The sequence below is a fragment of the Papio anubis genome, chromosome 4, assembly GCF_008728515.1.
Source record: "Papio anubis isolate 15944 chromosome 4, Panubis1.0, whole genome shotgun sequence".
NCBI lineage: Eukaryota > Metazoa > Chordata > Mammalia > Primates > Cercopithecidae > Papio > Papio anubis.
This window is the reverse complement of record NC_044979.1, coordinates 13643289-13715377: the sequence shown is the minus strand read 5'-3', so window position 1 is coordinate 13715377 and position 72089 is coordinate 13643289.

Below are 72089 nucleotides of genomic sequence, written 5' to 3'. Positions count from 1 at the left end.
GGCAGTTATGACTGACACAGCATAAGCTAGATCAGCATGGTGTCAACTCCTCATGTTCCTCATGTAACAAAGTGACACCAACTTCAGGGGCCAGATGGCAGCTAGCATGGCTGGTGGGTTACTTGGGCAGTGAGGCGACAACTCTAGAATACAACCAATGAGTTGTATAGATTTACTCAGAACCCTGCAGCTACATCCTGAAAGTGGGTAGGAGTACCATTGGGAAGTCCTGTGCTCTGCTATAAACTAGGGAAATGGATGAGAAACAGCTTCGTGGCAGTTCCTACCAAGGCTGAGTACCTCCCCTGGGTCTAGGAAGAATCACAGGGCATTTTACCAGGACTCAGGTCAAAGTGTAGCCAAGCCTTGCCTACATGGACAATGTGGAGACACGCAAGGTTGTTAGCGTGCCACGTGATAGAACTGTTGTCTTATGTTGCAGGCAGAATAATACCCACCCCTTCAGATGAAATCTGTTCCTTAACCCTGGAGCCTGTGAATATATTCCCTTACATGGCTAAAAAATCTTTTGGATATGATGAAGGTTACAGATCTTGAGTGGGGAGAGGATTCTCGATTATATAGGGTGGACTTAACCTAATCACATATTTCTTAAAAGGGAACAGTCTTTCCTGGCCATAGTCAGAGAGATAAAAACATGGACAGAGGCCCGAACAAGATGGCGAATAGGAGCGGCTCAGTCTTCAACTCCAAGCATGTGACACAGGAACCGGTGATTTCAGCATTTTCAGCTGGTGCTGGGTTCATCTCACTGGGGGTGCGGGCCGGTGCCTGAGGTCAGCTGCTGCAGCCCGACCAGCGAGCTGAAGCAAGGGCGGGGCATTGCCACAGGGCGCAGGGAAGGGATAAGCACTTTCCTAGCCAGAGACTGGAGACACACAACACCTGGAGAATCGGGTAACTCCCACCCCAATACTGCACTTTGAGCAAACAGGCACACCAGGAGATCATAATCACCTGGCTGGGAGGAGTCCCACACCCACGGAGCCTCTCATTGCTATCCACAGCCCAGTCTGTGATCTACCAGCAAAGGCAGCGAGGCTGGGAGGGGCAGCCGCCATTGCTCAGGCAAGTAGGTAAACAAAGCTGCTGGGAGCTCGAACTGGAGTGGAGCTCACAGCAGCTCAGAAAACCTGCCTGTCTCTGTGAGCTCACCTCTGGGGGCAGGGCACAGTAAGCAATAACAAAGCAGCAGATGCACCTCTGCAGACCCAAAGGACTCTGTCCCAGCAGCTTTGAAAGAGAGCAGTGGATCTCCCAGCACGGGAGGTTGAGATCTGAGAAGGGATGAACTCCATAGCAAGTTGACCCTGAGTAGCCTAACTGGAGACATCCCCCACTAGGGGACAGTCTGACACCCACACCTCACAGGGGTGGAGTACACCCTGAGGGAGGAAGCTTCCGAAACAAAAGAATCAGACAGGTACACTTGCTGTTCAAATATTCCTATCTTCTGCAGTCTCTGCTGAAGTGCAGGCAAGCAGAGGGTGGGTGGACATAAAGCAATCTCCAAGCAGACCTGCAGCTGAAGTCCTGACTGTTAGAAGAGAAAACTATCAAAACAGGAAGGAACACCTACACCAAAAGCCCATCAGTATCACCATCATCAAGACCAGAGGCAGATAAAACCACAAGATGGGGAAAAAGCAGAGACGAAAAGCTGGAAATTCAAAAACAAGGCATCTCCCCGGCAAGGCGCAGCTCACATGTATGTAGGATCCAAGCCCTAGACGGAGAGAGCGACTTTGTGAGATGAGGAGAAAGAGGCTTCCCAGTCATCAGATTTCTCAGGCTAAAGGAGAATTACGTGCAAGCGCAAAAGAAACTAAAAATCTTGAAAAAAAAAGTGGAAGAATTGACTGGCTAGACTAATTAATGCGAGAAGGTGTAACAGGAAATGAAGATGAAAGCATGACACGAGAAATACGTGACCATTGCACAGAAAGCTTCAGTAACCATTTCGATCAACTGGAAGAAAAGTATCAGCGATTGAGGATCAAATGAATGAAATGAAGCGAAAAGAAAGCAAAAAGAAAAAGAAGAAATGAACAAAAGCCTGCAAGAAGTATGGGATTATGTAAAAAGACCAAGTCGATCTGAGGGAACAGTCTTTCCTGGCCATAGTCAGAGAGATAAAAACATGGACAAATGAGAGAGATGTGATTATGGGAAGTTCTCAATCCACCATTGTTGATCTTGAAATGGAGAAGGCGACTAAAGTCAAGAGAGGCATTGGTCTCTAGAATTTGGTAAATACTGTCATTTTACAGCCAGCTACAGGGTCTGTGGTCCTACAACATCAAATATCTGAATTTTGCCAGCCACCTGAATGAGCAGCTACAGATTTTCTCCTTGAGCCCTTAGAGAGGAATTCAGTCAGCTTGATTGAAGTTCTGTGAGATTTGTACCAGATTTTCAACCTATAAGACTTTAAGAATACATTTGTATAGTTTTAAGCCACTAAGTTTGTGGTAACTTGTTACGGCAAGTGGCCGCAATAGAAAAAGAGTCTATCCCACATTAGGATAATTGACTAAGTTGAAACATGGGTAATGGTATTGTACCCTTTACTATTCACAAAATTTCATAGCTGTATTGTGGTTATGCAAGAAAATTCTCCAATTCTTAGAAAAAATCCTGAAGTATTCAGGGGTAATGAGAATGACTTAGGCAATTGACTCAAATGGTTGAGGGGAAAAAAAATAAATGTCAAAATGTTAGTAATTGCTGAAATCTGAATAAAGGGCATATGGATATTCCTTGTGCCATTCTTGCGGCTTTTAAGTTGAAATTATTTCCAAATAAAAAGTGTTTTAAAAAGCATTGACTTCCCCCTTATTCTCCCAACATAGGCCTTAGCATGGCCCACTAGCTCTGGTGGGATAGGCTCTGGCTGACCTTTGCAGCTGTGTGTGCCGTTCCTCTTCCCTTTGTTCATGCTCCTCCTCTCTATCTGATATAATTTTTGCTGCTTATTTTGTTTGACAGTTATGGTACCAAAGAAAGATAAAACAGAAAAGAATACAACAAAACCCTTTTAACCATTAATGCATTATACAAGACAAAAAAAAATTAATAATGCATTAAAAGACTAAATAAAAATTGAAGTGCCTTTAAAAAATTTAAATTCCTGACTTAGGAATAAATAACGAGTACAGGGAACAGATGTTACTTCAATTAAAGATATGCATTTTTCTATATAAGATGCTTATTGTAAGATAAGAAAAGAGAGCTGCTTATAGGAGAATGTTGAGGGTCTTTTCTGTAGCACTGTACCCTACTCTGAATAATACCAAATCTACACTCAAGTCCAATGGAGTGGCTTCTGTTTCACACAGCCTTCTCAGTGATGTTCCACTTAAAAGTTTATCTGGAAGAACAGGGTCACACAAAATTATATTACAGTACATGCAGCATTACATTACACTCATTACAACCTTATTTTGTTACATTACTTACATCATTACCTTACACAGAGTCCATTACATGCAGCATAACATTACACTATGTCTAACATTACATTATCCAAGGTCATACAACATTTCACAAGGTTCAAGGTCTAGCCTTAACATACTTTTGAGCTCTTCAACCACATCCCAACTTGGGATAATAATATTTAATATTTAATAATATTTAATAGTGGCTCATTTCCTGTTTTTCCTTACTCACTGAACAAATCTTTACTGACTAATAGTGTTCTGCCTGGGACAGACATTTTGTGAAAGTATGTCCAACGCACTATGTACTGTGAAGAGATAAAACGATGAGGAAACAAATGATGTCTACAAATAATCACCAGGTCAGACAATAGGCAAAAATTACCAAAAAATGTGAAAAAGTTGTCTTAATATTTAGTATTTGTTTTTGTTTTATCCTGAATTTGCTCACGAGGTGTTCTGAATCAGATTTCCTAATGATTACCTCATAATAAGTAATGTGTCCCCATGTTCAAGGTTCACCCTTTGGCCATGCAATTAGAACCAGTGAGAATTCTTTAGCCATGAGGAATATCAGACTGATATTCCAAGGGTGAGGAACAAAGAGCAATGAATTAACAATGGACTATTAGATAGCCATCTCCCTTCTCTCCTCAAGAAAACTTTTACTCCTTTGAGAAAAGGTGAAAAGAATCCAGGGTTCTCACCTTTTGTAATATTAGTATGTCTTTCCAATGACCTGATAAACCCTGGGTATCTCTGGCTTTTTTTTTTTTTTTTTCAGTCGGCCCAGGCTGGAGTGCAGTGGCAAGATCTTGGCTCACTGCAACCTCCGCCTCCTGTGTTCAAGCGATTCTCCTGCCTCAGCCTCCTGAGTAGCTGGGATTACAGGCGCCCACCACTATGCCCGGCTAATTTTTGTATTTTTAGTAGAGATGGGGTTTCACCATGTTGGTCAGGCTGGCCTCGAACTCCTGACCTCATAATCTGCCTGCCTCCACCTCCCATAGTGCTGAGATTACACACGTGAGCCACTGTGCCAGGCTTCTCTGGCTTTTGTGACCTAAAGATGTCTTCAAGGTCTGGGCTTCCTACCTTTTGAAATATAAATAGCTAGTAAGGTAGAACCCGGGTCTTCTTGACTTGTAGCTTAACCTAGGGATTTACCCCAGGCTGTAAGAAAAGTTTCATTCTCCTTTCCTATATCCCTGTATTGAAGGATCTCAGAACAATTAAGTAAACAATGGATACAAACCTAATTCTCATGGTATGTAAAGAGTCTCAGGAGGTCATAGCTTTTGCAGGAGTACTGATGAATTTAGGGAAGTTTTATTTTCTCTCAGAAGTGATAAAAACAAATTCAAAGGAGACATAATGAAGGAGCCGGGAGATGTGCATATTCTTCATGGAGAACAATGTATTTTAGCTGAGGGTTGAATGGTAAATATAATTTTAATAAGTACAAATGGGAGATGCTAGAGATGTCACAATTTATGAACAATAAAGGTTAGCATATATAAATTATAAGGGTTATTGTTCATAATTTATAAGGGCTTGAAACAATGCAAATTTATGAGTGGTCGACTTATTTTTATTATTGTATACCAGAATAAACTTTGCAAAAAGAACTTTAGCAGTAGCACATAATCAACCTTGTTTATATATTAAAAAATAATCGAAATAAAATGCAAACAATTAGAGCTATTTATGACAAACCCACAGCCAATATCATACTGAATGGGCAAAAAACTGGAAGCATTCCCTTTGAAAACTGGCACAAGACAGGGATGCCCTCTTTCACCACTCCTAGTCAACATAGTGTTGGAAGTTCTGGCCAGGGCAATCAGGCAGGAGAAAGAAATAAAGGGTATTCAGTTAGGAAAAGAGGAAGTCAAATTGTTCCTGTTTGCAGATGACATGATTGTGTATTTAGAAAACCCCACCATCCCAGCCCAAAATCTCCTTAAGCTGATAAGCAACTTCAGCAGTCTCAGGATACAAAATCAATGTGCAAAAATCAAAAGCATTCTTATACACCAATAACAGACAGAGAACCAAATCATGAGTGAACTCCCATTCACAATTACTTCAAAGAGAATCAAATACCTAGAATCCAACTACAAGGGATGCATGACCCTTCAAAGGACAACTACAAACCACTGCTCAATGAAATAAAAAGAGGACACAAACAAATGGAAGAACATTCCATGCCTGGGCGGATAGGAAGAATCATTATCGTGGAAAATGGCCATACTGCCAAGCCCAAGGTAATTTATAGGATTCAATGCCATCCTGATCAAGCTACCAATGACTTTCTTCACAGAATTGGAAAAACTACTTAAAGTCTATGTGAACCAAAAGAGTCCACATTGCCAAGACAATCCTAAGCCAAAAGAACAAAGCTGGAGGCATCACACTACCTGACTTCAACTATACTAAGGCTACAGTAATAAACAGCATGGTACTGGTACCCAAAACAGAGATATAGTAGACTCAACTGAACAGAACAGAGTTCTGAAGTAATACTCACACACATCTACAACCATCTGATCTTTGACAAACCTTGACAAAACAAGCAATGAGAAAGGATTCCATTTATAAAATGGTGCTGGGAAACCTGGCTAGCCATATGGAAAAGCTGTAACTGGATCCCCTTCCTACACCTTAAACAAAAATTAATTCAAGGTGGGATTAAAGACTTAAATGTCAGACCCTAAAACCTAAAACTTAGAAGAAAACCTAGGCAATACTATCTGTGACATAGGCATGGGCAAGGACTTCATGTCTAAAACACCAAAGGCAATGGCAACAAAAGCCAAAATTGAGAAATAGGATCTAATTAAAGAGATTCTGCACAGCAAAAGAAACTACCACCAGAGTGAACAGGCAACCTACAGAATGAGAGGAAATTTTTTCAATCTACCCATCTGACAAAGGGCTAATGTCCAGAATCTACAAAGAACTTAAACAAATTCACAAGAAAAAATCAACCCCATCAAAAATTGGGCGAAAGATAGGAACAGAAACTTCTCAAAAGAAGACATTTATGCAGCCAACAGACACATGAAAATATGCTCATCATCACTGGCCATCAGAGAAATGCAAATCAAAACCACAATGAGATACCATCTCACACCAGTTAGAATGGTGATCATTAAAAAGTCAGGAAACAACAGGTGCTGGAGAGGATTTGGAGAAATAGGAACACTTTTACACTGTTGGTGGGACTGTAAACTAGTTCAACCATTGTGGAAGACAGTGTGGTGATTTCTCAAGGATCTAGAACTAGAAATACCATTTGACCCAGCCATTCCATTACTGGGTATATACCGAAAGGATTATAAATCATGCTGCTATCAAGACACATGCACACGTATGTTTATTGCAGCACTATTCACAATGGCAAAGACTTGGAACCAACCCAAATGTCCATCAATGATAGACTGGATTAAGAAAATGTGGTATTTCATATACACCATGAAATACTACACAGCCATAAAAAAGGATGAATTCATGTCCTTTGTAGGGAAATGTATGCAGCTGGAAACCATCATTCTCAGCAAACTATCACAAGGACAAAAAACCAAACACCACATGTTCTCACTCATAGGTGGGAATTGAACAATGAGAACACTAGAACACAGGAAGGGGACATCACACACCAGGGCCTGTCATGGGGTGGGGGCAGTGAGGAGGGATATCATTAGGAGATATACCTAATGTAAATGATGAGTTAATGGGTGCAGTACACCAACATGGCACATGTACACATATGTAACAAACCTGCGCACATTGTGCACATGTACCTTAGAACTTAAAGTATAATAATAATAATAAAAATACAGTTTAATTAAAATGTATTTGATAAAAATAGGTGAAAATGCTAACTTTATTCATATATATATATATTTGGTTAGTTCATCAAAGTGAAATCTTGTATTTTATTTATTTTCTATTTGGGGTCCAACTGAAGCTTGGCAGGCAATCTTTTATTTTCCTGAATTAAGTAGCTGAAGTGAAGTGTCTTTTAGTTAATTATGTTTTTTTCTCCTCGCTTCCCCATTCTTCTGGATTAAACATGGGATGAGAATATTGCTCTGGGTTTACTATTGCGAAATACTTGGGAGGTAATGCATACATTGTTAGAAAAGATTCATGAGAGGATGATTAATGCAAAATAAAGATCTATTTCTCCTTTGAAATAGATAAAAGTATATCATCACATAATATTTAAGAACTTTGTTATGACTATTCAATGCGAAAGATAGTTATAACTTGGAGCAGGTTATAATATAACATATATTGCTAATTCTGCAAATGAAGGTTGAATACATTTTGAAGCTGAGCATATCTTGAAAAATGAAAAAATGTTCTTAAAAGTGACTACACTTAAGTTTACTATGAAGGACATTTAAAATACAGAAACTTGAAGTATGCGGTTAGAAATTCAAAATCAAAACACAGACATTAAATTTTCATTTACGCCTTTTACTTTTTTCACTCCTTTGATAGTATATATTGTTTAATTGAGCAAAATAATAACAGGTAAAATTTCAATGCAAAAACAGTTGCATTTGAGAGAAAACATCTCCATTTTGTTTCCTAAAATTAAAATATGATATTTGGATATTTGGATATTTGGATAAAACCATTTAAAAATAAAATTAGTAGATATTGGTTAAGTAACCTGATTTTTTTGAGTTCTCTAGAGTAGAATACATTTTTGGACCCATCGAAATTCAACCGTTTTGTTGAAAAGATTACTTAACATTCTTTAAAAAATGGAATTTACTTTTCTGTGTATGGGGTAATACCATTTTTATGTTTTTCTTTTTTCTTTAAAAAAAAAAAAAACAAAAACGGCCAGGCGTGGTGGCTCACGCCTGTAATCCCAGCACTTTGGGAGGCTGAGGCGGGCGGTTCACGAGGTCAGGAGTTCGAGACCATCCTGGCCAACATAGTGAAACCCCATCTCTACTAAAAATACAAAAATTAGCCAGGCGTGGTGGCGGGCACCTGTAGTCCCAACTACTCGGGAGGCTGAGGCAGGAGAATGGCATGAACCCAGGAGGCGGAGCTTGCAGTGAGTCGAGATCGCGCCACTGCACTCCAGCCTGGGCGACAGCGCGAGACTCTGTCTCAAAAAAAAAAAAAAAAATTTAAAAAACAACAACAAGAAGTCATTTGCCTATGAGCTGAAAGACAAACTTGAATGTGAAGTTAAATTATTCTCTTACTATAAGGTGCTTTGTAAAAAGGGAAATATCTGATATGTAGAAGTTTTAAAGAACACTCCAAATTCATAGGAAAATAAACAGTCAACACAAGCAAGTACGACAGGATTTTGAATATCAGTCTTATGCTCAGTATAAACCTTTGTTGACCTTACATAAATGACTTATTACACAATATGCTGATAAAATATCCTTCCTCTGTAGGCTGTTGTTAAAAACTGAATGGTGACACAGGGCGATGACTACGTTTCCTCATTCTCCCACTAACAGGGAGATCTGCTAAACTGCCTGCTAAAATCTTTCCCAAAGATTGTTTGGTTTTAAACTGCATTTAATGCTGAAATGAAACATATTCTATGTCCAGGGAAATCACTCTAGCGATGAAACCTTTCAAAGCTTAAAAGAGTGTTGAAAAAGAAACCTGCCCGCCTTCTAGAATTAGACTGTATGAAGGTAATTGAGCCAAATGGCTGTTTTATCCCCAAGTGAAATTACTTCCACTGCACAGGGCATAAGGCATTTGAAGATTTATCTGACATTCCTGATACCTCAGCAGTGACACTGATATTGGATGACATATTTGGCATAAGGGAAGGATCATTTCTCTTTAGAATACTCTATATTTGTTAGTTAAATGATCATTGCTAGATGCATCCTCTTCATGAATATAAATTACTAGCCCAGCAAAGGACTTATATTTGTATGCTGCCTTTTACTATGAAGGATTTTTAAGGGTGGAATGAACCCATTTTAAATTGCCACTAGACATATTTGGGGATTGCTTTATCCAGCACTGCAATATTGTCCTTAGGTAACAGTATATTATATTCAGGATGTAGCTCAGTAAATGTAACAGCTTTTATCCTCACTGTGGAGGTCATTTTTTTTTCTTAACTAGGCATATGTTGTCAGCAGAATTCTGCACACCCAAACTCTTTACTAATGGGCTACGGTAATTATCCATATTTTTATCAATGCCCTATTTAGAATCGCTTGACATATATGCTTATGCTTGATTTTTTATTTCCTGTTTGGCATTATTATTCAAACTCAGTATGATTTCTAAATAACAGAGTACACCCCAACGGCTACATTTCTCATTGGAATATAAGCTCCATGAGGGCAAATATTTTGTCTATTTTATTCACTGTGTATCCCAATGTCTCAATCAAACAGTGCCTGGTACATAGCAGGTGTCCCGTTAAGTGTTTTTTGACTGACTGAATTAATGGTAAGGATAAGCAAAGAAATAGATATTTACAATAATATCTATTAAAATAGTATACAATAATGGACTAATTTCAAACTATATGAGTAATGTGACAAATATGAAATAAATTTCACAGAACTAACAACTAAGTGGGAAATATCTAATAGCTTCTCCACTCTAATGGACATTCGTTTTGCCTTTTGTTACTCAGTTTATTCTGAAAACCCCTCTTATGTTCAGAACATTGTCACGAGAGAGTCTCATTTCTGATTTTCTACAATTTGAATCCTATATCCCCTATAAATATGAATATTATTTGTACTATTATCCTACAGCACAAATAGTATATTACTATTAATATACTACTATATAATAGTATAATATGTAATAAATTACAGTTAATACAGTAAATTGTCATTGCATATTATATAATAGTATATTAATTACTATTATAACTATATATAGTTAATATACTATATAATAGTACAAAATATACTTTATGATAGTGTATATATACTATTATATAATATGCAATGTATATATGATATGTATTATATGCAATAGTATAATAGTATAAATATGATTACATAATATGCAATGACAATTAACTGTATTAACTGTAATTTATTCACTACAAATTATCAATATTTTATATTTTCTAATGATCAGTCTATATTTTATAGTTTTCTAGGAATTTGCTCATTTTGCCTAAGTTTTTAGGGGTATAGGTATTAAGGTGGTAAAAATTTCCTTGTGTCTTTATATAATAATTATATACTATACTCATATATACACTAGTATACTATACTATATATGAAATATATATAATATAGTATATACTATATATAATATGTAATATAACAGAGTATGTACTATATAATATACTATATACTATTACAGACTAGTATATATATTATATATGGTAATTAGTATATTATACTATATCATATATAGTATATATTAATTATATTTTAAATATATTATAAATTATATTTTAAATATATTATAAATTATATAATATATCATATATTATAAATTAAATAATATATTTATATTATATATAATATATAACAATATATTTAATATATAATATAATTAATAAATATATAATATGATAGTATATATGCAATATAATTATATATACTATATATTATATATTAATATACACATATATAAATACTAACATATATAACAGATAACATATGTTAATATACATATATGTATATACATAACATATTAATATATACTAGTATATATAATAGTATATTTTCTATAGATGTTAAAAGAATCTTTTTCTCAGTTATATTTTTGGATTTTAAACAATCCTAGCATTCTTGGAATAAATTTCATTTTGGCATTACATATTTTCTTTTCACACTGTGAATATATTTTGGTAATATTTTGTTTAGGAACTTTGCACCATATTCAGTATTGAGATTGGCTTTGAATTTTCCTGTTTCCTATTGTCTGTGTCTGGTTTTGCTTTAGTTTTTATGAGCCTCATAGATTGAGTTGGGGAGTGGTTCCTGTTTCACTAGTCACTGAAGTTTGAGGAAGGGGGCGGAGCAAGATGGCCGAATAGGAGCAGCTCCAGTCTTCAGCTACCAGCCAGCGACACAGAAGACGGTGTTCGGCATTTTTCAACTGAGGGTACTGGTTTCATCTCACTGGGGGTGCGGGCGGTCGGTACTGGTCAGCGGCTTGCAGCCGACCAGCGAGGCTGAAGCAGAGGCTGAGGCATTGCCTCACCTGGGAGCGGGGAAAGGAATCCCTTTTTCCTAGCCAGGGGAACTGAGACCACGCCAACACCTGGAGAATCCGGGTGGCACTCCCCACCCCAATATGGCTTTGAGCAATCAGGCACACCAGGAGATCATATCCACACCTGGCCAGGAGGTTGCAGGGCCTCCTCATTGCTATCACAGCAGTCTGTGATCTACCAGCAAAGGCGGCAGCAAGGAGGCTGGGAGGGGCATCCCTCGATACTGAGGCTTAAATGGGCAAACAAAGCAGCTGGGGAGCTCCCGAACTGGGTGGGCTCCTGGCAACTCAAAGGCTCTGCTGTCTCCTGTGGAGCTCACCTCTGGGGACAGGGCCTGTCATGGCAAGCGTGGGAGGCACTCTGGTGCAGGCTCTGTCAGGCAGAGGCGGTGGATCTGGGTTGGGATCACGAGAGGACAGTTCTGCTCAAGCAGGGTTTGGGCCCTGAGGTAAACCTAACTGGAGACATCACATGAAAGGGCGGGTCAGGCACCCTCAGGTTGTTTTCAGGAGGCTTAAAAAGCAAGAATGAACAGGTATATTTCATTCCCGAGTATTCCTATCTTCCGCGACCTCCTGCTCTGCCATGCTGTGCAGGCTGGCTGAGATCCCAGGTGGACCTCCCAGCTGTCTCCATGAGCCACAGCTGGGGTCCTGAGCTGTTGGGAAGCCATCAAAACGGGAAGGAACACCTAAACTTATCGTATCTCATCATCGAAATGAAGTGAACAAAACCAAAGATGAGGAAAAACAGGGCAACTAAAGTCAAACAGGCCTCTCTGAGGCAGGGCGCATTATATATGTGGATCAAAAGCCTGAAGACGGAGAACAAACTGGGCGAATGAAAGAGCTGATCATCATTTCTCGGACCAAGGAGGAATTATTACAGCGCAAAGGCTCGAATCGGTAGATGCGTAGGCTGGTGAACAAGCCGGATATGGCGAGTAGAGAGATGAAACAGGTACGAAAATCACGGTGACCATCCACCAACCTGAAACGGCAGCCTGGTCGACTTTCGGAAGAATGGTATCGCGGAATTCGGGGATCAACCGAATAATGGCGAAGAAAACAAAGCATGAACAAACCGCGGGAAGTGGATTATGTAAATCACGTCGATTCGGGTACCGAGATGAAATAGACCGGTTGGAAAACGGAATATCATCGAACACCAGCAGACGACCAACGTCATCAGAATACGAAACCTGAATACTCTCGAAACCCTTTCGGCATTCCTTGATTCACAAGAGACTGAAATGAAGGAAAAATCATAGGGTTGTGGGAAAGGTCAGGTTCACCTACAGAGAATATCAGACCACTGCAACAGATCTAAGCAACTCTCAACCAGAAGAGGTGGGGCCGACATATTCAACATTCTTGAAAATTTTCAAGCCAAGACTATATCAAATAAACTCTGGTTTCATAAGTGATCAAATCCTTCTGAGATGAAACAGATAGCAGGGGATACATCACCCTCAGGCCTCCCCACTTCCAAGAACCCAGAAGGAAACTCAAACATGGGAGAAAGATGTGGTACAAGCCATCTCAAGCATGAAATATCCGAGACCATGGAGACTGGGAAGAAACTTCATCAACTAGAACGAACTCAACAGGATCAGCATCATGGCAGGGGATCAAGTTCACCTTATGGCTCATTAACATAAATGTATGGACTAAATGCTCAAGTCAGAACCTGGTGTGTGGGTAGGAATGGAGCCATCAGTCACATGGGCTGGAGACCATCACACAGGGCATGGAACTCAAAACTCAAAGGATAAGGAGGAAAGTTACCTGGCTGAATGGAGAACAGGGTTCCTGAACTTTAGATCTCTGATAAAACAGACTTCATTATCAAGGATAAAAGACAGAGGACATTACATGACGGTAAAGGGATCATTCAACGGAAGAGCTGGCTCAAAATATATGTGCTGGCCAGACACCCAGATTCATGGCAGATGGGGCTGAGAACAGACTCCCATACAATGGCAATGGGGCTTTAACTCCATGGCTCAAATCCAGACGGAATCGTGGGAACAGAGGTTCAGCAGGGATATCAGGGATTGGAACTCATCCTGCCAGGCAGAACTATTGAGTATCCTGGAGCTCTCCCTTCAAATCCTTGAATATACCGTTCAGCCTCAACTACACAATGTCATTGCCTCCAAAATTGAGCCATGGTGAGGTAAGCGTCCTCAACAAATCATGCAGACAGAGAATTATAACAGGCATATATGGAAGACCCATTTGGTGATAAACTTCAATTGGACTAAGAACTCCGTCCAGGCTACTCAGCTTCATGAAACCAGTGAAACTTGTTCCTGGGGCTGTGGTGCATCACGAGGCAGAAACAAAGATCATTCTTTAGAACCAACCGAACAAAGAATACAACAGAGATCTCATGGACTGGTGAACAGGTGTGGGAGGAGGTATAGCACTAAATGCTACAAGAAAGCAGGAAAATCAGGAAGTAGGCCTCCAACACTAGAACAAAGACTGGAAACAGAACAAACAGTCAAAACTAGCAGAGGCAAGAAAAACCAACAGAATCAGACAGGAGGCCTGGAAGGAATGAGACATAAAAGCCTCCAAAATCGTGAACTCAGGTTGGTTTTGAAGAAGGAATCATAAGTGAGCAGACCTAGCAAGATATTAGGAGAAAAAAGAAGAAAAGTCAAAATGGGCACAGTGTAGTAAAGGATCTCTGCAGGCCCCAGGAAATGAGCTACCATAGAATATATGAAGCACTCTGCATAGTAAACCAGAGAATCTGAAAAATGGACATTCTGGACATACCATCTTCAGATGAACCAGGAAGAGTTGGTCCTAGACAGAGACCAACAGCAGGCTCTGAAATTGAGGCAACAGTGTCTTCAACCAGATCCGGAAGACCAAGATGGTTGACTGATTCACCGAGACACCAGGAAGGTTGGGCTGTTCAACCTGGCTCATTGTCAATGAAAGGAGAATCCTCAAAACTCGTTCATGGACAAAACATCATCTGAATGCAAAAGAAACCAGCAAGAATACAACAAAGAAATTTTTGGACCAATATCCCAAATTAGACATCGGTAAAATCTCAATAAAACCATGACAAACCAGGTTCGTGGCTTTGTCCAGAAAGCTTATCCACCAGGTCAAGTGGAGCTTCATCCCTGGGATCACAAGGCTGATTCTAACAATTCATAAATCAATAAACAGCAAATCAAATGTCATGAAACAGAACCAGAACAAGGCCACATGGATTGTCCTCGGCAGTGCTTTTTGACCAAGATTCAACAGCCTTCGTACTCATATCAAACTCAATTAGTGTGAGTAGGAACATCTCGAAACAACCAAGGCTATTGCATGAGCCCTGACCAATATCAGCCTTGGAGATGACAAACTGGGCATTCACTTTAGAAACTGACTTGGAATAGGGACCTCTCACCACTCAACAGTGTTAGAGTTCAATGAGACAATCAGACAAAGAAGAGGGAATGGATTCAGGAAAAGAAAGTCAGTGTCCCTGTTTTGGAATGGGCATGATTATATTCCGAAAAAAACCCATTCACCTCCATTGAAATCCTCCATCCAGCTGATGGCAACAACAAATCTCGGGATACAAGAATGTGTGAAAATCAAAACATTTTGTATATAGTAACAGACAATGAGAGCCAAAATCAAGACAGACTTTTATTCCACAGTGCCAGCTGAGAGGAACAGAAACTCCTGAGATCCAGGGCTGCAGGGACCTTGAGGGACTGAGGAGAACCTGACCACTCAGTGAAACAAGAGACACAGCAAATGAGAAAAATACCATACTCATGATTAGAAATCAATATCGTAATGGCCACTTCTGAATATTCAAATTCAATACCATCCCCATCACTTCTAATGATTCTTCAGAATTGAGCTTTCACTTTAAATTCATATGACAAAAATTATCTCCAGAACCATCCTAATTCAAAATTTCAAAACTGGAGCATCCCTTCATTATGAGCTACGAATGTTAAATGAAACATGAAGTTTAGACTGAGAATATAGACCAATGAACAAGAACAGGTCTCGATAATACCATCAAACATAAAGTGTGAAACACAGGAAAACAGAAATGGGAAAGATTATTTGATAATGGTTACCGAGGACGGATCAGCTGTTCCGAACACCGGCAAACAAACTTATATACTTCCACTACTCTTACTCCACTCCATCAACTCATCGAATCATCACTCCGCTTTCTCACTTCTCAGAGTGAACAGGCAATACAGAATGGGAGAAAATGTTTGCAATCTACTCATCTGACGAGGGCTAATATCAGAACCTAGAAAGAACTCAAACAAATTTACAAAGAAAAAACAACCCATCAAAAGTGGGCAAAGGATATGAACGGGCATTTCTCAAAGAAGACATTCATGCAGCCAACATTTACATGAAAAATGCTCATCATCACTGGCCATCAGAGAAATGCAAATCAAAACCACAATGAGATACCATCTACACACCAGTTAGAATGTCGATCATTAAAAAGTCAGGAAACAACAGGTGCTGGAGAGGATGTGGAGAAATAGGAACACTTTACACTGTTGGTGGGATTGTAAGCCTAGTTCAACCATTATGGAAAACAATTATGGCGATTCCTCAAGATCTAGAACTAGATGTACCATATGACCCAACCATCCCATTACTGGGTATATACCCAAAGGATTATAAATTATGCTGCTATAAAGACACACATGCACCACGTATGTTTGTGCAGCACTATTCTAATAGCAAAGACTTGGAATCAGCCTAAATGTCCATCAGTGACAGATTGGATTAAGAAAATGTGGCACATATACACCATGGAATACTATGCAGCCATAAAAATGATGAGTTTGTGTCCTTTGTAGGACATGGATGCAGCTGGAATCCATCATTCTTATAAACTATCACAAGAACAGAAAACCAAACACGCATGTTCTCACTCATAGGTGGGAACTGAACAATGAATCACTTGGACTCAGGAAGGGACATCACACACGAAAAGGTCCTATCATGGGGGAGGGAGGAGGGAACTGCATTGGGAGTTATACCTACAGTGTAATGACGAAGTTGATGGGTGCAGCACACCAACAAGGCACAAGTATACATGTAACAAACCTGCACGTTATGCACATATTGCCCTACAACACAGTATAATAATAATAAATAAATTAAAAAAAAAAGAAGAAAAAAAAAGAGTTTGAGGAAAACTTTGATCTTTTTCTTTAAGGGTTGATCAAACTCACCTGCAACAGCATCTGACCTTTGGTATTTTCTTTGGGGCAAGATTTTTTAAAACAAATTAATTTATTAACCGTAAATTATCAAGATTTTGTATTTTCTCATGATCAGTCTTTATATTTTGCAGTTTTCTAGGAATTTGCCCATTTTTTTCTAAGTTTTCAGATGTATAGGCATTAAGGTGATAAAAATTTCCTCATGTCTATATATTTTTTGCTTTTATAATGTATTGAGATATAATTGGCTTTCACTACACTTCACATATTTCAAGTGTACCGTTGATGAATTTTGACATATGTATACACCTATGAAACAATCATCACAATCAAGGTAATACACCTTTCTCTTACTCCTTAAAGCTTCATTGTGCCCCCAGATGATCATCTCATCAATTTCAAAAAAAAAAAAGAAGTCTATTGGATTTTTGATTGACCTTGCATTAAATTTATATTTGGGGAGAATTACCATCTTAACAAAATTGAGTTTTCCAGTTCATGAATATGATATAGGTTGCCATTTATCTAGGTCTTTTTTTCTGCAATTTTTAATAGTTTTCATTATAAAAGTCTTGAAAATATTTCATCGGATTTATTTCTACTGGGGCTCAGAAAATCATACACAAAATTATGGCACTTTGGTATGCTGAGTACTTTGAACTGAAGGACACTGGAAGGGCCTGAGAAGCAAAGTCTGTTTCTGGCCTTCTCCTGTTTTTCTTTCTTCTGCTTCCCTTCCCCCAACCCCAAGGCAGGTCATAAAAACTAGAATTCCTCTTCTCCAAGGTGGGTTATAGAAACCAGAACCGCTCTTCCCTAAAGTCAGCCATAAAACCTAGATATATTCTTTTAACCTTCCCCCACCTTGCTGTGTAGGAGCTGGCCATGAAGAAATTCTCTGACCTCCCTTATCCCGTAGTAGATCATAAGACTCTCATTTCAGAAGGGGTCCTGCCCTATACCTTGGAGGAAGAAATGATGCACAGAAAGGCCACGAGTAATCTAAACAGGCCTTCCTGTATTCCACTCAGTCTATTATGATTAGATCATTCTCTTTTGTTCAATTACATTTCTACATGGCTGTCCATTCTTCATCAAACCTAAGCATAAAAACAGACAATTTTCCCTAAGTCTTTGGATTTTTATTTCTGGAGGTTTCCATGTGATATAGAAGTTGATTAAATACATTTGTTATGCTTTCCTCTTGTTAACCTATGTTTTGTTATAGGAGTGTCAGCTGTGACCCTTATGATGAGAAAGAAAAGTATCAAATCTTTTCTGTTTCATGTTCTTAAATATTTAATGTTTTGTGGTGTCACTGTAATGGAATTACTTTTTAAGTTTTATTTTCAAATTGTTCGCTACTAGGATATAAGAAAACAATTGATTTTTGCTAAATTTACTTTTTAATGCTAATAATAGTTTTGTAGATTCTCTGGCATCTTCTTTTTATATGACTATATAATGTCCTAATAGCAATAGTTTACTTTGTTTTTATGTTTGGTCATTTTTTTAATTGCCTTATAACATTGGCTAGGACCTTTGGTACTGATATGGTTTGTCTGTGTCCCCACCCAAATCCTATCTTGAATCATAAGCCCCATAATCCCCACGTGTCGAAGAAGGAACTCAGTGGGAGGTGATTGGATCATGGGGGCAGTTTCCCCCATGCTGTTCTCATGATAGTGAGTTCTCATAAGATCTGATGGTTTTATAAGTGTTTGACAGTTCCTCCTTCACGTGCTCACTCCCTCCTGCCACCTTGTGAAGAAAGTGCCTGCTTCCCCTTCCCCTTCTGCCATGATTGTAAGTTTCCTGAGGCCTCCTAGCGATGATTCCGGTTAAGCCTGAAGAACTGTGAGTCAATTAAACCTCTTTCCTTTATAATTACCTAGTCTCAGGTAGTATTTGTTTTTATAGCAGTATGAGAATGAACTAATACAGGTACTATGTTAACTAGAAGTTGTAAAAGGGTAAATCTTTGACTTTTCCCCATTTTTAGAAGGAAACAATTTATTACCATTACATATGATATTAGCTGTAGGTGTATCAGTTTGAGGTATATTCCTACTATTCCTAATTTGCTAAGGGATTTTTTTTCCTATCATAAATGAATGTGAAATCTTGTTCAATGCTTTTTCTGACAAACCCTTTATGTTAATATGGTGACTTATATTGATAACTTTTTGAATGCCTCACCAACTTTGCATTCTCTAATAAATTCAACCTGGTCGTAATTTGCTATCTACTATATTGAATTAAATTAGTATCATTTTAAAAGCATTTTGGAATCTATATTTATGAGGAATATTTGTCTCCATTTTTTTTGGAGACAAATGATATTAAGGTTATGTTACTTTCTCCTTTTTTAAACTTATCTGGAAAAGTTTATGTTAAACATTCCTTGAATGTTTGATAGAATTAACCACCAGAAGAATATGGGCCTGAAGTTTTATTTTTGAGAGTTTTCTTTCTGATCTGTCTTGGTGAATGTACTATGAGTGCTTGAAAAAAATGAATGTTCTACTGTTACTGGATGCAGTGTTCAATAAATGTCAGTTAGATCGAGCTGGTCGATGATGTTGTTCAGACCTGAGCTTTACTGATGTTTCATCTACTTTTCCTATAAATTGCTGGGAGAGTGGTGTTAATACTCTCTTTCTATAGTTGTGGAATTATTTATTTATATCTTTAATACTTTCATTTTTGTCTTATACTTTGTGACTTTTACAATTAGGTATACATATTTACAATTGTTAGACTTTCCTCATGAATTATACCCTTTATGATTAGTAAATGTGTCTCTTTGTCTCTGGTGTTACTCTTTGTATTGAGTTCTATTTCATTTAATATTAGTACAGCTACTCTTGAGGGAGAAGTATACAGCCTTATGTTAACAGTTGTGCACTGTAAACATCTTTTTTTTTTTAGTATCTACTCTCTTTTTCTATTCTTTTATTAACCTTTTTCTATTCTTATATTAAAATATGTCTCTTGTGAGCAGCATATAATTAAGATTTGTGTTTTTTTCTATCCTTTCTGTCAATCTCTGCTTTTTTTTTTTTTTTTTTCTCATCAAGTCTTGGTATAAATCTCTGCCTTTTAGGTGAATTGTTGAAACCAATAACATTTAATGTAACTTTTGATATGGTTGGATTTAGGTATGCCATTTTACTTTTGTTTGTTTGTCTTCTGTATATTTTGTTTCTATTTTCTTGCTTTCTTTTCTATTAAACAGTGTTTGAATTCCGTGCTAATGCTTATATTAGATTTTGTGACTAACTTTTATTGCATTATAACAAAATCTACATAACTAACTTTGTAATATAATTTGAAATCAGAAAATATGATGCTTTAAGCTTTGTTCTTTTTTCTTAAGATTGCTTTGGCTATTTGTGACCTTTTTAAATTCTATATAAATTTTAGAATTGTTTTTTCTATTTCTGTGAGAAATGATGTATTAGTCTATGCTCACTGCTAATGTGGACAAACCTGAAATTGGGTAATTTATAAAGGAAAGAGCTTTAATTGACTCACAGTTCCACATGCCTAGGGAGGCCTCACAATCACAGCTGAAGGCAAATGAAGAGCAAAATCACGACTTACATAGCAGTAGGCAAGAGAGCTTGTGCAGGGAACTCCCATTTATAAAACCATCAGATCTCATGATACTTATTCCCTATCAGGATAACAGTATGGGGAAAACCACATTCATGATTCAATTAGCTCCACCTGACCTTGCCCTTGACATGTGGGGATTATTACAATTCAAGGTGAGATTTGGGTAGGGACACAGAGCCAAACCATATCAAATACCATTGGAATTTTGATAGGGATTGTATTGAATCTGTGATTGTTTTGAGCAGTATGGACATACATGCAGTAAGTTTTTAATTTCAGATTTTATCTTTATGTCCTAAAATTTCCATTTAGTTCTTTATATTTTCTATTTTTCTACTATGTCTTATCTATTTTTTTTCATCAAAATAGCATGGTGTTTGCTATTTTATTAGTTGTTTCTAAAAACCAAGTTTGGACTTATTTACTCTCACTCAATTGAATCTTTGTTTTCTTTTTCTTCAGTAAGGTTTCTTCCTCTATCCCGTAGTACACATTTGTAATAGCTGCTTTAAAGGTTTTACCTGTTAATTCTAACATTTGGAATATCTTGGAATTGGCTTGTGTAGATTTTTTTTTTCTTGAGAACAGGCTACATGTATATGCTTATTTGTATGTTGAGTAGTTTTGGATTTTATGTTGCATATTTTTAGTATTTTGCTGTATAGAATACATATTAAGTTATGATCTTTCGGATAATGTTGATATTCTCATTTTAGTAGGCAATCAATACAGTTAGGTTTCTGCATTGAGGTATGTCTTTCATTCTGTGTTTTGTGTTCAAACCTCAGTTAAGGTTTAATATTATTCCGGTTTAAGTCTACCATAGGAATGCACAGTTTAGAAGTTGGGTGGATATTTGTGTGAGTTTATATATAACATTAGGGGATATTAGTCCATTTTCACACTACTATAAAGACATACCTGTGACTGGGTAATTTATAAAGGAAAAAAGGTTTAATTGACTCACAGTTATGCATGACTGGGGAGGCCTCAGGAAACTTACAATCATGGCAGAAGGGGAAGCAGGCACAACTTACATGCCAGCTGGTGAGAGAGCATGCTTGAGAGCACAGAAAAATCTACCATTTATAAAACCATCAGATCTCATGAGAATTCACTCGCTAGCCCGAGAACAGCGTGGGGGAAACTGTCCCCCTAATCCAATCACTTCCTACCAGGTTCCTCCTTCAACACCTGGGGATTATAATTCAAGATGAGATTTGAGTGGGGATACAAAGCCTAAACATTTCAGGCTCTGTCTCCTAAGATGTTTCCCATCATTTCTCCTGTTCACAAGAGCTTTCCCTGCTTCCACTAGCAATAGTTATAGTGGGATTTTTGTATTTGTATTAGCTGTTTGGGTAGCACTTATCTATGATTGTGACAAAACCTTCCAGGAAAGTCTTGTAAGGAAAAATTGTGAGAAAACTTATCCTCATGCAGTTTGCTTCCCCATATTTAGATTCCCTTGAACAATATTCATGCTTTTGTTTACTTTTCAGAGACTGTAGTTTATTTTGGATATTTTCTAGAATTTTTAGTTAAAATCAGAGGAAGGAATGGGCCATAGGAGGTGTCTATCACTGTAGCAAAAGCAGAATTTGTTTAGTTTTATCTCTAACTTCTGCCATACCTATAATTTTGTCTCCTTTGTGACTAGATATTTTACTTATTTCTGTTTTTTTTAATGAAACTTGCAAGATATTTGGTATCTTAGTAGTTTCTTTAAAAAAACAAGTTTGACCTAATTTATTTCTCAACTGAATCTTTGTTTTCTGTTTCTCTAATTTCCCATTTTATATTAATTATTATTTCCTTCTACCATATTTAAGTGTTTCTTTTCATTTAAAAATTTTCTAAAATGAGGACTTTAGGTAGTTAATTTCAACTTCTTTATATTAAAACATAAGCATTTAAACTTCTAAAGTTCTAAGTATTGTTTTTATTATACCCTATGAAATATAAAATGCAGCATCAAAAATATTATTTAGTTGTACTTTTACATTTGTATTAATTTGTTGTTGCATAAGTTATTTAGAAGTATGTTTTGAAAATTTCAAATACAGGTCTTAGATACTTTATCTTTTCATTATTATTTCTAGTTGAATTGCCATGGACTAAAGAAACTTCCTTCTCTGAAATTTGCTTTATGATCAAATGTGTGGTAAATTATTATAAATTTGATACAAGTGAAGGAAAACTTAGATAATGTAGGATATTCAGGTAATGAAATACTTAGCTGTTCTTGATGGTTATCAATTTAAAGTGAAAAATGGGGATTAAATGCTTTAATTTCTCAATTTTCAGATTTCTATTTAGAAGTCCAAAGAAAAATATAATGATGTTCATTCTGTTTTTAAACAAATAACAAAAAAAGAAGAGAAATATAGACAAAATTTGATAGTGTTTGCAAGACATATGAGGATGTGGATGGACTGCTGGGACATGGATCTAGGCTATGTTAGGAGGGGAGTGTTGCAGTGTGCAGGAGGATGGCTGCAGAGATGAGAGGGAGAAAATGAATAGGAATACAGGACGTATCGATCAAAGAGTCTGATGTTTACACTGAAGTTTCAGAGACAGTGGAGTTACTGCAGTTGCAGTGTGTGGGTTGAAGAACAGAAGGGTTGGAAAAAAACATTATTGGAGGTGATATAGATAATAAACGAAGAGAAAGGAAAGTGGAGAGGTCACCAGAAGGCATATTTAGGACACCGAGAATGATTATAACAACTGGGGAGAAATTAAAGGAAAGAAAAATGAAAATGTTTTTAAATGATACGTGCCTACTGAAGTACAGTATGTGACAAAAAATGAGGTGTGTCTTATTCATAGAATAAATGGGGTGACAGTTTAGAGAAGAGAAATATGCAGTGGAGTGTGTTAATCTCAAATGGGGGGCTCCAACATGCACAATGAAAGGGATCCTTGCCTCTGTCGACCCATCTTCCTTCTCCTCATATATCTACAATTCTTACACCAATCTCTGAACATTCGTAATAATTTTCTTTCCCGACTGATATGGTTTGGCTGTGTCCCCACCCAAATCTCCACTTGAATTGTATCTCCCAGAATTCCCACGAGTTGTGGAAGGGACCCAGGGGGAGGTAATTGAATCATGGGGGCTGGTCTTTCCTGTGCTGTTCTTGTGACAGTAAGTCTCATGATATCCAATGGGTTTATCAGGAATTTCTGCTTTTGCTTCTTCCTCATTTTTCTTTTGCTGCTGCTATGTAAGAAGTGCCTTTTGCCTCCCACCATGATTCTGAGGCCTCCCAAGCCATGTGGAACTGTAAGTCCAATTAAACGTATTTTTCTTCTCAGTCTCAGGTATGTCTTTATCAGCAGCATGAAAACAGATTAATACACCAACCTGCAATGATTGTTACTTGCAAAGTTTTCTATATACTGTAGGAACGATGTTTTCCATATTTTACCAAGTAATGCTAATTAATATCTATTGATCTCATAGCATTTTTCTTTTAATTTTTAAATATTTAATTTAATATTTATCCATTTCGAATGTGTGCCAACTGCTGTTACCAGTTAAGATCTAAGAACATGGAAGGCAAATGCCATAGTATCATTTTGCTTTTATTTTGATAGCATTTTGGGTATTTTTTGGTATATATAGGTACTACATGGATACTAAACAGTTCTTCAAATTTTTAAAACACTTTTCCTTTTTTAAAATTTTATTGTTTATTTTTATCACTTTAAAAAAAATGTCAGTAGGTTTTGGGGGAACAGGTGGTATTTGATTACATGGATAAGTTCTTCAGTGGTGATTTCTGAGATTTTTGATGCACTCATCACCCAAGCAGTGTACTCTGTACCCAATGTGTAGTCTTTTATTCCATACCTCCTCCCTTTCTTCCCCCTCCAGTACCCAAAGTCCACTGTATTATTCTTATGGTTTTGCAACCTCATAGCTTAGTCCCACTTATAAGTGAGAACATACAATGTTTGTTTTTTCATTCTGGAGTTACCTCACTTAGAATAATGGTCTCCAGTTCCATCCAGGTTGCTGTAAATGCCATTCATTTTTATGACTGAGGAGTATTCCATCATGGTGTGTGTGTGTGTGTGTGTGTAAAACATTTTCTTTATCTACTCGTTGACTGATGGGCATTTAGGCTAGTTCCATATTTTTGTATTTTGTAATTGTGAATTGTGCTGCTATGAACATGCATGTGCAAGTATCCTTTACTTCTTTTCCTCTGGGTAGATACCCTGTAGTGGGATTGCTGGATCAAATGGTAGCTCTACTTTTAGTTCTTTAAGGAATCGCCATGCTGTTTTCCATAGTGGATGTACTAGTTTACATTCCCACCAGCAGTGTAAAAGTGCTCCCTTTTGACCACAACCACGGCAACATCTATTATTTTTTGAATTTTTGATAATGGGCATTCTTTCAGGAGTAAGGTGGTATTGCATTGTGGTTTTTGATTTACATTTCCCTGATAATTAGTGATCCTGAGCATTTTTTCATATGCTTCTTGGCTATTTGTATATCTTCTTTTGAGAATTTTCTGTTCATGTCCTTAGCTCATTTTTGATGAGATTATATTTTTTTCCTGCTGATTTGTTTGAGTTCCTTGTAGATTTTGAGTATTAGTCCTTTGTTGGATATATAGACTGTGAAGATTTTCTCCCATTCTGTGAGTTGTGTGTTTACTTTGCTGATTATTTCCTTTGATGTGCAGAAGCTTTTTAGTTTAATTAAGTCCCATCAATTTATCTTTGTTTTTGTTGCATTTGCTTTTGGGTTCTTGGTCATGAAGTCTTTGCCTAAGCCAATGTCTAGAAGGGTTTTTTATGTTATCTTCTAAAATTTTTATGGTTTCAGTTCTTAGATTTAAGTCTTTGATTCATTTTGAGTTGATTTTTATATAAGGTGAGAGATAAGGATCCAGTTTCATTCTTATAGATGTGGCTTGCCAATTATCCCAGCATCGTTTGTTGAATTGTGTGTCCTTTCCCCACTTTATGTTTTGGTTTGCTTTGTCAAAGATCAGTTAGCTGTAAATACTTGGCTTTATTTCTGTATTCTCTATTCTGTTTCATTGGTCTATGTGCCTATTTTTATACCAGTACCATGCTGTTTTGGTGACTATAGCCTTATAGTAGAGTTTGAAGTCAGGTAATCTGATGCCTCCAAATTTGTTCTTTTTGCGTAGTCTTGCTTTGGCTATGTGGGCTCTTTTTTGGTTCCATATGAATTTTAGGATTTTTTTTCTAGTTCTGTGAAGAATTTGATGGGGATTGCATTGAATTTGTAGATTGCTTTTGGCAGTGTGGTCACATTTCCATAATATTGATTCTATCTATCCCGATCACAGGATGTGTTTCCATTTGTTTGAGTTGTCTATAATTTCTTTCAGCTGTGTTTTGTAGTTTTCCTTCTAGAGGTCTTTCACCACCTTGGTTAGGTATATTCCTAAGTATTTTATCTTATTTTTGCATCTATTTGTAAAAGGGATCGAGTTCTTGAGTTGGTTCTCAGCTTGGTTGCTGTTGGTGTATAGCAGTGCTACTGATTTGTGTACATTGATTTTCTATCATGAAATTGCACTGAATTCATTTATTAGATCTAAGGGTCTTTTGGATGAGCCTTTAGGGTTTTCTAGGTATACAATCATATCATTGGTGAACAGCGACAGTCTGACTTCCTCTTTACCAATTTGGATGCCCTTTATTTATTTCTCTTGTCTGATTGCTCTGACTAGGACTTCCAGTGCTATGTGGAATAGAAGTGGTAAAAGTGGGCATCTTTGTCTTATTCCAGTTCTCAGGGGAATGCTTTCAGCTTTTCCCTATTCAATATAATGTTTGTTGTGGGTTTGTCATAGATGCTTTCATTACCTTAAGGTATACTCCTTCTATGCTGATTTTGCTGAAGGTTTTAATCATAAAGAAATAATGAATTTTGTCAAATGCATTTTCTGCATCTATTGAGATGATCATGTGATTTTTGTTTTTAATTCTGTTTTTGTGGTGTATCACATTTATTGACTTGTGTATGTGAAACCATCCCTGCATCCCTGGTATAAAATCCACTTGACCATGGTGAATTATCTTTTCGATATGCTTTTGGATTTTGTTTGCTAGTATTCTGTTGAGGATTTTGCATCTATGTTCATCAGGAATATTGGTCTGTAGTTTTCTCTTCTTATTATGTCTTTGTCTGGTTTTGGTATTAGAATGATACTGGCTTCGTAGGATGCTTTAGGGAGGATTCCATTTTTCACTATGTTTTGGAATAGTTTCAATAGGATTGGTACCAATTAATTCTTCTTAGAATGTCTGGTAGATTTCAGCTGTGAATTTATCTGGTCCTGGACTTTTTTTTGTTGGCAATTTTTTTATTGCCATTTCAATATCACTGCTTGTTATTGGTCTGTTCAGAGTTTCTACTTCTTCCTGGTTTAATCTAGGAGGGTTGTATATTTCCAAGAATTTATTCATTTCCTCTAGGTTTTCTACTTTATGCATGTAAAGGTGTTCATAGTAGCCTTCAATAATCTTGTATTTCTGTGATATTGTTGGTAATGTCTTCCATTTCATTTCTAATTGAACTTATTTGGATCTTCTCTCTTCTTTTCTTGGTTAATCTCACTAATGGTCTATCAATTTTGTTTATCTTTTCAAGGAACCAGATTTTTGTTTCATTTATCTTTTGTGTTTCTTTTGTTTCAATTTCATTTAGTTCTGTTCTGATCTTCGTTATTTATTTTCTTCTGTTGATTTTGGGTTTGGTTTGTTCTTGTTTCTCTAGTTCTTGACAGTATGAATGTAGATTGTCTATTTGTGCTCTTTCAGACTTTTTAATGTAGTTAATGTGATGAAATGAAATAAGTGGTCCTCTTAGTACCACTTTTGCTGTATTCCAGAGGTTTTGATAGGTTGTGTCACTGTTAATATTCAGTTCAAAGAATTAAATTTTCATCTTGATTTTATTGTCAGCCCAGTGATCATTCAGGAGCAGGTTATTTAATTTCCACGTGTTTGCATGGTTTTGAGAGTTCCTTTTGGAGTTGATTTCCAGTTTTATTCCACAGTGGTCTAAGAGAGAACTTGATAAAATTTTGACCTTCTTAGATTTATTGAGACTTATTTTGTGGCCTATCATATGGTCTATCTTGGAGAATACTCCATGTGCTGATGAATAGAATGTATATTCTGCAGTCGTTGGGTAGAATATTCTGTAAATATCTATTAAGTCCATTTGTTCTAGGGTATAAAGTTCATTGTTTCTTTGTTGATGTTTTGTCTTGATTGACCTGTCTAGTGCTGTCAGTGGAGTATTGAAGTCCCTCTCCATTATTGTGTTGCTTTCTATCTTATTTCTTAGGTCTAGTACTAATTGCTTTATAAATTTGGGAGCTCCGGTGTTAGGTGTATATATATTTAGGATTGTATTATTTTCCTGTTGGATTAGTCCTTTTATCCTTTATAAAGTCCTTCTTTGTCTTTTTTAACTATTGATGCTTTAAAGTCTGTTTTGTCTGCTGTAAGAAGAATAGCTATTCCTGCTTGCTTTTGGTGTCCATTTGCACAGAATATCTTTTTCCACCTTTTAGGTTTATGTAAGTCCTTATGTGTTCGGTGAGTAACATATCTGTTTATGTGGTGTATCACATTTATTGACTTGAAGACAGTAGATACTTGGTTGGTGAATTCTTATCCATTCTGTGATTCTGTATTTTAAGTGGTACATTTAGGCCATTTACATTCAATGTCAGTATTGAGATGCACAGTAGTATTCTATTCAGCCTACTAGTTGTTGCCTGAATACCTTGTTTTGTTTTGTGTTATTGTTGTACAGACCCTGTGAGATTTATGCTTTAAGGTGGTTCTATTTTGGTATATTTCAAGGTTTTGTTTCAAGATTTAGAATACCTCTTAGCAGTTCTTGTAGTGCTGGCTGTGTAGTGGCAAATTCTGTCAGTGTTTGCCTGAGAAAGATTTTATCTTTCCTTCATTTATGAACCCTAGTTTTGCTAACTACAAAATTATTGGATGATAATTGTTTTGTTTAAGGAGGCTAAAGATAGGACTTTAATCCCTTTTAGCTTGTAGGTTTTCTGCTGAGACATTTGCTGTTAATCTGATAAGTTTTCCTTTATAGGTTACTTGGTGCTTTTGCCTCATAGCTCTTAAGATTCTTTCTTCATCTTGAATTTAGATAACCTGCTGACAATGTGCCTAGGTGAGGATCTTTTGGCGATTAATTTCCTGGGTGGTCTTTGAGCTTCTTGCATTTGGATGTCTAAATCTCCAGCAAGGCCAGGAAAGATTTCCTCAGTTATCCCCTCAAATAAGTTTTCTACAATTTCAGATTTCTCTTCTTCCTTGGGAACACCAATTATTCTTAGGTTTGGTCATTTAACAGAATCCCAAACTTTTTGGAGGCTTTGTTCATTTTATTATTATTATTCTTTTTTCTTTGTTTTTGTCAGATGGGGTTAATTCGGAAGCCTTGTCTTTGAGCTCTGAAGTTGTTTCTTCTACTTGTTTGATTCTATTTTTGTAACTTCCCAGTGTATTTTACATTTCTCTAAGTGTGCCTTTGATTTGCAGTCATTGTGATTGTTTTTTTATGGATGCTTTCTATTTCTCTGGAGTTTTTGTCAATTCTGTATTCTTAAAATTTTTCGAGATGGTTTCTCCCGCTGCCATCCATGCTGGAGTGCAATGGCATAATCTCAGCCCACTGCAACCTCTGCCTCCCAGGTTCAAGCAATTCTCCTGCCTCAGCCTCCTGAGTAGCTGGAATTATAGGTGTGGGCCCCATGCCTGGCTAATTTTGGTATTTTTAGTAGAGATGGGGTTTTGCTATGTTGGCCAGGCTGGTCTCAAACTCCTGACCTCAGGTGACCTTCCCACCTCAGCCTCCCAAAGTGCTGGAATTACAGGTGTGAGCCACCGTGCCTGGCTAAATTTTTTTAAGTTGGTTTCCTCTGGTTAGCTCCTTTCTCTGGTGCCTCCTCAAGTAGATTAATAATCAACCTTTTGAATTAATTTTTCTGGCAATTTAGAGATTTCTTCTTGGTTTGGATCTATTGCTGGTGAGCTAGTGTGGTCTTTTGGTGGTGTTAGATAACCTTGCTTTGTCATATTATTACAATTGTTTTTCTGGTTCTTTCTCATTTGGGTAGACTACGTCAGAGGAAAGATCTGGGGCTCGAGGGCTACTTTTCAGATTGTTTTGCCCCATGGGCTAATCCTTTGATGTAGTGATCTTCCCCTTTCCCTAGGAATGGGGCTTCCTGAGAGCCAGACTGCACTGATTGTTATTGCTCTTCTGGGTCTAGGCACCCAGGGGAGCAACCAGGCTCCAAGCTCCGGTCTGATAGTGGGAGTGTCTAAAGAGTCCTGTGATGTGATCCATCTTCAGGTCTCTCAGCCATGAATACCAGCACCCATTTTGGTGGAAGTAGCAGGGGAATTAAGTGGACCTGTTAAGATTCTTGGTTGTAGTTTTGTTTCCTGCACTGGTTTTCTTGAATTCTGGTTGCGTTAGCAGTATAGTTGTCATGTGGACAGAGTCTGGACCTCTGGTTAGCCAGGATGTTACAGGTGGTGAAATTAGCTGTTGTTTTCTTCTTTCTTGGAGCTGGGCTGTTCTTTTATGAGTTGCTGTACTAGCTTGAGTTGGTTGGCCTCCAGCCAGAAGGTAGCACTTTCCAGAGAGCATCAGCTGTGGTAGTATAGGGGGAATACAAACTTGCCCTAAGTTTGCCTGCATAAGTATTTGGGTTTCTCAGGTGATGGGTGGGGACATAGAACTCCCAGGAGATTATGTCTTTTGTCTTTGCCTAACGGAGTGGGTAGAGAAGGACTATCAGGTAGGGGCAGGGTTAGGCATGTCTGAGCTCAGACTCTCCTTAGGCGGGGCTTGCTGCAGCTGCTGTTGGGGATGGGTGTGTGGTTCTCAGGCTAATGAAGTTATGTTCCCAGGGGGATTTTGGTTGCCTTCTGCTGCATCACACAGGTCTCCAGGGAAGTGGGAGACAGCTGGCAGTGATAGACCTCATCCAGCTCCCCCACACAGCCAGCATGGCCAGTCTCACTCTCATGTGCCCCACCAATGGCACTGAGTTTACATCCAGCCAGCCCCATGAGCAGGGCTGAGATCTTGCTCCAGGCTACAAGCTTCCCCACAGAGAAAGCAAGCAAGCCTTTCAGGTCCCCACCTCTCTGCTTGCATCGGCTTTTGTGCATATCTGTACTTCCTGTTCATGCCCCCATCCTACTCCCCTGATTCTGCCCAGGAAAATTTGGCCTGGTTTGAAATTATTACCAAGTTCAGCTGGGGGTTTCCTTCTTCCTGGGGTCCTTCCCCAATTCTACTGGTAGCCCTCCCCAAGGACTCCTGTGTGAGAAAGTCAGAAATGGCTTCCCTGGGCTTCCCTGGGGACCAGGAGTGCATACAGGGCTCTTCTCATTGCTTCTACTTTTATATTTCACTCGGCTGTCTAAATTTGTTTCAACTCCAGGTAAGGTATAATCTGGATTTTTAGGTTCCCTCCTCTCATTATCTGGATTTTCAGGTTCTCCAGTGAGGATGTTTGTTTAGAGGCCGACTTTCCCCACCTCACACTTTGTGTATTCAGTTTTTTGGCTGTCTCATGGAGTTTCCTGTGGCAAGCTGCTTCTTTGAAAGTGTCTGTGAATTCTTTTGTTTTTTTCTGGTGTGTCCTATGGTAGTTCTTGGAGCAAAAGTTCACTGTGTGAGTCTCAGATGGACATGCTGTTCTGTCCATCTGAGTAGGAGCTGCAAGTTAGCCCTGCCTCCTCTCTGCCATTTTTTTTTTTCTGTAAAAGACATTTTTAATACTGTCACATTTTACTAATGTGGATACACATTCAGGGAGGTAAGGAGATTTGCTCTAGTTCCTGCAGTTAACCCTAAAATTATAGAATGTTTCTCCAAGCTCAGTATTCTTTCTATGACACTATGCAGTTTCTTCCTTTTGAATTACTTTTAATGAGGGAGTATAATTTTCCAACTGGTGAAATTAAAGCATTCTGCCACCCTTTCAGCATTAATTACTAACTTGAGAAATTAAAGGAAAATGCAAAGGAGTGATAGCAATTATTATTACAGGCTTATAGAATAGCCTCAATATGAAAAAAATCCTGCTTAAATTTAGAAGCTAAATGATTGTGTGTGTGTGTGCATTTGTGGTGGTGGAAGCTGTCATAAGGAATTTGAATAAAGGAAATTAAAATATATGAATAAATTATTAAGATATCTTTCCTTGGTTCCCTTAGGATGGAGAAAGCATTAAAAAGCATGCAAGCTAAACATCATAGTGCTTAACACATATTGTGTTAAATACCAAACAACTTTTGTTTTAAACAAACATGATCAATATGGTAAAAAAAACTACCTTTTGGTATTGATTTTATTCAGTATTGCCTGCTAGTAGAGAGAATATAATTTAATATGTGACTCTAATTTTAATGTCTTGAAAAGAAAGGTTCAATGGTTTCAATCCTTCTACTCTCATATTAACATATATATATATATCCACAAATTAGGTTGAGAAAGAGCAAATGTTTCTGGAAGGAAGAAAACATCCAGGTAGACCTTTTAGACTGATTTACTTCTCATATACAAGGACAATAAGTTTGTGGAGCTTGTGTCTACAGTCCTTTTCATATTAGAAGAAAAAACTCTTCCTCATAGTCATACTGAAGAAGAGGTTCATGTGTTCTTAATATCGTGGACGATGACTAAGTCTTGACTACACATGGAGAGGCAGAAACGAGAAGACAGAGAATGTTCTGATACTGCTTCTCTGCCCACTTCTGTTCAAAGAGCATGGTGAAACCAAATGTCTGGGAGAACAGAAGTTCTAAGCTTTGTACCAACAGCTTGAAATGTTTATTCTCAATGATGCTCTGCTAAGTCTCCTCAGCTTCATGTGGTTGCTGTGTCCCCAGTAATTTGGGATCCCTGCCAACTTTAGGTTGGTTTAAATGAACAGGTTATCACTGGCACTGGGGGACAAAATATCATTGAACATTTGTACAGTCAGCAAGAGTGTTATTTAGTAAACAAGTAGTACCTAAAGATGGAAAGCTTCTGGTACCACAGAATGAAACAATACATAGAAAATTATCAGGAAGTGCTGAAGTATATAAATGTATATATTTATATGTATGTCTGTCTACGTTCATCAATATTGATATGGCTCCAATTAGTGGAGAAACATAAGGGCTCTTGTCTCATGCTGAATTAGATAAAACGACATGGACACACGTGGAGTGGTTTTAATGAGTAGAGAGTTTAATAGGCAGGAAAGAAAGGAGAAGAAAGAAGGAAGAAGCTCCCCCATGCAGAGACGGGGGTGGGGGGCCCAAAGCCTAGAGAGGAGACCCTGAGTCTGGCTGATACCAGTCAGTTATATGAGGAGGCTGGGTGAGGCAGTGTCTGATTGGCATAAGGCTCAGGGCATTGGCTTGACCAGGCATGTCATCCAGGTAGCCAGCAAAAAATCTGGCTCTCCCACTGTAGCCTTTTAAAATGCAAATGCAGGGCACCATGATGCTCTACACACACGGGGCGGTTATGTTGCCAGGCACATGTGGGGGCATGGGCAGGAAGAAGAGGGCAGGAATCACCATGTTTGGGTAGACCCAGTTTCTAATAGACTGCATTTGCCTGTCAAAGGTTGCCTGCTGGGCTCTAAGAGATGGGGCTTTCCTGCCAGACAGGAAATGTTTCTGGAGCTGCTTTAAAAGAAACAACTTTCCAAGGACCTCTTTTCCTATCTGCCTAAAATTATTTCTTAATAACTCCCATAACAATATCTGCATATAATTAGGAGATAGGAAAGAATCTTTTTTTCTTTTCCTTTTTCTTTTTTCTTTTCTCTTGATGACAATGAAAGGGCCCAGATGTGTGCATTTGTCTCTAACTTGAATGAAACATGTGAATATGTTTTCAGGGTAAGGCATATCTCACAAACCATTGCCTTATCAGTCATACATTTATACCAGAGAAAATAAATCAAACTTCCACTTAAAAATTAGTATATATGGTAAGAATTATAGGTTTGATGATTAAAATGTTCTGCAAATTATTTTAATGGAATAGGCACATGCTATTTCTGGTCATTTTACCCACCTCCTTATCTCTCCCTCCCCTACCCATCTTTTTTTTTTTTTTTTTTCTAACAGAGAAGAGACTTGTTGAAATCACATCTTCCGAACAAACTTTCTCTATCATGAACACATCTTCTTCTTCTTCTTTTTTTTTTTTTTATTATACTTTAAGTTCTAGGGTACATGTGCACAACGTGCAGGTTTGTTACATATGTATACATGTGCCATGGTGGTGTACTGCACCCATTAACTCGTCATTTACATTAGATATATCTCCTAATACTATCCCTCCCCCCACCCCCTCCCCACCATAGGACCTGGTGTGTGTGTTCCCCTTCCTGTGTCCAAGTGATCTCATTGGTCAATTCCACATGGACACATCTTCTATAAGGCCACATCATATGGCTAGAGACCAAACTTCCACAAGTGAGAATTTCTGTGACCAAGACTGGGAATATCTTTAAAAGGCTTGATTGTATAAAAATATGTTTTTATTTATAGAAAGCTCACAAGTTGTCACTGATAACTTTGCAGTGGTCCAAGTGATGAAGAAACTGCATTGGTTTTGCTATCTCAACATAGACCTAAGCACACAGCAGGTGCTCAACATAAAGTTAAACAAAAATATTCTTAAAGGAAAATAATTATTTTCATTAAGGCTAAGGGTATATATAAAAATGAAAGCATATAAATTGTGTAAAGATATACCTGATAGGCAACATATATGGGCCGAATGAAAATATTTTTCTGTGAGTTGAAGAAAGACATAATTTGTATGAACTAATAGCATTTATTTAGCACTGACTATGGTGAACAAAAAGAAACATAAGATGTTGTTTTGCCCAAAGGGTGCTTTCAGTTCCATTGATCTAAATAAACTTGTATTACTATCTCATTTTTTAAAGTATTTAGTTAATACATTGAATTGTTTAGGTGAATGTGGGACAGAGCATCTAATGCATAAAAAACAAACAGAATTACATTCTACTTTGCAGGAGTAAACTTATTTGGCTTAATCAGAAAAAAATTAATAATGAAAAATCAGGACACAATTAGTCAAAAATTTTTAGTGAATTTAGGTCAGAATATCGAGAAATTTCAATGTGTTAGAGTTTTGTGTATTCCTATCCTGTGAATGTGTATATACATTTCAACACCCCCATATACATATGTATTATACACACACACACACATGCACACACACATACACATACGTATACATATGGGAGATGTATACATATATAAATATATATATACACATATCTCAGCAAATTTTTGGTAGCAGTTATAGTATGCAAAGCACTTTCTCATGGTTAATTACAAACTTTTTGTCATCTAAATATTGTTACCTTAAATTAACAGATGAAGAAACAGAGTTGGCATTGAAATGAGTCTGAGGCCTAGTCTGTTTGTTTCCTACTACAGACACCTGCAGAATACTGAGAAGGAGTGTCGAGAAACCTTATGTAAGGCCCTACATTATGATGTGTAATTCATAACCAATGCTTTTTCCTTTTGGACAATCCCAGTTTATTAGGGTAATGTCTTCTTATTATCATCATCTATCTTAAAACATCATACATATATCCTCATTATTCTGCAGGTCACAAATGTCACTAATAAGCATAATTTCATTTTTGGTTTTCTTAATGGATCTAATAATAAAAATGTTTTTCTGAAAGATATAAAACCCAGTTGCCTTCCCTGGATTGGTTAAAGTAATAGTTGTTAGAGTCCAAAATCTGCTCTGATGTTGTCTCTTGATTTTTTTTGTATCATCGAAGTTCTCTTTCATCTTAGTGTCTTCATCTTTCATTGTCTCTTTGGTTCAATGGAAAAAGATATCAAAGAAACTTAGGTATGTAGAAGATATTAATTCTAACCTCTCATTAAAACTCTTGTCTAAATATTTTAAACAAATAATTTATAAGTTGCTACAATTACTTTGAGATTGTTCCTAACTAAAGTATTCAACTTGGACTTCGTGAGCAATTCCTGAAGAAACTGATTTTCCATTGTAGTTCCAGGCATAAGTGATTTTGGTAGGCTGTTATTCTACCTGTAAGCCAAAAGCCATTCTAGCTACTTACAAATGTGGTCATGAATTGATTGTAACTCCTAAAGAATAAGGGCTGTAACAGTGCACATATCAGTTGTCTAGCAAGTAATATTAATTTATTAATTCACTCAATAAATATTTATTGAACAGTAGGCACTACGATAGAGGCTGGAGACACAATGGAAAACAAGATACCTGTTAATTATTTTCATTATTATTAGTTTCCCCGACTAGAATGTGGACCTTATGAGGTCAGGGTCTTTTTGTCTTGTTCGTTGCCGTCCCTGGCACATAGGATAGTGCTTGGCACAGAACTATTACTCAACAAATACCTGTTGAATGGGCAAATGATGTAAATGAGTAATGCCAACAATCTAAGAGAGGAGAGAAGCAAAAATAAACATTCACTAAAGATACGAGATGATTTTCAAATTGTGATAATTCTTATGAAGAAAAAGTAACCACTAATGACTGGCAGAGAATAATGGAGGGGGAGGTTCTTTAGGTGGTATGGTCAGGGAAGGCTTCTTTCTGCAAAGCTGGTGCTGTTTCAGCTGAGGCCTGAAGGTCTCAGAAGGATGAATATGAGAGTGAACCAGCTATGAGACAAGTGGAGAAGAGAGAGTTCTAGATGGAAGCAGTAGTATGTTCAGAACCCGAAGAAGAAAAGCTTGGCCTGTTCACAGAACTGAAAGAAGGGTGCTTGGCTGGAATTCAATCACTAAAGGTCAGAGTGGCACCAAATGTGATTGGTGGGGTGGGCTGAGTTGGTTTGTTCAGGATCTCCCACCCTGTAGGTCAGGATGAGGAGGGTAGATTTTATGCTAAGGGCCCTAGAATGCCAGAGGCTATTACTGGTTGCCAAGCCATTATATGGTCTCTTTTCTTCCTCACTGACAAACCCCTGGTATTTTTGATGGCAGCAACGTATTTAAAAATGAACAACAAGCAAAACCCACTGTAGCCTCCACTCTTCCTTGCATCCAGGAGAACCATGCTATGTTTCCATCCAATAATATTTAAGTGGAAGGAAGATGTTTGGAGCTTGCAGGAATATTTTGCTTTCTGGTAAAGGGTGCAACTGTGACTGTTATTGTGCCTTTACCCCTTTTCTCCTGCCTTGAATACCTATGATGCCTGAGCTAAGACCATCCACTTTTGACTATAAGGAAAAGGCTGAACAATTGCAGAGAAGCCAGTCTTAACATCCTTGAGTGGCTGAAGCTATGTGAGAGCCCCTCAAACTTCAGATAATGTGAGAAAAAGAAACCGTATACTGTTGATCTTGAACACCATGGGTTTGAGCTGCACAGGTCCACTTATATACAGATTTTCTTCCTCCTCTGCCACCCTGAGACAGCAAGACCAACCCCTTCTCCTCCTCAGTCTACTCAATGTGAAGACCACAATGATGAAGACGTTTAGGGTGATCTACTTCCACTTAATAATTAGTAAATATATGTTCTCTTTCTTATGATTTTCTTAACAACATTTTCTTTTCTCTAGCTCATTTTATTGTAAGAATACAGTATATAGTACCTATAACGTACAAAATATATGTTAGTCAACAGTTTATGTTATTAATAAGGCTTTGGTCAACAGCAGGCTATTAGTAGTTAAGGTTTGGGGGAGTTGAAAGTTATTGGTGGATTTTTCAAGTGCAGGGTTGGCGAGAGGGGGGATCAATGCCCCTAATCCTTGTGTTGTTCGAGGCTCACCTGTCTCTTAAAGCAAGTATCGGTCAGGTTTTCCTTGCTTGTAGCTTCAACATTCCTGATTAATGCTGTGACATACGGATTGAGCAAAAGCTGCCGGTGCAAAGGAATACACTGATGATACATTAGCGAAGAAAGATTTTTTTTTTTTTTTGAGACCAAATCTCACTCTTGTCGCCCAGGCTGTAGTGCAGTGGCCCAATCTCAGCTCACTACAACCTCCGCCTTCCGGGTTCAAGTGATTCTCGTGCCTCAGCCTTCTGAGTAGCTGGGATTGCAGGCACCCACCACTACGCCTGGATAATTTTTGGATTTTTAGTAGAGACAGGGTTTCACCCTGTTGGCCAGGCTGGTCTCGAACAGGCGTAAGCCACCACACCCAGCCAGAAAGAAATGATTAAGTAGCATCTTTTTTTTGAGACAGAGTCTCGCTCTGTCGCCCAGGCTGGAGTGCAGTGGCGCGATCTCGGCTCACTGCAAGCTCTGCCTCCCGGGTTCACGCCATTCTCCTGCCTCAGCCTCCTGAGTAGCTGGGACTACAGGTGCCCGCCACCATGTCCAGCTAATATTTTCGTATTTTTAGTAGAGACGGGGTTTCACTGTGGTCTCGATCTCCTGACCTTGTGATCTGCCCGCCTCGGCCTCCCAAAGTGCAATAAAGTAGCATCTTGTAGACAGGAAAGGCTAGAACTAAATAATAGGCCCTTTTCTCCCCCTTTTACTTACAGAATGAATTAAAGAAATGATGGAATAGGCACTTATGGCTCTTCAGGTTTCTTAGCTTCACCTTTCTTGGCTTTAGTTTTATCAGCTGCACAATGGACTAAATGGCCTCCAAAGTCTTCTTTAGTCCTGTAAGTCTATGACATAGTGCTAGCTTTGGGGACTAACTGATATTATCAATTCTGCCTTTAGCATTGTACTATATTGTAACTGTAAGTACAAGTAGAAAGTGCTACATATGATGAGAGTTATGAACAAGTAATGTGACGCTTCAGAGGAAGAGAAGATTCACACTGGTGCAATGATGGAAAGCTATCATCTGGTCACTAATGTAGAGAACTGGGTTTTGACAAAAAACAACCTACTCATCATCTGCTGCTGCTCTTGGAATCATTGGCACCAACCTCCCTTCTCTGGCTCATCAATGCCGTGACTGAAGGCCTCCAAAGCGTATGCTCCTTTGCTCTTCAAATGGTGCAGGGAGATCAGTGTCAGTCCTGGAACCTGCTTTCCGGAAAAGACCTAAGAGAAGGCCACTTGGGGCAGGAGTCAGTCAGCTTCAAAGGCTAGGACAGCTACAGTGTCCTGAGAAACAGGAGACTTTGGGGGAGAAGCTCACCCAGAATGGAGTTCCTTGCTTTTTATTGATAGCTTTGAAGAGAGTTGCCTAGGAGAGGGCGGAGCCACACCAGACAGAGCTGAACTCCTGATGAAGTTGTAATTTGAAAATTCTCACAGATGATTTCTAAAAATATGCTCTTTATTTTGAGATTATCACGTAACTTTATCCAAATGGGCCAAAAAGATGGGACAACTCTGATACTCCTCTCTGACTGGAAGGGTCAACCCAAGACAGTATAAGATGCAGGAATGCTCTATGTCTCAGTTCAACGGGAGCCAGAGGGGTGGCTAAAAGGACATGGCCCATGTAACTCTACTCTCCTCCCATCTCAGTGAGGAAGATAATTTCGAAGAAACTGAAAGAACCACTCCTGGGTCTTCTCAGGAAAACCCCCTCTTGGAAGGCTATGTGGTGGATGGGTCAAGCTTGACTTTTAATGTGGAGAAGACAAATGTGATTATGTTGATTGTGTAACCAAACCTTGCTATATTGAAAAAAATACTGGGGCCCTAGGACTGTTTCTACAATCACAGAAGGATGGGCACAATCCAGTCTGACCACTTAGGACAATGTAATATTAGGGGACAGTGCAGATGATCCTGATGACAGGTCAAGGAGGTTGGGGTGGGAGGGGTTTGGTGATAGTGGGGTAACTCCTGGGTGTCCGCTGCATTGATCTTCCTGAGTATGGATTGGAATTTGTGGTTAGTTCTAAAAGACATTCTTCACCTGGTAGGTAGGAAACCGTTTAAAGCAAAGAAGGTGGAATGTAGGGTTGTATATTAACTGTGAAACTGTCTGCCTGAAATTCTTTGGTGTGTCTTTCACAGACTGTAGACTCCTTAGCTTAGCAATGTACTGCACTTATAAAATAAATTAAAATTTTAAAACTTTTTGAAGCTATCCGTTTATATATTTCTTATATTTTAGGATTTTTTTTTTTTTCCTAGAGTACAAGTTTCCTTGTTGTTTTGTTTGGACTTTTGAGGCTCCCTACATTTTGTGGAAGTGTTAGGTTCAAATGCCTTACTTATGTAAGGGCAAGGCCCAATCTCCTGTCCCATGTCTGCTGAAATCCAGGTCCTTCCATTAATGAAATGATCAAATATATCATGGTAGCAAATTGCCAATGCCTCACAATTCTAGAGTTTAGTTTTCTTTTCATTTTTAGTCTTTGGAGATGCTCCTTACTTTCTTGGAATGTATTTATAACGAGGTTTGTAATATTTCTAACATTTTTAGCAGTTTTGTTTTGGAAGGGTCTTTTCAAAATAAGTATTCCAACATGCTACTGAAAAAAATCTCTAAAACTTTTTTTTAAACTTCCTATTGAAGTATATATACAATCATGCATCACTTAACAACAGGGATATGTTCTGAGAAATGCACCATTCGGCCATGTCATCATTGTGCAAGTATCATAAAGGGCACTTACGCTGGGTGCAGTGGCTCATGCCTGTAATTCCCGCACTTTGCGAGGCTGGGGTGGGTGGATCTCTTGAGGTCAGGAGTTCGAGACCAGCCTGGCCAACATGGTGAAACCCCTTCTCTACTAAAAATAAAAAATTAGCCGGACATGGTGGTGTGTGCCTGTAATCCCAGCTACTTGGGAGGCTAAGGACGAGAATCACTTGAACCCAGGAGGTGGAGGTTGCAATGAGCCAAGATCATGCCCCTCCACTCCAGCCTGGGCAATGGAGTGAGACTCCATCTCCAAAAAAAGGCACTTATACAATTTATACAAACCTAGTTGGTATACCCTAGTACACATCTAGGCTGAATGGTATGGCTGATTGCTCCTAAACCACAAACTGCACAGCGTGTTACTGTCCTGAATGCCATAGGCAATTGTAACATAAAAGTATTTGCATATCAAAGCATTGAAAAGCTACAGTAAAAATATGAATATGATATTATAATCTTACAGAACCACTGTTGTATACATGGTCCATTGTTGACTGAAACGTTATGTGGTGCATGACTATCTTATGGACTTGTAGTAAAGTGCACATTAGTGTACCACCACATGAAAAATCAGAAAATTAACTTAACCATGTGATATCACCTAGGCCAACAAGTTGAACATTAGCAGCTCCTGACAACCACAACCTTCTCCTCTACCTAAAGATCTCTAGAATATTGATTTCTAACACCACAGATTAATGTTGCCTGATTTTGAATGTAATCACGCTGTATGGATTATATTGTGTCTGATTTTCAAAAATATTGTTTATAAGAATTAATCATTTTGTTATATAGGGGCTCAGAAAATGATACATCAAAATGAAGGCTTTTCGAGAAAACCAAAGTTTCTCTCTGATCTCCTGCCCTCCTGTTGCTCGCCTCTTATTCTCCCCCAAGGCGAGTTACAGAAACTAGAGTTCCTCTTCCTCAAGGCAAGTCATGGAAATTAGAACCCTTTTCCCCCAAAGCCAGCCATAAAGCCTAAAATATTACTGTAACCTTTATGCACTTTTCTGTGTAAGAACTGGTCATAAGTAAACTAACACCCTCATTCCAGAGGGGTCCTACCCTAAACCTGGAAGAAAGAAAAGCTGCAGTAGAAAAGCCAAGAAGACTCTGAACAGATGGGCCCTGCTAGGTTTCCCCTGTCTAGTACCATTAACTCATACCCCTTTTTTGGCCAAACACATTTCTACATGCCTATTTCTGCTTTGTCAAATTTAATTATAAAATTAGAGAGCTTCTCCTGTATTTTGGGGTCTCCAGTCTGAAGGCTTCCATGTTATGAAACACTATGGTCAAATTCATTTTTATGCTTTTATCTTGTTAACTTTTGTTATAGGGGTGTGGGTCATGACCTTTGTAATGGGAAGGACAGAGATTGCCCGTTTTTCTCCTTACAGTTACATGTAGCTGCATTCGTTAGTTTTCATTGCTATAGATTCCATTGTATGAATATACCACATTATATTCATCCATTTTACTGCTGATGGGCATTTGGATTGTTTTAAGTTTTTGCTTATTATAAATTATGCTGCCATGAACATTGTCATAATGTTTTTTGGGTGTATATGTGAATGTACTTCTATTAGGAATTGGCTACAAATAAATGTGAAAATGCTGGGTCATAAAAGGATGCATTTCTCATATTTGTAGATAATGCCAAGCAGCTATCCTAAGTTTTACATGAATTTACGCTGTGGCCAGCAGTAAAAGAGTTCCTTAGGCTTCATGTTTGCCAATACTTAGTGATTCAATCGGAAATTTTTAAAGTTATTTTGTTGAGTGTACATTGGTATCATAAGAAAATTATAATTTGCATTTCCTAGATGACTGGACTGTTTTCATAGTTTTTTGGACATTTAGATATCACCTTTTGTTAATTTCCAGTTTAAGTGGTTGGTCCATTTTTTATTAAGTCATCTTTTTGCTTGCTTTATATATACTTGGATAAGAGCTTTTGTTGGTTATATGTCTTGTAAATATCTTCTATGCTATAGTTATTATGTTCTCTGTCTGATGATTTTTCATTAGTATAAGTTATTAGTACAATTTAGTTTATCAAACCTTTTCTCTACAGTTAATGTTCTTTGATTTTAATAACTTGTCCTATCCTTTTGACCTGATGATATTTTATGTTATTATCTAAATGCTAGATTCTAGAAGTTTTATTATCTTACCTTTTGTAATTAGAGTAATAAAAGTGATCTGAAATTGATATGTGTATGGAAAATGCCTTCTTTTATAGTTTGATAAAATTTTCTTTTGTTTTCCTTTTTAGTGTGAATACATATTGAAATGTATCAAACATTTTTCTGCATTTATTGAGATGATCATATTTTTCTTTTTTATTTTCATTATGTGACAGAGTATGTTGAGTTTCTGTAATATTAAAACACCATTGCATTCCTGGAGTAACCCAACATTAGTCATACGTAATATTTCTATATTGCTGGATTTTGGTTTGCCGGTATTTTGTATTTTGCTTAATATTTCTATCTATGTTCATGCCAGTTTTGGTGTCAAGATTACACTGAATTCTTTAAATAAGTTAGAAAGTATTCCTCCCTTTTTTCTTCTTGGAAGAGTTTTTACAGGTGTTGAATTTGCTTCTTCCTGAATATTAGTAGAATTCACTAGAAAATTAGAGTAGAATCTACTGGTGAAAGCATTTTGATCTAGAGTTTTTTTGGTGGAAGTTTTATAGTTATGGATATTAAATCTATGATTGCAAAAAACTTCAATAAATTCTTCAGATTTTCTATTCATTTTTTGTGGTAGTATTTGTACATTGTGTTTTCTTAGAATATTCCCTTTTCATCTAAATTTTCAAATTTCTTTGTATACAATTGATATAATATTTCATTATCTTTTTAATGGCTATAAACCCTGGTAATGTCTACATCTGAAAGTTTTGTCATGTTTATTCTTTGAAGTCTTGCTAGAAATTTGTAAATTTCTAAAGTCTTTTCAAAGTATCAACTGTTGCTTTTGTTGGTAAACTCAAAGGTAACATTTGTTTATGGGTCCATTGATTATTCATTATTTTCTTCTTTCTTTTTTTTGGTGGGTAGAAGTAATTTATTGAACATTTTCAAATTTCTTGAGATAGATGTTTATTATTTGGTCATCTATTGCTGTGCAATGAATTATTCCAAAACTCAGTGAAACTGTTTATGTTTTATGGCTCTCTGAATTGATAGGGCTTAGCTGGGGTCTCTTGTGCTGTTATAGATGAATGCCATTTGGGGCTGGAGTCATCTGAAGCCTTGAGGGGAAGGCCACCTAACGTAGCTTCTTTACTCACATGTCTGATACCTCATAGTGGGATGGCTGGAATAGTTGGGGGCTGACTGAGCTTTATCTTATCTCCACACTATTTCTTCACTGTGGATGGCTTACTCACAGCATGGTGATCTCAAGACAGTTGAATTTTTTACATCTGGTTGGCTTGTGCCAGAATGAGCACTCTGAGAGAGTTAGATGGAAGTGTTGTTCTAAGAGAGCATGGAGGAGCATTCTTTTTTTAAAAAATCACTTTACTTAGGTATGATTGACAGCAAAGTGGAAGCTATAAGACTTTCTATAACCTGGCTCAGAAATTATGGGAATTCATGTCTGCTGCATTATGCTGGTAAAAAGTGAGTGAGAAGGCCAGCCCAAATTCAAGAAAGGAGACCACACAAGAATGTGAATAACAAGAGGCTGTTTCATTCTGAGGTCACCTCTGGAGCCTAGCTACCAAACAATGTTTATTAAATTTTCTAACTATTTAAATAAAGGTATACATTTCCTTATAAGCACAGCTTTTTCTGCATTATCTAGGTTTAATATGCTGTATTTTATAAGCATTCAATAAAAATACTTTCTAAGTTCTATTGCTATTTTTTATCACTCATTGGTTATTTAGAAATATACTTCTTTCTAAATATGTATAGATTCCAGATATCTTTTTATTTTTTTATTTCTATCATATTTCCTACAATCAGAAAATATAGTTGCTTTAAATCCTTTGTTAATATCTTAGTGTTTCTTAATTATGCTAAATATTCCATGAATATTTGAAAAGAATGTGTTTTTGGCAACTCTCGCAGACAGATTACTATATATGATTTAAATTTCTAAAATAACATTATTCAAATCTTTTATATTCTTATTGAAATTTGGTTTCACTAAAAGTTTCCCAATGATTACTTAATAACTTTATCCTTAATTCTGTTAACTTATTGTTTATATTTTAAGAATCATGTGAATAAAGACAGTTTTACTCCTTTCTTTCCAATCTGGATAACTTTGATTTCTTTTACTTGCCTTAATGCGCTGTTCAGATCTTCCATTTTAATGTTGAATAGATGAGCTAAGGAGTAACATTCTTGTCTGGTTCTTCATCTTAGGGGGAAAGCATCTAGTCTTTTGTCATTTAGTATGCTGTTGGCTGATTTTTTAGATAATAGATGCCCTTTATCAGATTAAGGAAATTCCTGCCCATTATTAGTTGGCTAAGTTTTTATCAGTAATAGATGTTGGACTTTTTTGTCAAATGAATTTTCTACATCTATTGAGATGATTATATAATTTTCTTTTTTAATCTTTTAATATGAACTACATTGATTTTCAACTGTTAGACAATCTTTGCATTCCTGAAGTAAATGCCACTTGGTCAGGGTGTATTATATTTTGATATGTTGTTGAATTTAATTTGCCCATATCTTACCAATATTTTGAGAATTGATGCATCTATATTCATGAGGGACATGAGTATGTAGCTTTCTTATAGTGTCTTTGATTTAGTGTCAGAACAATGCTGGCCTCAAAGGAAAAGTTCCACTTCAATTTTTCTGGGAAAAGTTTTATATAGAATTGGAATTATTTCTTCTTGAAATGCTTGGGAGAATTCTCCAGCAAAGCCATTCAGGCCTGGAGTTTTATTTAAGAAGCAACTCTCTAAACTAAAGAGGAAAATAATCAAAGATGTGTATGCTTCTATTGGAGCCTTATTTTGTTGAATATTCTCAACACTAAATTTTTTCTCTCAGTGAACCTGCAGGAGAATTTATATACTCTATACATGCTGGAGCTATTAGTTTACTGGTGTCTCAGCAAGCATAGATTTTATTTATCTCTGATTCAAAAACATTTCTAGCTATATTACAAATATCTTTAACATTTAAATTGAAATGTTGAATATTTGTTAGCTCATTATCACGTTTCTCTGAAATATTAGTACTCTCCTGTCTTGCATTTTTTTGCTTTATGTATGGCAAAGATGTTTTCTTTAAATTACAATGCAATGAATTGGAGATTTTTTTCATTATTTTTTAAAAACTTTTCCTGTGATGTTTGTTTTGAATTCTGTATCCTGGATAAAAGCAGTTTTACTATGAAACACTGCTTTGGTTATAGATAGAACAAATATTTTCCAAAATGACCGAGCTAAATGTACAATACCATGATTGAACTTCATTTTATTCAGTGATGCTAAAGAGAAGGTATTTAACCTGATGCCAAAATTTATAATAGAGAAAACATCATTCATGTTGTCATGTTGCCAAGCCATTTTTATCTTGGAAATGTACTGTTATCTTTTTTATTACTATGCAGTTCTGGTATCTAAGTATCATAAAGTCTTCATTGAATGAGTGCTTCTGTTATTCTATTTCCCAACTCATTGATATAAAAGGGATTCCATGGAGATAAGTTATGAGGCTAAGTTTTTTAAGTACAGAATAAAATGCTCCAAAATCTTAAAAATCTTTTTGTGAGGAAATTTAGGTTATCTTAAATATAATAGTCATATTTATAAGTTGAATGATTATTTGGTAGAAAATAATATAGTGAATGTACCAATGCTTTAATAGGCTTAATTTGTTTTAACATAAAATAATTTGATATTAGACTTTGGTTGGATGCATAGTTTATGATTTTCTCTCATTCTGTAGGTTGTCTGTTTACTATTTTGATAGTGTATTATACTGTACAGAAACACTTTCGTTTAATTAGGTTCTGTTGTACATTTTTATTTCTGTTGCAATTGCTTTTGGGGACTTAGCCAAAAATGCTTTGCCAAAGCCAGTGTCGAGAAGGGTATTTCCTAGGTTTTCTTCTAAGATTTTTGTAGTTTGAGGTTTTACATTCCAATCTTTAATCTGTCTTGTTAATTTTTGTATATGGTAAAAGGCAAGGGGGTAGTTTCATTCTTCTGCATATGGCTAGTCACTTATCCCACCACCATTTGTTGAATAGTGAGTCCTTTCCTCATTGCTTGTTTTTGTTGGCCTTGTCAAAGATCAGATGACTGTAGGTGTGTGGCTTTATTGTGATTACATGTGGCACATATACACCATGGAACACTACACAGCATAAAAAATAATGAAATTATGTTCTTTGCAGCAACATGGGTGGAGCTGGAGGCTGTAATCCTAAGTGAATAACACAGGGAAAGAAAACAAAGTACCACGTGTTCTCACTTATAAGTGGGAGCTAAATATTAAGCACACATGGACAGAAACATGGGGAAAAAAGATACTGTGGACCATTAGATGCAGTAGGTAAGGAGGGGAATGTGGGTTGAAAGACTACCTACTGCGTATTATGCTTACTACCTGGATGCAGTACACCCAGGCAACAAACCTGTATAAATACCCCCTGTATCTAACATGAAAGTTAAAATTTAAAAGGAAATAATATAATCTGAGCTCCTTAATAAGATTTTGTCTGGGGTACCAGGGTAGAAGGCAGGCAGATCCCATAGGACTAGTATGGTCAAGAACACACTTTGATTTCCTTCTAAAATAAATATGTGCACAAACAGACAAATTACTTTCTAGGAATAGTTTAGAAAGGAGATAAGAAGGTAAGTTTTAGAGATACTCACTCCTTTGTGAAGGTTCTGAGTTGGCTTCTACACTATTCCTATATCTATTCGCTCAAATCTTACTCTTTCCAGTTCTCTTCTCTTCCTTACCTCCAGGATGCCTTCACTCTGGGATTAGTTTACCCAGGGATAGGCAGGGAGTAAACCAATCTTCCGATCAGATCATCTGCTCAATCCTACCATTGTGCATGTTTTCCTCTGTTTATTCTTTCCTCTGTTTATTCTTCCCTGATATTACCAACACTTGTTGATCAAACTGTTATTGGTTCTCTTTCTGACTTTTGAAGGTATTTTGAAAAGAAACATTTCCTGTATTCTTAAAAAAAACCATACCATGTATTATTTTTCTATGTGATTTAAAACATTTTTCTTGCCTTTTGATTAAATATTCACCTTCAACTTTTGTTTAAATGCGTTTTCCCTTCATGTATGGAAGAGGCAAACTTCTACCCATCCTCTTTCCAAATAATCACACATTTTTAATTCATGTATTTCAATATGAACTTCCTCTATCCCAGAGGAATTAACTCAGACCAGAACTGTGGACGAACCTGCAATCTGAAATTAAAAGGAACCACATCTACTAGGAGAATTAAGTATTGAGCTCAGTGATTGCTTTTCTACAACCAAATTGTGAATAGAATTATTATCTAATATGGAAAACAAAACCAGCTAAAACTCAACAAACCAAATTCTAATGAATTACTGAAGACCTTTGGTGACCATCCAGTGAAATCGTAAAGTGACAATAGGCAGTCATTTCCCTCCCACTCAATGCATTTCAGAATTTATCAGATCCTGAATATATTATGGCCATCATCCATTTTTAAAAATGTTTTACAGTAGGAGATGCTTCTGTAATTTGAAATAATTTTTTTTGGCATCTCAGAAAACTTTTTTATATTCTGAGGCATTGTGAGTTCACATATTTTAAATAGGCAGTTGTACACCTTTCACTTTACCTTCTTCCCCTCACTGTAAATATCAGATGCTCTAGTTAAAGAAAGACGTGAAACTGGAGTACAAAATAGATGGTGTGTCTCCCAAAAGTACAACTTTGAAAGAAAAAAAATTTCTTGTAAAGCAACAGGAGCGTACTCTGTGATTACGTGCTCTGGGGCAGTTACACAGCGAGCATGATGGGGATTACAAATTTGCTTGCTCTGGCAAGAAGGATATGCCTATTAACAGAAACCAGCTGTTCGGAAAAAATGCGATGCTCAAAGTGGTGAAAGGATGTCTTAATATAGCTCTGGGCTGCATTTATTACTGCTGAAAAATTTTCTAGAAACTATCAACTCCTTTCAATTAATAGCATTCTTGTGAATTTATGTAACACAAAGGAAATATTAAGAATGGTTCATCTAAAGTAAATCAATCTCTATGACTTAACAATGCCTTTGTAATTTTTTTATTATTTTTTTTTGGCATGCCGTATCTGTAGGCTTTCCGACTTGTCATTTTTTATTCAGGCCTATGCAAGGAAGCAACTTAATCATGTTGCTAGAAACTGTTTGTGTTTTCAGAGTGACTAACAGATTGTACAGTTCACTTAGAGCCCTCCCTGATCATCAAGGAGAGAAGAGAACTGCATTTAGGATTAACTGAGCATCAAATCTCTCTACTTTTCTTAATCTATATTTTTGGGCACATATCTTGCATCCTCCTAAATTTGAGTCAGATTATGTGGAAAAATAAAAATATGACTTATAGAAATATTTAACTCAAAAATGAAAAAGGCACAAAGATAATAAAAATCTAACTGGGATATGTATAGTCTGAAACACAAAGGTCTTATTTAAAACTCTGGGACTTCTTTATCTTCACAGTGATTTTTTTTTTTTTTTTGTCATCTGTTATAATAAAAGGATGTTTTACTGAGAATCTATTAATGGTCAAACGAAATGGCAAGCACTTTCTATACAACATTCAATAAGACAGGTTTTCTCTTGCAGGTCAGTGAAGGTGAAAGAATCAGGTGTTGATAAACCTAAGTAATAAGTACTATGGAGATACTCCAAAGATTATAGGAGTACAAAGATTCAGCACTAAAAAGAGGCAATTGAGTTAGCCTTGGGTGTGATTTGTATGTGTGTCTGTGTGTGTGTGTGTCTGTGTATGTGTGCACACAGGCATTCTTGCAGAGGGAAGAGATGCTGTAAACAAGAATTGAAATATTGATTCAACTCAGTTTAATCCGGTGGGCAATACAGGGAAAGGAAAGGCATTCTAGACAATGGGATCAGCATGGACAGAAGCTTCTGAAGAAGAGCAACCAAGGGTCAAGCTTTTTCAAAGTGTCAGAGGACTGACGTGTAGCTGAGGTCAGAGATGCATGTGGCAGGCTAGTCAAGGAAGACTTTGTGAACAATGGTAAGAAGTTTGAACTTTATCCTAAAAGCAAGGGGAAAATCTTGAAGGATTTTAAGTAAACAAATGATACGACAGTTAAGATGTTAGAAATATTAACACCTCTACTCTCTCAGCACATCCGTCTGCCTAGGTGGTTAGAGCCTGGGTGACATTTTGACCTTAAAAGACCCTTCAGGGCAACAACTAACGTGTTACACACTGTTAAGTATCCAGAACTGAGGATATTTTCTGGAACAATGGGTGAACTAGGTAATTTTTTAAAGAAGGTGAATAGATAAATGAAGAGGCTGGGTGCAGTGACTCACACCTGTAATCCCAACAATTTGGGAGGCAGAGACAGGTGAATCACCTGAGGCCAGGAGTTTGAGACCAGCCTGGCCAACATGGTGAAAACCCATCTCTACTAAAAATACAAAAAATTAGCCAGGCATGGTGGTGGATGTCTGTGGTCCCAGCTGTTTGGGAGACTGAGGCAGGACAGTTATTTGAACCTGGGAGGTGAAGGTTGCAGTGTGCTGAGAATGCACCACTGCACTCCAACCTGGGCAATAGAGCGAGACCCCATCTCAAAAAAAAAAGTTAATAAAAAAAGTCTGTGAGCATCTAATCAACTCTCTCCTCCAGACATAATATAGAAGTTCTGATATTGCCTGACCTCAACTTACAATATTTAGTTTATCCCATGCCTCATTAGGACTATGCTGGAACAAACTCTCAAATAACTCAATTAATGGTTTTTATCAATCAGAAATTTGGTTTGTTACAACAAAAATATATTGAGATCCCGTGCATATGTTAGTGTCGTAGATGTTAGGTGACATAAAGACAACAGATCTGGAACTTGATCATTAAGCAGTTCAGAATCTCACCTCTCTTTTATAAACAGTTTTTAAAATATCTTGTATCTTCCTTTATATAGTTGAATCTTCATTGCATCAGGGTAGGTCAGGAATTATCACCTTTATTCAATATTTTATTGTATCAATTTTATTTCTTTTTTTAAAATTAGAGATAGGGTTTCACCATGTGGCCCAGGCTGGTGTTGAACTCTTGAGCTCAGGTAATCCACCTACCTCAGCCTCCCAGAGTGTTGGGATTACAGGTGTGAGCCACTGTGCCCGGCCACTTGTATCAATTTTCTAACCACTCAAAAGATTTGATATTATTTTAGTCTCATAAATGTTTGTCAAATCTCTATTTTAATTAAAAATAGTTCTCTTTAGCTTTATAAATCAATCATTTAAAATCTGATCATATTTTGTCATGTACACCATCTCACTGCACACTTGATACTAGTTCCATTAGTACAATAAAAAAAGTTTGATTTTAACAGCAATAAACAGTTCTGCAATTTCAGGGAGAAAAGCCTTTCTGTTTCTGCCATTTTCTTATACACAGACTTGGTTTACATTTTATACTTAAATAAGCTGAAGTTCTTTCAAAATCTTAAATTCTGTTCTGGTCACTTTGGATTTCTTTTCCACATACCATTTTCTTAACTACTTTATAGCCTCAAAAGTTGGACGAAGGTTCTGGGATCCTTATAACACAGTATTTGGGAGAGAACTTTCAATCATTTTTTTGATACTGTTTTTGCAAGTTAATGACATTATTTAGGAGAAAAAATACTGTTAAATGCATAGATAGGGAAAATGTGAAAAACAAATGTTAGAACAAAGGAATGCTTTACAGTCAATTGTTTTGATTTTTCATTTTGGATACATGAGGTCAAACAGCATGAAAATCTGTAGTTTTAAATTTACCTTCACAGCTAACATTTTTAATATACCATATGTAGAAAATGTAAAATTCTCACTGTCTATATTGATACAAAATTATCTTTATTTTGGAAATTATATTTAATATGACTAGAGTATATATTGCAAGATTACTGCTGCACTACTATAAATTTTTGAATGTTGGATGCTTAAATTTTGCCCATTTCAGTAATTTTTTTTGCTCTCATTTTCTTTTCAAGTAGGAGCAGAGAAAAGAAACATTTAAATCTGTAAGAAAATTACATGGTACATTCATAGTTCTCAATTACTGGGCCAATTTGAAGTGTCGTTCAGCTATGCCATTAAATAAGCGCTAAACACATTTTGTAAATTGAAAAAAAAGAGTTCAAAACTTTGCTTGTGTGATATCTAATAGATTTCTTTTCTAGATGATAGACTTGGATGGGCTTCTCATAAGGGCAAACAGGACCAGAGGATTTAAGAGCCTGCTCAGCCATGCTTGTTGCCCTGAGCCTGGAGCACAGGCATTGCCTTATTGAAGGTGAGTCTTCTGATGACCTGGGAGAGAAGACGGGAGGGGCTTCAGAGATATTGAAAAGGAGCATCCCCTTTTGCTAGAGCTAGGCAAGACATGGCTGGTGAGTGCTTCTTTTTCATCCCTAAAAATAACAATAACAAAAACGGTCATAATTAACTTGAATTAACAGCTTATAATGTGTCTGCCTATGTGCTCCCTGCTTTAGGAGAGGTCATTTCTTTCGATCAGGCTCTGTGAAGTAGGTTTAACGTGTACATTGCAGAGACAAGGAAATTGAGGTTTACAGGGATTAGGCAGTTTATCAACAGTCATGAGAGGAGTCAGTAGAGGATATTGTGGGTCTAACCCCGGAACCCAAGCCTTCCATCACCGTAGTGGCCGTTTCTCTCTTGATCCCACTGTGCTAGACCAGCCCTGTTTGGAAGCAGGCATATGTTCCTTCATCCAGCCTCTTTCTAGGACTCTGGGCATGGGTGGGTACCTAAGGTCCTCATGGTTTTTTGCACTCCTCCTTCATAATGTGCTTGTGGAGAATTATATAATATAATAGTTTCGTATCTCAGTGTTAAAGACTAAGAATTGACACATTTCTCTCAGGGAATCTGTACCTTAATTCTTGGACAGTATTAGTAATCTTTTTCTAGCTTTATGTAGGTATGATTGACAAGTAAAAATTGTATATATTCAGGGTATACAATGTGATGTTTTGATATACGTGTATATTGTGAAATGATTACTACAATCTAATTAACATATCCATTACCTCACATAGTTACTGTGTGTGTGTGTGTGTGTTGAGAACACTTGAGATCTACTCTACTAGCAATACAGTATAATGAACTATTAATCACCATACTGTACTCCAGAACTGATTCATCTTATAACTGCAGGATGTTGTCCTTTGACCAACATCTCCCTTTTCTCCCTATCCCCCAGCCGCTGGTACCACTATTCTACTCTCCGTTCCTACGAGTTTGACGTCTTCTAAAAGATCCTACATGTAAGAGAGATCAGGCAGTACTTGTCTTGTTTCACTTAGTAGAGTGTCTTCCAGGTTCATCCATGTTGAAATGGCAAAGATCTCTGACCTTTTTAAGGCTGAATAATATTCCAATGCATGTATTTAGACACACACACACACAATTTATACACACAGATACCCATTTTCTTTATCCATTCATCTGTCAACCGACTTAGGTTCTTAGGTTGTTTCCAACCTAGGAACCAATAGGGAATAGCCAATATCTTGGCTAGTGTGAATAATGCTGTAATGAACCTGGAGATATACTTATCTATTTGAGATATTGATTTTACTTCCTTTGGATACATACCCTGAAGTAGGATTGCTGGATCATATGCCACATTTCTTACCATATGAAACCATACGTTGGTCAAAGGACAATATCCCACAGTTATCAGATGAATCAGTTCTGGAGACCTAACGTAGAGTATGGTGATTAATAGTTCATTATACTGTATTGCTCATAGAATAGAAGTCTCTGGGCTGATTTCATGGGAATATTGAGAGTGTGGCATATTCCTCCCATTTCAGTAATCTCTAAGGTTTTGAAGTGCATTTCAAAGCTCTATCTTCATCTCCTCTCTCCTAAATTTCAGAGGCGATTCTCCCTGGAAGGCAGGAATCCCACCATGGAGAATCCACATACGGTTAGTCACTGTTCTGCACGAATGTACTTCCTTTGGGTAGGTTAGAGCTAAATAATTTTTGTAAAAATCTGTTAAAATATTTTGTTCTTTGAAATGTCTGAATACTGGACAAGTCTTAATTCAGTTGCATTAAGATACATCAACAGATAATCACAAATGGTACCTTTCTCAAACATTAGCCAGGTAGCTTGCTTACAAGTAATATAATTCCTGGGCAGTTTCAGTCTTGAAATCTACTCATTCACAGCCATTACTAAATTCCTCCCAGGGGCTGAGGTGTAAAACTTCCCCTGTGTTTACTTCTCTGTTCTGCTTCCTCTGAGGAATCCAAATATTTTAAGTCCCTTCTTTGATGCAGAAAAATGCAAAATCAGAAGTATGATTCTTCCTGTAAAAAAGAATCGGCTTTAATTAAAGGGAGGCACAGCAATTCCCTGGGGGAAAATACTTCTGTGTTCAATTTCTCTCTTAGAAATCCCTTCTGTGTGTTTACAGGGAAGCTGGAATCTTGATGTAGTAAACTGAACACGAAAGCTTTGGTTGGCTAACTAATCATATTTGAAATCAGTTTCTCAAATAAAAGCTTCTACTTAACTCTGAGGATGGTGCTGATTTTTCTGTGGTGTTTTCCTGCCAGTCAGTGTGAAGAGAAAAGTATACACCTAGCCAGCTGTGGTGGCTCACGCCTGTGATCCCAGAACTTTGGGAAGTTGGGGCAGGAGGATTGCTTGAGCCCAGGAGTTCGAGACCAGCCTGGGTAACATAACAAGATTCTGTATCTACAAACAATTACAACATAACAAGATTCTGTGTCTACAAACAATTAAAAAGTTAGCTGGTCGTGGTGACGCATGCCTGTAGCCCCAGCTTCTTGGGAGGCTGAGGCAGGAGGCTGGCTTGAACCCAGGAGTTCAAAGATGTAGTCAGCTAGGATTGTGCCACTGCACTCCTGCTTGGATGACAGATTGATACCTTGTCTCTAAAAATACAATTTGTTAATAAAAAAATAAAAATAATAAAAATAAATAAACTTTAAAAAGAGTGGGTTGCAAGTAAGAGAATAAGCAATGTAAACCCACTTTATTGTTAAAACAGGGACACACCTATTGTCATTTTACTCAGCAGAAATGTAACCTCTTAAATATAAAACTTGGTGTTTATGTTGCAAGTTTATGAATTCCATTTTGGAGAACTGAGGCAAGTCTTAGAATATGACCATGGCAGGAAATAGGGATGGTTTATAATTATTTTCACTTACGGTTAAAAAACACAGACAGAATCAACTTAAGTGAACTTAGTGTCTTTTAATCTTTACCCCATCCCAAAGCCAAGGTCTTTATTTTGAATACTTATAAAAACATCAGTGAGATTTCCCATATTTGGAAGCAACCTTGTATCCTATCTCCTAGTCATAGCTGTTGAGAATAAGCTTGAAATAATTTTGGCAGTTTCAAATTCAAATCATAACATGAAACTTTATTCATGTCTTAACACACATTTCCTAGCTCCAATATTATTTGACTTTTGTATTAATTTCAGGTTCCTCCAAACTCTATGTTCAATGTACCTTCTGTCATGTATGTAGCTCACTTATTTACCAGGACAAGCTATTGTCCAAACTCACAGGTAATCTTGGATCTGGGCACTTGGTTAAGATTTTATATCATTAATTAGGTGGGAGTGAATATTTTATTTGTATCTGGGCCTTCCTGAGACTTCTGAAACCACACTGTATATGTAGCTAACATTTTTTAGCAACAGGAAGAAACTGATAATGACAACGTTCACATCAACAGCAAACAAAAATCAAACAGTAAGACACAGCATTAAAGTAGCGTGCTTTTTAGCAATTATTATGTGCCAGGCATTCTGTTAAGAATTTTCAGCCAATTGTGTCATTTGAGAAAACTCTTGGAGAAATACAATTTGATGAGTATAACTGGCTAAATTATAATGTTCTAACAGTAGGAGGTGTATCTGTTTTGTGGCCTGTCATATCTCTAGGGTCTGACACAGACCGGTGCTCAATTAATATGTATTTACTTATAGAATGACCACCATCACCTCTGCTTTATAGATGTGGAGATGGAGGATCTGAGAGGTGACAGAGGCATATGATTTGTAAATGCTGAAGCCAGGATAACTAACTTGAAAACCCAGGCTTAGATCATTATGCCCTTTTGCCTTCCTGCGCTAATAGGTAAACGTAATTCTGGTTCTATGTAAAAAGCGTGTAAAATCGGGGAGTGGAGGCTCTTAGTGGTTTGCAATACAGAGACTCCAAAAGTTGATTGCAAACACACAGTTTTCTCTCATGCAGTGGTTTAAGTTCATTCTCACAGGACATAAGGCATCATATCTTGACAGTATTTAGCTAATAATAATGGCCTGAATTCAGTAAGAAATGGATTTATTCAGCCTGTGTCAAGGGAATCTGTCCTTGCTGTTGCTAAAGTTCTCTAAATCAATGTGGTGGCTTTATTAATCATTCTAGATCTCAGCTCTGAAAAGCTTAAAACTATCTGCAAAACAAAAATATTTTCTCAGCCAAAATTTTCAAAATCCTCCACTGTTCCCCACCCGCCAGACCTGAAGGGTATCAAACTAAGTATAAAATGTTATTCCAGTGATTGAGGTCGCTGGTTTTGTATTCACCTTTCGTTTTCTTAGCACTCTTCCGTGTGAGAATTCAAATTCCTAATAGCCCCAGAGTTAACATCCCCTGTCCACTTATCCATTCTGCACTCCAGAGAGACCGTCACTCCCTTTCAAGTCTTGTGCCTTCTCCTTGTTTTATGAAGCACAAAAACACTCTGGGAAAAATATCTAATAGTTGTGTGCTTTTGACTTAGATTCAGATTGATCCTGGACCTGAAAACTTTTAAAACATGCATCCCCATTTAACATTCAGAATCAATGTGAGTTTCTTAAAGGGGGTATATTAGGCATCTTGCCGTGGTTATATTCTGACTACATACATTTGAGGGAGAATAAAAAATATAAATGTATCTTTTTGTTCTAAGCTTATGAAAGAACTGCTTCCCTGGTTTCTTTTGTTATTAGAAGACTAAAATATGCCAATATGTTGCTATGAATTAACCAATCCTCCCAAGATATTAAAAAGAGGTTCCAAGCCTCTGGAGGCTTTCTATGAAATAAGAAGGACCAACTATTTCTTGAATCTATGGTGTGATGGAACCAAGAGGCTCCTTGGGTACTGGAAAGGTATATTTGGCAGAGAAAGACAGATGCCAAATCTTCTATTTTCAGCGATATTGCAAAGGGAGCTCTGCCCCAGTGTGTAATGGGAAGCCCACAATACAAATACTGTCTGACTTAGGCACTGTCCATAGTACTTCCCTTTCCACATCCTCATGGGGTATCTTTTAAATTATTTTCTTATGTAGACTGACGATCTTACATACATAAGTCTTCCTAGCATTGGAAATATTTATATAATTCATCAAATTGATTGGGAGCACCTGGGCCCCAGATCAGCCTTGCATAAGTTTTGTCATCCGATTCATTTTGCCTAGGACCTGGTGAAACTGGGTGAAGCTAATTGCTAGGTTCCCAAGCCTACAAAATTCAGCAAATGGATAATGTACAGTAGTGCATAGAAAGATAACAGAAGCTTGCAAATCCCTAAACATTCACTTTTCATCACAACAGATTAAGAGATAGAAAATTAACCTAAAGCATTGGCTTTCAATTTCAAAATGACTGTTTACAGAATTTTAGGTGAATCACCAAGTAGCTTACTGTTAGACTGAGGTGAGAAATACATACAGATTAGCAGAAAAATCTGAGTACTGTATGCATTTATCATATTCCTGAGCGATTTTTTTAATTACTCCTCAGCTCAAATTCAGCTATTTTTTGGAAAAGATGAAGTATGTAGATAATATAAGACATTTGAATTCACTTTCTTAGTGTTTGAGGCCCAAAATCTCCTTTTTTTTTTTGAGATGAAGTCTTGCTTTGTCTGTCGCCCAGGCTGGAGTGTAGTGGCCTGATCCTAGCTCACCGTAACCTTGAATCGGGTTCAAGCGATTCTCCTGCCTCAGCCTCCTCAGCAGCTGGGATTACCGGTGTCCGCCACCACACCTGGCTAATTTTTGTGTTTTTAGAAGAGACAGGGTTTCGCCATGTTGGCCAGGCTGCTCTCGAACTCCTGACCTCAAGTGGTCTGCATGCCTTGGCCTCCTGAAGTGCTGGGATTATAGTCATGAGCCACTGCTCCTGGCCTCAAATTCTTTATTGTACACAGTATCAAATTTTCCTATATTTGTTTTAATAATAGAAACCGTAGGCTGGGTGCAGTGGCTCATGCCTGTAGTCCCAACTACTTGTGAGGCTGAGGCATGAGAATTGCTTGAAGCCAGGAGGTGGAGGTTGCAGTGAGCAGAGATTGCGCCATTGCACTCCAGCCTGGGTGACACAGTGAGACTCTATCTCAAAGCAACAACAACAACAACAGCAACAACAACAACAACAAAATAATAGAAACTCCAAGTTTTAGCTGGAAATGTGTCTGACTGCCTAAAGATAATGGCTAAGCAGATGGCAGCCACAGGATAGAAGGAAACAGATCCCTGAATATTCCCCAAATGACCTCTTGGAACACTTTACTTTTTCTACTCTTTTGTTATAGCATCCTAGCCTGTGCTCTAGCTGATTCACTGTGTGAATACTATTTATTTAGAATTTTATTTGTGTTATCTATCTTTTTTAGTCTTTAATTCATTTCAGTGCAATTCAATTCAATGTTTAGATAGAAGACTTTCACTTTCAGCCAAGATGTAATGACAGGGGCTAGCTTTACCCTCCCTTCTGAAACAATTAAGAATATTATATACAATACACAAAACCATGGTTTTTAAGGCAAGGCACATCAGCAGTGAAGAACAGTGATCCCTCAGAGATGGGAAATAAATGAGATGAGCCCTGTGATGATCCCAGCTTTCTGTTTGAGGGAATTTCCAGGTCCCAATGCTAAGAAAGAAACCCAGGCAGAGAATGCTGGTTTCCAGCTGCACCCATGTCCCTACAAAGGACATGAACTCATCCTTTTTTATGGCTGTGTAGTATTCCATGGTATATATGTGCCATATTTTCTTTTCTTTTTTTCTTTTTTTTTTTTTTGAGACAGAGTCTGGCTCTGTCGCCCAGTCGGGAGTGCAGTGGCGCGATCTCAGCTCACTGCAAGCTCCGCCTCCCGGGTTCCCGCCATTCTCCTGCCTCAGCCTCCCGAGTAGCTGTGACTACAGGCGGCCGCCACCATGCCCGGCTAATTTTTGTATTTTTGGTAGAGACGGGGTTTCACCAGGTTAGCCAGGATGGTCTCGATCTCCTGACCTCGTGATCCACCCGTCTTGGCCTCCCAAAGTGCTGGGATTACAGGCTTGAGCCACTGCGCCCAGCCGCCATATTTTCTTAATCCAGTCTGTCATTGATGGACTTTTGCAGCACACCAACATGGCACATGTATACATATGTAACAAACCTGCATGTTGTGCATATGTACCCTAGAACATAATAAAAAAAAACAAAAAAAAGAAAAAAACTATCAATAAAGAGAATGTTATTCTACATTTCAAAAAAAAAAAAAAAAAAAGAAACCCAGGCAGAGCCTGGTGGGGTCTCTGAGTTGAAGAGATAGATCAGACAGAGAGACAGAGAGCCTCAGATTTAAAGAGGGTCTCCCTTGCATATTCTAGCTGAGTGCTGATCAGTGCATATAAATGACACCCAAGGTCAGGAAAAAACAAAACCAAACAGATCCCTTAAAAGGATTAAAGGCAGTGCCATACCCCCAGAGAGAAGCGGATTGTAGTCCCTTTCCAACTAGTCAACATAGAAAACCTTGTGATTCACACGGTGCCGAACAGAGTACTCAAAAGTGTACTCTGAGTACTCAAAAGTACCTCAGTAATTGGGTATTTTGTCCCTTGACTAGACACTGCTCTTGTCTTACCTAACAAATCTTTTTTTTTTTTTTTTTTTTCAGACAGAGTCTCGCTTTGTCTCCCAGGCTGGAGTGCAGTGGCATAATCTTGGCTCACTGCAACCTCTGCCTCCCACTACCTAACAAATCTTAAAACCAAGATCTGAAAAGATCAAACTGTTTCCGAGTAATGTAACTGTGTCCCAGATGAAGCTCAGGAATATTTATGGAAATACAAAAATACCCAGCGCCCAACAACGAAATAGTCACAATATGTGGCATCCAATCAAAGATTACCAGTCATGTAAGAGGCAAGAAAACATGATCTATCATAAACAGAAAAATAAATTGAAACTGACACAAGTGTTAGAATTAAAACTATTGTTATAAATGATTTCATACATTCAAAAAATTAAGTAAAGACGTGGAGGGTATAACAAATATTCAATATTTAATCAGTTGCTTAAAAATTCATTCCTAGACTGGAGACAGAGCAGGAGGTGGGAGGAACAAACCAGGCAGTATATGACAACTAGAGGCACTTTGTGTGAGGTAGAAGCTTGCCTGTTAACGAAAGGGAAACAAAGGTTTTAATCTGGTACACGATTCTTAATTTGAAGTCATGGGACTCCTGATAGACTGTTCCCACATTCTCAGACTCTCAAGTTCTCTATTTCTTTACATGCATCTCGTTCTATATATTTAATTCTGTGATTGTATTTAGATGACGATTTAAAGAGTTGAAAGCATGTTCTTGATAATCCTTACGATCAAGATATAGTCAGATCATGCCATAACCGACTTTGTGTCCTTACTGTCACAGAAGTCAGTTGCACTATTCATTGCTGTGAATATATCTGTGACCACATTGTCCTCAAGGAATCATGTAAAGTAAGAGCTTTATCCCAATGCAACATTTCTCACCTAGGATCCGAATATTCCTGCGTGCTTTAAGATGGATTTTGCATTTCCTCAAGTTCTTGCATTCTAAATTAGTGGCCTAGAATGTTATTGCTGAGCATGATAATTTGTTGAAGGAAGGAATTATATAATTATGGGAAAAATTCTATTTATGTCTTGGAATTTAAAGTTTAAAAACATAATTTTAAAAATGTCTGTGAGGGTGAGAGAATTTTGATAATTTTGTGTATCTTCTTGAAAATATGCCGATAAGCAATAATTTTCAATTTCACAGCTGAAATGGAGAAGTTTGGAAATAAGCTACAGGAATGTACTTGGACTTTAGGTTTTGTGGAGTAGCAGATAATTATTTTAATTATTATTAGAGTTACAAAATGGCATTTATTTCAGCTACAGAATAAAAGCAGTTTCCTATGCTCAGCATATGGGACAAAGCCAAGTATTTATCCTTCAGACAAAAAGGATAAATTTAACTTAGACAGTTCAGAGACAACAATTGAGGTTAGAAGAAAAAGGCAGAGAGCACATTTTTTTCTATCTTATTTCATATAATTTCTATTTATGCTGTGCACATATAGTGAATAGGGAAATTTGTTGCCATTATTTTAATGGTCTTTCTTTTTTAATGGCAGTTATGTTGTCTGGATCATATGTTATAATTGGTATCTTGATTCTCTCTGTGTGGAGATAATTTTTCTTGATTCGATTGCCTGAGTTATTAGCAGTCACTACTACCTCTTGATAGTTGTTGAAATTGCTCTCACGGAGCTAGCAAGAAATAATCAGCATCTCTAGGCCTTATCTGTTAAAACAAATTTATAAAGTCACAGTGAATGACACAGAATTCAAAACTGAGATAACCACAAATACAGCAATTCGATGTTCAATACGAAGAAAATGTTGGGTTTCAGTGGATTATATTTCTTTTACAAAATAAACCTGTAATATTCAAATTATTCATATTTGGGGAAATTTTCCAGGATCACTGCAGGATGTTCAATTATTAAAATTATGAAATAAATGAGATGTCACAAATATCTGATTCTAATATTCATTTTTTATTTTTGCATCCAAATTAAGCTCAATTCTTAAGTTGCAAGGTTTTGGGGATTTCTGGCTATGTTTGCCTTTAAAAAATCTAAATGCTGTATTAATTTTTCTTTCTTTGCTCAGTGTCTAGTAGCTCTAAATAAGAACAAATTTGAACTTTTTCATAGCTTTGTGACATCCACTCTCTTACAATTTTGTCAATTCAAATCTTTAAAGCCTATAAATTTATATTTACATCTGCACATCAAAGTGCTTATTTCATCATCTTCTTTCTTAGAATGGATGAGAATAACCACAGGAAGTCATCACTGAGCGGTAGCCTTAACACAGACTCCTATAGGATGGATAAATACCTTCTCTCGAGAACACTGCTCCAGGGCACACATCCCACTAAAGAGTTGGCTTCAGACAGTGGGAATCATTAAGCAGGTTATATTTCCTCCTGTAAACATTAATCTATGACTTTAATCTGGCAAATATTTTGAAACAGATGATGATTTGTTCTAGTTTATTCTGTATAACTTGTACTTTGTTATATTCTTACACACACTCTTACACACGTATACATTTGCACGTAGATGATGAATCTTTGCTTTGCTATGTTGATGAGTGATGTCTTTATATAACCACAGTAAGGTTTTTTTTTTTTTTTTTTTTTTTAAATGCTATTCACTCATTGCAGTAGGCAGTAGGTAAGCAAGTGATGCCTTCTTCCCATGGGGGAGATCAAATGACTCTGAGTGGAGACATCTATTTATCCAAGATAAACACAGAAATATAGGTTGGAAGGAAGAGGTTACTGGGAGAAGAGAGATTTTTAGTCCTGAAGAAACTGGAGCCCGAAAGAGAATGCTTCTGGAGTAGCCAGGGGAGGTAGGGCAGTTCAGATGGAACTGAGAAGAAGGAAAACAAGAAGGGCTGGTCCTTGGATGGGAGCCATCAAGCCAGACAGCCTGCTGAGCCGCCCCGACTTACTGACTTGAATACCAACATTTTTTTCTGACCTGTGGTTTCTTCCAATTCATCTCCCTGCTATCTTTGCTGCAGTTGAGTGGATATTCTAGTATAGTTCTTTCTTCCACAATTCCCTATATTCCTAGAATAATCTCTTGTTTGTATCCCACAGAAAGTTTTTTTCCCCAATTACAACAGGTGATTACTGTTTGAGAGAGGAGTGGTGATAATAATATCTTACAGTTCTAATGAGCTTTTGACTTTCCTAAACGGTTTCTCATCTATTAGTTATTAGCACATTTAAATCTCAGAGCAACCAGGGGATATGTTGTAGATTTAAAATTTACTTTGGATGGGCCGGGTGCAGTGGCTCAAGCCTGTAATCCCAGCACTTTGGGAGGCCAAGGCAGGTGGATCACGAGGTCAGGAGATCGAGACCATCCTGGCTAACACGGTAAAACCCCATCTCTACTAAAAATACAAAAAATTAGCTGGGCATGGTGGCACACGCCTGTAGTCCCAGCTATTCTGGAGGCTGAGGCAGGAGAATTACTTGAATCTGGAAGGCGGAGGTTGCAGTGAGCCGAGATTGTGTCACGGCACTCCAGCCTGGGCAACAGAGTGAGACTCCATCTCAAAAAAAAAAAAAATTATTTTGGATAAAAAAGGGAAAAGCAATTTAAAGTAGTAGAAACGAAGAAATGGGTGAAAATGTGGCTAAGAGCAAATGAGTCTAGCTAACTAATAAGGTGAGGATCTTAGAAATGTAAAAAGAAAAAAAATGGAAAAAAGAATGTTTTCATGTACATTTCTTTGATTGTGTGGGTGGGGTTATTCAAATTCCCAGGGAATTTCAGCTCACTGACTTTCTGCCTTTGATCTGTTTGCTCTTATGCGTTTTCTGTGGCTTTTTTAAAAACAATATTTCATTCTCAGATAATATTCAGAATTCCTGGCAGCACTGTCAGCTTTTGGGATACCTTGAGGCAGGGTCCCGAAGTGATTAAAAAGGTAGAAGGTATCTCACAAATGTATTAATAACTTGGTCCTATTTAACCATTCAGAAGGTAGTGAGAAAAATGATGTTAAGGCAATATATTTGAGTGCATTATCCTATATAACTCATCTCTAATTGTGAGGTTTTTGAGAGAGATGGACTCATTTTATCTGTATTATCTTGTCTGTAAAATCATGTTTGGAACTATTTGATCGCTTATATTCCATTTAGGCATGATGAGCTTTGATACTTTCTAAAATTGTTGATGGAATTGTGGTAGATTATAAGTATAGAAACAGCAAGCAAAGTGAAACCATATCAATTGATTATCCTTTTCAAATCAAAACAAAGTTATAATCCAGTGTTTTTTTGTTTTTGTTTTTGTTTTTTTGAGACAGAGTTTCACTCTTGTCACTCAGGCAGGAGTGCAATGGCATGATCTCGGCTCACTGCAACCTCCGCCTCCTGAGTTCAAGCGATTCTCCTGCCTCAGCCTCCTGAGTAGCTGGGATTACAGGCGCCTGCCACCAGGCCCAGCTAATTTTTTGTATTTTTGGTAGAGACGACTTTTCATCAGGTTGGCCAGGCTGGTCTCGAACTCCTGAGCTCAGGTAATCTGCCTGCCTTGGCCTCCCAAAGTGCTGGGATTACAGCCACCGTGTGAGCCACCATGCCTGGCAGATGCGGTGTTAAATAAACCCCTGACACTCACATTTTGATAGAAAACTACAGACACTTTAGTGGTTATTTGAGGTTATTTTAGGTAACCTCAAATAATGAACCTGTATATTATAAATGTCTACAAATTCTAAAATTAAACTGGGCAAAGTAGTAACCAATTCCCCAAATTTAATTTAAATTATGTAAACATTTTTTACAAGGGTGTTTCTCTGTGTTAGCAAACAATTTCTCGAGGGGGCCAAGTCTGAATTCTAGGATTCAGAGCTTTCTGGGTTTAAATGGCGGTTTGAGATATTAGTTTGTTTTGGATTGGGGAAAAAAAAAAACTTAGTCTTAGTTGACATAGGAATTTGCTTTAAAATTTTTAAATGAAAAAATAGTTTTCTCTTTTAGAAAGGCAAATTGACTGTTTTAGATGGTGGCAGAGAGGAGGGCACTCATGTCCCAAATAAAGGCCAAGAAACTGAGGTTTCCTGTGAAAATGAATTTCTCTTTGGTAAGACCATTAAAAATGAGTTTCATTCATTTAACAGGTATTCGAGGAATGATTAACATATGGTTAGCACTGCACTGTTTGCTAAAAGGAATAGTAACAAAATTCGAGATCTGGCTACTACCTGTCTCAAGTATTTTGAAAATAATTTGGAAGAGACTATTTATTTATCCTAAATAATTATTTGGCAGGGTAGAAACTATTGTGTCAAAATGTAGACTATAAACAATAATTCAATTACAGGTAAATTACTATTGGGAAAGCAAAAGAATGTTGTTTTGGAGAAGATGAAATGAGCTTCAATTGGCTTTAGAGAAATGAATGGATTGAGGGGTGAGGATAAGAAACTATAATTTAAGTGTAGTGAGCAACATAAGCAAATGCTTACAGTCCTTAGCAACCATGGTGTATGCAGGGGATAATGATACCAGAGTGAGGGGTGTGGAGATTTGTGTTGAGATATTGTAGAAAATAATGGTAGGTAAGGCAAGGCCAGATAATTGAGAACTTTGAGTGGCAGAAAATTTGGATTGTGTTTTCAGACAAAGGAGAGCCACTGACAGCTTTGAGGAGCTGAAATTAGCATCTGAAGAAGATAAATCTAAAGGCAGAATAATATATAGGTTGGGTGTGATAGAAAAAGTATGTGTTGTCAAAGAGATTTCCTTGGTTATAATTTTCATTTTACAACTTACTAGCTATATGTTGTTAGATAATTCACTGAACTTTTCTGGGCTTCAAGAAAATCATCTATAAAGTCTCTAGGAATGTGAGGGAGAGGGTCTTATTAGAGATATATCATTTTCAGATTTGCTTCCAGCTAAACTGGACCAGAAAGACAAATTAGAAAATTACACTATTAATCCAAGTGCAAGTTCACAGTGACCTGGAAAAACTAATGAATATCCAGGAAAAAGGGAAAAGAAATGTCAGAGAGTTCGTCCTTTCTAAACTGGTTGAGTCTTAAGAACCATCAATAGTTTAGTTAAGGTATTGCTGTGGTTTGAATATGTCCCCCAAAAAGCATGCGTTGGAAATGTGATCTGCCATACAACAGTGTTGGGGGGTGGGGCCTAATGAGAACGGACTAGGCCATGAAGGCTCTGCCCTCATAAATAGATTAATGCCATTATCAAGGGAGTGGGTTTGTTATACTGGGATTGGATTCCTCATTAAAGAATAGATTTTGTCTTCCTCTCTCTCTTGTTCTATCTTTGCCCTTTTGCCTCCCATCATGGAATGATGTAGCAAGAAGCAAGAATGCCCTCTCCAGATGCCAGCTCCCTGATCCTTGGCTTTCTAGCCTCCAGAACTGTGAAAAATAAATTTCTGTTTACTATAAATTGCCCAGTCTTGGGAGGTTCTGTTAGAGTAGCACAAAATGGATTATAAGAAAAGTGAGGTGTTGTTACTAACAAATACCTGAAAATGTGGAAGCAGCTTTGGAACTGGGTAATGAGCAGAAGCTGGAAGAGTTTGGAAGTGCGGGCAAGAAAGCCTAGAATCCCATCAGTGGGATTTTGGGTGAGGTCCCAGAAGAGAAGAACTGTACAGAAAGTATAAAACTCCTTAGATATAGTTAATTGATGAATTAATTAATTTTTAAACTTTTTTTAAGTTGAGGGTGCATGTGCAGGTTTGTTATATAGGTAAACTTGTGTCATGGAGGTTTGATGTACAGATTATTTTGTCATGCAAGTACTAAGCCGAGTGCCCAGTAGTTATTTTTTTCTGATCTTCTGCCTTCTTCCATCCTCCTCCCTCTAGCAGACCCCAGTGTCTGTTGTTTCCATTTGCTTTTTTGTAGTCATGTGTTGTCATCATTTAGCTCCCACTTATAATTCAGAACATGTGATATTTGGTTTTCTGTTCCTGTGTTAGTTTGCTAAGGATAATGACCTCCAGCTCCATCCATGTTCCTGCAAAGGACATGATCTCGTTCTTTTTTATGGCTGCATAGTATTCCATGGTGTATATGTACCATATTTTATTTATCCAATCTTCCATTGATGGACATTTATGTCAAATCCATGTCTTTGCTATTATGAATAGTGCTACAATGAACATATGTGTGAATGTGTCTTCATGATAGAATGATAATGATATATATTCCTTTGGGTTATAACTAGAAAGGAGATTGCTGGATTGAATGGTAGTTCTGTTTTTAGCTCTTTGAAGAATCACTACACTGCTTTCCACAATGGTTGAACTAACTTGCATTTCCACCAGCAGTGTATTAGCATTTCCTTTTCTCTGCAACCTTGCCAGCATCTGTTATTTTTTGACTTTTTCATAGTAGCCCTTCTGACTACTGTGAGATGGTATCAAATTGTGATTTTGATTTACATTTCTCTAATGATCAGTGATATTGAACTTTTTTCCATATGCTTATTGGCCACATGTATGTCTTCTTTTGAAAAGTGTCTGTTCATGTCTTTTTTCCACTTTTTAATGGGGTTGTTCATTTATTTCTTGTAAATTTGTTTAAGCTCCTTATAGATGCTGGATATTAGAACTTTGTCAGAAGCATAATTTGCAAATATTTTCTCCCATTCTGAGGGTGTCTGTTTACTCTGTTGATTGTTTCTTTTGCTGTGCAGAAACTCTTTAGTTTAATTAGATTCAATTTGTCAATTTTTGCTTTTGTTGCAATTGCTTTTGGCATCTTTGTCATGAAATCTTTGCCAGGTCCTGTGTCCAGTATGATATTGCCTAGGTTGTTTTCCAGGACTTTTTAAGTTTTGGGTTTTAGATTTAGGTCTTTAATCCATCTTGAGTTGATTTTTGTCTTTGGCATAAGGAAAGGGTCCAGTTTTAGTGTTCTGCATACAGCTAGCCAGTTATCCCAGCACCCTTTTTTGAGTAGGAGAGTCCTTTCTCCATTGCTTTTTTTGGTCAGCTTTGTTGAAGATCAGATGGTTGTAGTTGTGTGGCCTTATTTCTGGGCTCTTTATTCTGTTCCATTGGTCTATGTTTCTGTTTTTGTACCAGTACCATGCTGTTTTGGTTACTGTAGCCCTGTAGTATAATTTGAATTCAGGTAGTGTGATATTTCCAGCTTTGTTGTGTTTGCTTAGGATTTAAATTTTAAAATGCCTTTTTCCTAGTTCTATGAAGAATGTCATTGGTAGTTGGATAGGAATAGCATTGAATCTGCAAATTGATTTGAGCAGTATAGTGATTTTAATAATATTGATTCTTCCTATACATGAGCGCAGAATGTTTTTCCATTTATTTGTGTTTTGTAATTCTTATTGTAGACATCTTTCACCTCCCTGGTTAAGTGTATTCTAGGCATTTTATTTGTGGCAATTATGAATGGGTTTATGTTCCTGAATTGGCTCTTGGCTTGACTGTTGTTGGTGTGTAGGAATGCTAGTATTTTTCAAACGTTAATTTTGTATCCTGAAAATTTGTTGAAGTTTTCTTTTTATCACCTTAAGGAGCTTTTGGGCTGAGACTGTGGAATTTTCTAGATATAGAATAATCTCATCTACCACAGGGATAGTTTGACTTCCTCTTTTCCTATTTGGATGCCCTTTGTTTATTTCTCTTGCCTTATCTTCTGGCCAGGATTTCTAACACCATGTTAAATAGGAATGGTGAGAGAGGGTATCCTTTTGTGCTGATTTTCAAGGGGAATGCTTCCAACTTTTGCCCATTCAGTATGATGTTGACTGAGGGTTTGTCATAAGTGCCTTATTATTTTGAGGTATGTTTTTTCAGTATGTAGCTTGTTGAGACTTTTTAACACCAAGAGATGTTGAATTTTATTGAAAACCTTTTCTGCATCTATTGAGCTAATCATGTGTTTTTTGTCTTTAGTTTTATGTGATGAATTACATTTATCAATTTGCATATGTGGGACCAACTTGTATCCCAGGGATAAAGCCTACTTGATCATGGTGGATTAGCTTTTTGATGTGCTGCTGGATTTGGTTTTCTAGTATTTTGTTGAGAATTTTTCCACTGATGTTCATCAAGGATGTTGGTCTGAAGTTTTCTTTATTTGTTGTGTCTCTGCCAAGTTTTGGTTTCAGGATGGTGCTTGTCTCATAGAATGAGTTTGGGAGGAGTCCCTCCTCATCAGTTTTTTTTGGAATAGTTTCAGTAGGAGTGGTACCAGCTCTTCCTTGTACATCTGGTAGAATTTAACTGTGAATCCATCTTGTCTAGGGCTTTCTTTGGTTGGTGGGCTATTTATTACTACTTCAATTTCAGAGCTCATTACTGATCTGCTCAGGGATTCATGGTGGGAGCGAGTTGCTTTTTAAGGGACAAGAGTAGCCCCCTTTTTACTTTCACTTGCCCTTTCTTTGCCCTTCTGCCTTGCACCATGGAATGACACAGCACTAAGGTCCTTACCGGAGGTCAGCTTGTAGTTCTTGGACTTCCCAGCCTTCAGAACTGTGAGCAAATACATTTCTGTTTCTTATAAATTATTCAGTTTCAGATAGTCTGTTAGAGTAGCACAAAACAAACTAAGACAAGTGTGAAATGATTAGAGGAGAAGTCTGTAATTATATGGGTACATTGACCTTAATATGATGTTAGGACATCCAATTCTATATAACCAAATGTAGATGAGTAAAAAGTATTTATTATGCCCTTAAACAATACTATTACTTTAGCTTGTATTCTTTTATATCTACTCTTCTTTCTCTCATACCAAAAGTCAGTCTATTACCTAATACTTTTATCTATCTTAGATAGTGTTTGTACTAATTTGGTTCTCTCCATCCACTTTGCCTTTAGCCACATGGATTACTGATACAGACTGTGATAAGTTGGCAAGAAAGCCAGATATATTAGGGATGGTAGCAGCAATATAAGAAACATTTAGGTAGTTTAAGTGAAATTATTTTTATATATTCCAGCCAATGTCATGGTCTTAATCAATTTAGAACTGGGAGAAGGTAAAAAGAAGGGAGCCAGGCATTTTGTTACAGAATTCATGTACCTGCAGGCTTTACACACAACAAATTCAGGAGAACTTGGTAATTAGGTAAGATATAGTTCAAAAAATAGAAGGGGAAATAAAGTTTGTTTATGTAGCTGTGCTATATTAAATGGTTCTCATATAAAAATGGATCATGGTTCTCTGACCCAACTTTGTAAAACTCAAAATCTGAGAACTCCTAATTCTTGGATGTCTTTTATTGAATCATTGGAACTTTGCATTTTTAAAGCCTATTCTAGATATCTGAAAATTACTCATGTGCTTTTCATCTCCTGTAAGAGTCTCCAAGATGGTGCAGTAACTACTCCATAAGATCCTATCTTGAACCAATTTCTTCAAGTTTAAGATTAACTCCAGATGAGCAGAGCATCTTCCCCATTTTTGCGGTTAGTTCAGGAAGGCCATATATATACATGGATATATTTTTAGCATTAATAATTCAAAATAACCACAGTTTCTATATTTAGAAGACTATGTTTCTAATCTCTTTATTTTCTAGGTTGTTCTGTGAACTAATCTTGTCACCTTTAAGGAGACAGACTATATGCTTCATTGGAAGGGTGGTTTTAAAAATTATAGGCGGATCCTAAATTTTACAGTTTTATTTTTATAAAGTATTTTCTTATTTTACATTATTATGTATTGATATCCATAAGCTCTTTCTAGTGGCACTCTATACTTAAACCTCACATATTATCTGAAAAACAAGAATTTTGAGCTATGTTGGCACTGACTGACAGCCAACCGTTCTGTCATTGTTCATGGTTTTGCACTTCATTATCTGAATATTTTACTGCATTTGTCCTTATTCATTTAGAAAAAAATGGATGGATTAATAGAAAAAGTAGTAAGTGTTGGTTTCATAAGCTTCAGAAATTGCAACAAAGATTGAAATAATTGGCTATGCAAAAATGATGAATTTTTAGCTCCAGTTCAATACTCAGCTAATTGAGTGCTCAATTATAAGGGAAAAGAATAAAATTAAAGAATATGTACAAAATGTTAGAGATAGACTGCCAAAACTATTAGAATTCTATAATTTGTAAATTTTATAGGGATAGATCTTTACTACAAGTCCTGATATTTTCACTTCACTTCTACAATTTGAATTGTTGTTTTAGAAAGACATCATAATTGAAAGTCCTGTACTGAATTTCTTCTTTACCTTATTAATCTCTCAGTGTTGCTTGGGGTTTTTGTAATCAGAAAGAGATTAATTATTCCTTCTAGATCATACACACGCTACATTCAGTAGAAATGTTCTATTCCTACATATTAGAGACACATCTACTCAGTATTCTGCTTTTCTTGGGCTTTTTTCCCCTATATTTTAAAGTGTTCATGTGGAGAGTTGTTCCACATTAACTAAATTTTAGTAACAGAATATTTACAAAGTTACAAAACTGATTTCATTAGATTTTTGTTATAAGCACATCCCATTGATCCTCAATTGATTTTGCTGAGCATAGTATTCTCTGGCTGAAGCCATGTAGTCTTGGCTGGTTCAAGACTATTTGGTCCAGTGTATTTGATTATTCTTTCCTTCCTCACAAATATTTTCTTATCATTCATTTATTTATGGGACGTCAAAATGAGTCTCTGTAGACTCATCTTGCTTGGGTTTGCTTTAGATATTTGCCAGAAAATTTCTTTTTCCATCATTGTTTCCCTCATGATGTTAGTTTATTCAAAATACTCCGTCCCATTCCAGATCTCCAGATCTGGATTTCAATATACCCCACTATCTTTTCCCTCCTTATTCCCTTCCTCAAAAGCCTAATTTTTCTTATTCTTTTGCTTTTATTTATTAATGAGGTCTAATTTATCTTCTTGGAATATTCACATAATATTTGTTTTAGCATTCAGATGGAGGAGAGGGAAGAAAAGGGTTGAAGGAGACAGTGGGGTGGGGGAGGAAGGGAAGACAGAAGAAAGAGAAAGGGGAAAGTATCCGAAGGAGGAGAGGACAGAACAGGCCTCTGCTATTCCATGTGGTATCTCAGTGTAAATGTGTACCGGGTACAGAGCTTCATGAGCAGAGCCAGGGATGCATGCCCCTTGAACCCCCCACCACTTGCCCCTTTTGGTGTGAAGGGGACCTTTTGTGTAGGTGCAAATCCATGCACTTACCTTGGGAAGCAAAAGATGAAAATTTCTTTTACCAGGAGAAATAAATGTTAACTTACCCTGCTTCCCAGAGCATGTGTTATGATACTCTTAGAAAGCAGGTTGTTCCTCATGTGCTAGTTACCATTCCCTGAGACAGTCATTATGGCCTTTCCATGGGCCTATAATTCTGAACCTCTCTCCCTCGACATGTGCCAGGACCTTGGGCCTCCAAAGCATTTGCTGTTCTTTCTCTAAGACCTGGCAGCTCACCATTATAACTAAGACAAGGTGCCCCTTCCTACTGAACTCTATCTAACGCAAACTTTTATTTTTCAGATGTGCAGATTGAATATGTTTCACTTGGTGTTGGAAGTGAGGAGCTAAGGTAAGACACACAGAATATTTAATTTTATAACACCACAGTGGATCAGCTAAAATTAAGTATTACACTTACCTTTGGGTGGGTGAATTTTTGTCCTTGTTTTAAACATACATAGCATCTCACATTTGTATAATTGGATTATAATTTAAAAAATTAAAACAACTCCTTGTAAAAGGGCAAAAT